The sequence below is a fragment of the Conger conger genome, chromosome 12 (assembly GCF_963514075.1).
Source record: "Conger conger chromosome 12, fConCon1.1, whole genome shotgun sequence".
Taxonomy (NCBI): Eukaryota; Metazoa; Chordata; class Actinopteri; order Anguilliformes; family Congridae; genus Conger; species Conger conger.
Window position 1 is genome coordinate 11,702,016 of NC_083771.1, and position 59,755 is coordinate 11,761,770.

Genomic DNA, 59,755 nt, shown 5'->3' on the forward strand with positions numbered 1-59,755 from the left:
TGTCTAAATGCACAGTCCTCAAAGAAAGAAGCATTTAAACAAACCGCTTGGACTTTGTGGCATCACAACTACACGCTCATTTGCATGTGCCCGCCTTCAGCATGGCCAACTTTGTAGCCGGAACAAATCCATTTGCTCAGCACAGACAGAGCTCAGTTTGTTGCGGAGCTAGCCAGCCAATCAGAACAGAGGTTCAGTGATATTAATGAGCCTTAAAGACACAGTCACTAAAACCGCCTGTTCTTTGTAAAGCTTAAGAGATGTGCTGGAAGATGGACATGTACCTGGACAGAAACCGCTTTTGGTACTTAAAACCACACAAACATCTTCTTATGGATCTCAGGACCTAAAATAAAACACTGGAAAGGTGTGCAGCATGGGACCTTTAAGTGGTGAGTGACAACCCAGCCTGTGTAGGCCCTGTGTCTCTCCGTGACAGAGGTTGGCCTCATCCGATGAATTCAGTGTTGTTATGTAAACCATTCCCTCATCTTCCTTTAACTCTCCACCTCCTCCCTCCTTCCTCTACCTCTCCCCCCTCCCTTCTTCCTCTGTCTGTCCCCCCCCCCCCCCCCCCCCTCCCTCAGCTCTCATCCTGGACGTGATGACGGTGGCGGGCGTCCAGAAGCTGGTCAAGCGCAAAGGACCATGGGAGATGAGCCCCGGCTTCCTGGACTGCGTCGCCATGGACACCTACTCGTTCCCGGCGGCCCACGCCAGCCGCGCCGCCATGGTGACCAAGTTCCTGCTGTCGCACCTGGTGCTGGCGGTGCCGCTGCGCGTGCTCCTGGTGCTGTGGGCCGTGCTGGCGGGCCTGTCCCGGGTGCTGCTGGGAAGGCAGCACCTGAGCGACACGGCCTGCGGCTTCGCCCTGGGCCTGCTGCACTACAGCCTGGTGCAGCGCGTCTGGCTGTCGTCCACCTCCTGCCAGACGCTCATCTCCATAGGAACCCTGAGCTGGAGGCCCTTCTACTGAAGCGGGGCACGCCGCCCACTTCCTCTTATTCCGCGTTCCACTTCCTGTTTTCTGTCTCGCTTCCTGTGCCGCTCTGAGTCCGGGTCTGACTCGCAAGTTTCAAGACACCCTCCCAGCACTGCAAAAACTAAAAATATGTCTGTCTCAGTCCTGTGTTTGTGTCTTACGTTTAGACTTAAAATCTTTTTTTTATTCCTTTTTTGCTAAAACGTTGCCAATGAGGTGAGACCATTTGACTCACGATTTGCCGATGGGGTACGAAAAAATTAATTTGCCAAGCAAGCAGCATCTTAAAACTATCTGCTATTTTCGACTTGAGAGAAAAAGAATACGAAGTCTCCTCGCAAGATTAAAACACATTAAAACATTATTTTGTTCCCTGATATATTTCGTGCATACTGTACACACCCGTTTTGATCATGTTAAAGCTCATTAAATCGTCTGTATGCTCTGGGTTTCCCTCCTGGCTGACAGTGCAGATCTGCTGAGGTAGAGAGGAAACCTGCAGACTGCTGCTCTGTTCCTGACCTCTGTGCTTGTTTCAAACGTTTGATGCAAGTCTGCTGTTTTTTTTAACCCAGGCTTGACAGGTTTGGTATACTAGCTCTACTCTTACATGACAAATTGATGCGATCCGTGCTGAAAAAACAGCTCAAGCTTTGTTTTGAAACAGCTGGTAGCTGGTTGACCAGTTCAGCTCACATTGTTTGACCAGCTCAAGCTATTGAAACAGCTGGTTGACCAGCTACCAGCTCAGACAAGCTCCAGCACTTGCTTGTTGACCAGCTCATACCCAACAACACAAGCTTTATGGCCAGCTTGGTCATGCAGGTTGACCAGCTCATACCCAGCTAGACCAGCGTATGATTTGTTTGACCTGTTGGATTTTACAGCAGGAATGCTAGCCTTAGTTTTGCAGTCTCTGGGCAGGTGGAGTATGACCAGAAAAGGCTATGCTAACAGCTTGTAGCAGGTAGTTTCCCCTGTAAACAAGTGCTTGTGTGAACCAGAACAGATCTTTACCATCTGCTGCAGTAATAAAAACACATTTAGCCCAAGAATCAAGTGTCTACAGAGCAGGTAGAGAGCCAAAGAGTTAGGATTTTTTTCATTCCGGGTTATTTGACCATTTTTTCCTGAATCTTAAAAAGAAATATTGTGCTGTTTCAGCTTCATGCTGCAGTGAGTGTGAAGACCCTTCACCTATAGTGTGTGTATGTGTGTGTGTGTGTGCGTGTGCGTGTGTGTGTGTGTGTGTGTGTGCATATGTGCCAGTAATGCTTTATAAATGTCTTTTTGTTTTTTTCCAGCATTCAGAGGGGGGGGGTTAAATGAACAACAATGGAAACCTGAAATGTTCTGAAATATGCTGTAAAATCATAATAAAATACCTGCTGTTAGCATAGCTTAGCTCTGGTCATGTGACTGATTTAATGCCCCCCTCCGCTAAAAAGAACCAATCAGAAATTATCCTCTGTGATCTCAGCAGTAGATGACTCATGTCCTGGTTCGATAAAACATTTGGACCACATTTATTTGTTATTTCAGAATAATGTTGTCTTATTATGCTGGTCTTTTCTTTCACCATAGCCAGGGCAAATGTCCATTATTTTCTAAATTGATACTTGATGATAGTTTGATAGTTTGAACAGATGGAAGTGTAGGCATTCTGTCTGCACTGTTCCCGATTAGCATTGTGCTATACCTTTAGCTACCTGGCTGACATTGTAAATCAAATTTTTCTTTTCATATCCCAGTGTATTACACACAGTGTCTGTGTACTGTGTGTATTATCCTGATTCCCTGTAAAGTGACCTTGGGTGTCTTGAAAGGCGCTTTATAAATATAATGTATCATTATTATTATTATTTATGGCCAGACTATAGATTCCATTTATTATGGTCTTCCCTTTTTCTGAGGTCTGTAGGTTAAAGCCAAACCATAGACCCACACTGCTTACCTCTTCATCCGACCATTCTCTTGGACCGCGTTGCTGGGTGACAACCCTGGACGCAGCGGCTGATGTCGCACAGACCTGGGGTGTTGGGCTTGCGGAGGTTGACGTGTTTCCGACGTGGAGGAAGGTGTCATTTCCAAACGCTGAATTATTCAATGAGGCTCGTGTTATCGTTTTGATTTTTCTTCTTGTACATATTTTAATATTGTTGTGAAGATTTCTGCCTTAGCTCTTTGTCAGCTGAGGTAGGTTTTCTTACTGAGATTTTGACTTGGTAAGAATGTTCTAGACTGTTTGAACATTTTCACAGAAGATTTATTTAAAACAAGGGCAGAACGTTTTGTAAGATTTCTGAAAGTTTGTTTAAAATGAGCATGATTTTGTTGTATTTGTAAAGAGCTTGAACCTAATTTCTGAATGATGTAAAATATTTAACGGACCACAGATTTTCTTTTGTTTTATCTTGTTCATGAGAATGGGCTGGAGGACTTTTGATCTGTGGGACGTTTCTGTTTGAGTCTGTACTGTATTTGTGTGCTGTGCATGAACCATGGAGAAGTAAAAGGTTGCCACAGATTTGCGTGGTGATTGACCGTGAGGGTTTCGAAAAAGTAACAAAAAGTGCAACCTTAAAGAACAAATAATCTGTCTGTTTTTTATTCCAGTTCTTTTCCCCAGAATATTTTCAAATAGGTTTTTGATTATGAAACTACACAAATTAATTAATAATCCTGTTCACACGCACATACACATACTTATGCAAGAACACACAGACACACAAGTACACACACCATACACACATGCCCACACACACTTTAGCAATACGTTTATAGTTTGCTTGTTTCTTCCCAGGAAGGGCCAGTGCCAATGAAGGAAAATGGTGTCCTCAGTTTATTACATTACATTACATTACATTGCATTATTGGCATTTGGCAGACTCTTATCCAGAGCGACGTACAGTTGATTGGACTAAGCAGGAGACAATCCTCACCTGGAGCAATGCAGGGTTAAGGGCCTTGCTCAAGGGCCCAATGGCTGTGCAGATCTTATTGTGGCTACACTGGGATTAGACCTTGCGTGTCCCAGTCATTTACCTTAACCACTACGCTACAGGCCAACCTTCTTATTCTTGAGAAGGTATACATGCTGGAAGATCCACTTTGTATTTGCTGAGCCGTGACAAGTATAGTGTCTGGGACTATGGATGTTACCTTGATTCACATGATATAACATCTTTAACACCACTTTCCTGTAAATACTAGTAATACAACATTGCGTTCTCAACGAAGACATACTGTACCACATATAATGTAAGCTGACTAGGGCAACCCTTGAGAAATGCACATCAATTATTTACAAACCAGCTATGATGTGGTAAGTAAAGCATTGTTTGTGTGCATGTGTGTGTGCTTGTGTACATGTATGTGTGGATGTCTGTGTCTGTGTGCCTGTATATGTATATGTGCGTGTGTGTGTGTGTGTTGGGGCATTCCCTCTCCTTGTCCTTCCATCTGTTACCATGGCAGCAAATGTAGTGCCTGTCGGTCTTCGCCCGTACTTATTACAAATGCACCCAAACAATGACTTCATATCTTGTTCTTACATAATAGTTTGTGTGTGTGTGTGTGTGTGTGTATGTGTGTGTGTATATCCCTTCAGTAGAGCCTCATCCTCAGTATGGACGAGTGGATACGTTTCTCGGAGCGCAGGACCAGATTAAAGTATCAGGCACACGGCCTCTTGTGATCTCCGCCACTTCCTGGCACAGTTACCAGGAGACACAGTTTCCCTTGGTAAAACCTGACAGCCCTACCTCTTTACAGTCTGCTTCTGAGGGGGCACATGTTACCGATATACTGATCCCGCTGGTGGAACAGCTGCATGTCACGCAGTTTAACCCCACACCCATACGTTATATTGCAACTGACATATGACGACTTGGGCTGATTAATTATGAATGAGGATTGTCTCTAAGAGTCCCCTTCGGCTGACATGGAGCTCAGGTTGCTGCCATAGAGTTGTGACCGTTGCTGGAGCGGTTCTGCGTGGTGCATCATGGGAAGACTACATTCAGAAGAGGGTGTTCCTCATTGAGCTGAGGTCACCTGCTGTCACTGGCCCACAGTTGGTCGGTCACATGACCGGCTGGTCTCTGGAGCAGTAAATTGGGGAGTTGTTATTTTTGGGGGAAAGGAGAGGGCTTTTCAAGGAAGGCTTTCAGCCTGGGCCGAGGCAGAGGGACGTGTGAGACTGATGTGAGTGCTGATCGTAGCCTGTGGGGCTAAGCACCATTAGCGTCTGTGCTCTGCATGCTGTTCATTGCAGGGCCTGACCAGGGCTGGTGCATTAGCATTAGCCTGCTTTCACTGAGAGAATAATGACCCATCGTGGGTCAGTCAAGTCCGTATCAAAAGGACAACCATTTCCCTGACCCACCCCCGCCCCCCCCCCCCCCAAGTCTGGCTGAACAACGCTCTGTGGTTCTGCCGTGCCCTGCTGTTTGTCACATCGGAACTTTCCGGAACGTACCTGGATGGTTGCACAATGACCTATACGTGTGTGTGTGTGTATGTGTGTGTGTCTGCGTACATGCACGTGAGTGTTTGGGCATATGTGTATGCGTGTGTGCATGTGTGTGTGATAACGACACAGCAGTGTGACGGCTGTAACCAGATCACACCTCCTGATCACTCTCTCTTCTCTCTCTCTCTCTCTCTCTCTCTCTCTCTTCCCACTCACCGGCTAAATCCTTTTTTCTTTGCTGGTGAGAGAGGAGGGACAGAGAAAGACGCTGCCTTTGTGTCCGTCTCTGAGGCAGCCGGGAAGACACAGCCTCACGCACACCTCAGCAGGCTTCTGCTCAGGTATCGGGGAGAGCAGGATCTGTGCTCTCTTTCACTCACTCTCATCCCTTCCTCTTTGTCAGTCATCTTTCCTATCTACCTTTCTCTGTTCCTCCATCTCTCAAATTCTCTTCATTTGGCTTCACTAGTATGGGAAACAGGTATGGGTAATGTATCGTTCAAGCTTCCGAATAGAAATCAGATTCGGAATAGTAATTGTAATAATTACAACAGGTGAGCTAACTTACATTCTCTCTGTATCTCTCTCTCCGTTAGCCTCTATCTGATTATGCTTCAACTTATCTGTGCTAACCTTTATCTTGCAGACAGCATCTCTCCCTCTCTCGATCTCTCTTTTGCACTCTCCCCCTCTATCTCTCTTTTGCACTCTCCCAATCTCTCTGTGACTATCTTGCGTGAGAAGACAGATACACAGTTCATGTTCTGTAATTTCAGCTTTAGAAACAGAAACTTACAGGGTGCTATGGGCAATACACTGAGAGGAACTGACCCCTTGTCCTAACAAAGCACAATTTGTGATATTAGATAAAGACAGTGTACTACTTCTGCATTCCAGAGAACATGAGTTTTTAATAGCCGACAGTAATTAGCTGCGAGCAAGGCAGTGTGTTTATCCCGTGTCTTATCAAACACGCTCTGCCGCAATGCTAAGGGCAACAGTGGCAAGGATAAACTCCCGGGTGACGGAAAGGGAGAAACCTTGGGAAGAACCGGAGCCTGTGAAAGTGTCTCTGAGCCTCAGAGAGCAGGAGTAAGCCCCGCTGTAGAACCAGAAGGTTGGTGGCTCAGGCCCCGCTGTAGAACCAGAAGGTTGGTGGCTCAAGCTCTGGTGTTGCCACGATAAGATCCGCACAGCCGTTGGGCTGTCCGGTGCTTAGTCTAATCAACTGTAAGTCACCTTGGATAACAGCATCAACTAAACGATCATGTTTTCACAGAGAGAAGCGGCGTCTGCTTGTGACGGACAGACTGAAACACAGGGCCGCCTGACACGGGCAGCTGGGGAGGAAAAGCAGGGTGCTCACCGCTGCGTCCGCCATCGCGCTCGCACACAGACACGATCTGCTGAAGGAGCCCCAGGAGCAGTGCAGGCGGGGGTAATATTTGGGATAAAAGCTCCCCGGGTCTTTTGGTGTCAGTCGCAGCCGTGCTGGAGGAGCGGGTGCGTCTGACAGGAAGAGGAAACAGGACGGGACGCACTTGTGCTCACCACGGTACCTGGTCCGAGGCCCTCCCGGGTCTCCATGGAAACGAGCCCTGAGCCATAACGGAATCTCACCCTGGAAGCCCACCTGCAAGTTTAGCAACAAAAAAAAAAAGAAAAGATAAACACATTACATTACATTATTGGCATTTGGCAGACGCTCTTATCCAGAGCAACGTACAGTTGATGTTTTAATACAGGACAGTTTGGAAGGGGGGTGTTGTATGTTTTAATACAGGACAGTTTGGAAGGGGGTGTTGTATGTTTTAAAACAGGACAGTTTGGAAGGGGAGTGTTGTATGTTTTAATACAGGACAGTTTGGAAGGGGGGTGTTGTGTGTTTTAATACAGGACAGTTTGGAAGGGGGGTGTTGTATGTTTTAATACAGGACAGTTTGGAAGGGGGGTGTTGTATGTTTTAATACAGGACAGTTTGGAAGGGGAGTGTTGTATGTTTTGATACAGGACAGTTTGGAAGGGGGGTGTTGTGTGTTTTAATACAGGACAGTTTGGAAGGGGGGTGTTGTATGTTTTAATACAGGACAGTTTGGATGGGGGGTGTTGTGTGTTTTAATACAGGACAGTTTGGAAGGGGGGTGTTGTATGTTTTAATACAGGACAGTTTGGAAGGGGGGTGTTGTATGTTTTAATACAGGACAGTTTGGAGGGGGAGTGTTGTGTGTTTTAATACAGGACAGTTTGGAAGGGGGGTGTTGTATGTTTTAATACAGGACAGTTTGGAGGGGGGGTGTTGTATGTTTAATACAGGACAGTGTGGAAGGGGGGTGTTGTATGTTTTATACAGGACAGTTTGGAAGGGGGGTGTTGTATGTTTTATACAGGACAGTTTGGAGTCACACTGCTGCTCCCCCATGTTCTGTACTGTCATGTTGTGCTGCTCAGAGTGTGATATTAAGCTGGGGGAGTCCGTGAGCAGGTGCTCATGAATATAAATTTACAGTATAAAAAAAAAAACTACCTGCAAACATTGTCATACAGAAGTAAAACGCATTCCAGGCCTGAATATTCATGATCAAAACTCCTTGCTGAATCTCTCTTTCAAGGACAGGAAACGGTGCTGTTGGAGATCTTGCTTTCTGATTAACTATCTCTGCTTTCACGTCTTTCAGATGTTAATCCAAGGTCCTAACTCACTGTGGTCATTAAAGATCCCAAGATACTCATCACAAGGAGTAGGGGGTTCCCCGGTATCTTGGCTAAATTCCCAACCAGGCTCTTTCCACCTAAACATCCCCTGATTTAACTGGCCTTAACTGATTTGCTTTGTTCTCTCTCTCCACCACAGCTCCTGTGTGGTGTGCGTCTGGTGCAAAATGGCAGCCGTGCATCACCCAGCAGTAGTAGGTGCGTGCTACTGATTGGTGATGGCTGAGGTGAATTTCCCCCTCAGCACTGTTAAGCACCTTGAGTGTGAAATAAATGCAAGGAATAAATAATATTATTATTAATTATTATTGGTCTTGTTACCCAAAGCATGCTGGGGTGTCATCTTGGCCACAGACAGGCAGACAGGAGCACTGCTCCAGGTATGAGAGGCCATGTGGAATGTGTGAGCACTAGATGGAGTGAGCTGCCATGGTTAGATTCATCTTTGATTGATAGATTCATCTTCAGTTTGATTCTGTGATTCATGAATTGGTTTGATTCAGTGATTCACTCATTAGTTTGACTGTGTGATTCATAAATCCCCCTCCCCTGCACCTGGCTGCATATCACCCCATGGAATTCTCAGCAGCAGCTGAGATCTGATTTTGGGTCAAAGGTCACCTCATGGCACTGAACCAATGTCCCAGGTGGATATGCCACTTGAGAACCCCCGGTTTCAGCTTCCTTCACTCAGTCCCATTTTTAAGGCACACTAACTATTCTGGACAGACATCTGGATTCTCATCCTTTTAATCTTATGCAGTGAGGAAGCAGGCTCAGTGATAGATTCACTCTATCAAGAGTGTCAACTGAGTGGTTTAAAAGACATTTTGTTCTCACAGTAATGAAGCTCTGGAATGAGCAAAACAAAGCCTTCATTGGACAGGCTTCCCTGTAAGAATGTGCATGTGTTCTGCTGCTGCTGCTACTACTACTGCTGCTACTGCTACTGCTACTGCTACTGCTACTACTACTGCTGCTGCTACTACTACTGCTACTGCTACTACTACTACTACTACTGCTGCTACTGCTACTGCTACTGCTACTGCTGCTACTGCTACTGCTACTACTGCTGTTGCTGCTACTACTACTACTGCTGCTGCTACTACTACTATTACTACTACTACTACTACTGCTACTGCTACTGCTACTGCTGCTACTGCTACTGCTACTGCTACTGCTACTGCTATTACTACTACTACTGCTACTGCTACTGCTACTGCTACTACTACTACTACTACTACTACTACTGCTACTGCTACTACTACTACTACTGCTGCTACTACTGCGACTGCTGCTACTACTACTACTACTACTACTGCTACTACTACTACTGCTACTGCTGCTACTGCTACTACTACTCCTACTACTGCTGCTAAGGTGCTACTGCTTTTAATAGCCACATATGTATGTTGCAAAATATCTTATAAACCAGATGGTAATCATGAATTCAAATGTGTCTGATACATAATAATTTAAGAGTAAATACTTAATGTTTTCATTAGCCAGTGGTTTCTTATGTGATAAACATTTTGTGGGGGTTTTTTATGGAGGAAGTCTAAACCGTCAAATCATATTCTGAGTCATCATTTAATTTCACCCTTAGGTGGGCTTTCACAAATTCTCCCGCCTGAAGCATCATCAAAAGAGGAAGGAAGTAGCCTAGGCTATTCTAAATGTGGAGCAAATGTCTTGAGCAATATTTGTAAATATAAACATATTTTTGCTGATTTAGTTTTTCTCTAAAATATCATCTTATATCCCTCACATCTTCTGTGTTCTAGGAAGCAATTTAAAGAGAAAACTATGCACAAATATGAAATTATGGTATTTTTTCACTTCCCTGTTGTAGTATCTGTACATCCACATCATTCATTCATTCCTTATCCTAGCCCGCTTATCCTGAACAGGGTCACAGGGGGGCTGGAGCCTATCCCAGCATACATTGGGCGAAAGGCAGGAATACACCCTGGACAGGTCGCCAGTCCATCACAGGGCACACACCATTCACTCACACACTCATACACTCATACTTATAGGCAATTTAGACTCTCCAATCAGCCTAACCTGCATGTCTTTGGACTGTGGGAGGAAACCGGAGTACCCGGAGGAAACCCACGCAGACACGAGTTCGAACCCAGGACCTCCTTGCTGTGAGACGGCAGTGCTACCCACTGTACCATCCGTGCCTCTTTACAGCCACATCGTTTCACTGAAATATGTTGTTTTCTAAATATTAGTTCAGTACAGTAATACTATGACTGTAGTTCACAATGTTCAAGCAGACCAGATGGGTCCTTCTACTTTGCCTTCAAAGCACCAAAAATGTACATTAAAAAAAACTCAACAGTCATGTCTCTCAAGATATAATCCTGCAGTATTGCACAAACATCCACATAATTTATTTTCTGTGAGGTTCCTTTGAACTTCTAGCAAAGTACACCAATTGTGTAGTAGGCAGGCGGACAAGTATTAAACTTGAGTAGTGGTGATGATATGTGATGTTTTGTACTTTCAATATAACAACTTTGCACATAACAGCTTTGAATTTCATGGTTGAGATATTAACAGGGTATGATTTATGTGTATAAATCACACCTGTTTATATTCCAACCATGAATTTTGAATTTCAGCAAAACTACCTGAATGGGCAGATGGCCTACTTCTCAGGAGAAATTCATTTAATTGAATCTGTGTATGTTTGAATATGGCACAGTGTGTGCACTTTTGTTTCAGGGGGTAATGTGTTTTAGCCTAGTACTCCAGGGAGAGTGGACACATACCTTCATTTGATTGAATGTTTTTTTGTATGTGTGTGCATTTTGTGGGGGTGTGACTGTGTTTTAGCCTAGTACTCCGGAGAGGGGAGTGTAAATGTAGCTGCCTTTATTTAATGTTTGAGTGCACTGCATATTTAAGCCTGGTTCTCATTGAAAGGCCAAATCCATAGGCTACTGCTGGAAAGGGTTTGAATCTTCATTCCGAATATAGCTAATTCACTGCACACTGTAAGGCACTACAGATGCACAGATGTCTTCCATGCGGTGCTCCAGTTCACGATGTACACATTCGCCCCCTAGTGGACGTCTTTGAGGATCGCGCAATTCCATCTCTGTCAAAACCGGAACCAAAACGAAAGTCTCGGATATAGAGTAGCATAGTGAGCAAGTAACTGAAGTTTCCTTGCTTCCTGGTGGTGGCAAATTCAAATCTTACATTGTATAAGTGATACTTTACCGAATATTCAGCTGCGTAAATAGCTAGTCTGTAAAAATGTGAGCTGTGTAATTGGCCGCTATCACATTAATGTACTCAGTGAAGCAGTCCAGGTGTTTGGAAAGAGAGAAGAATGCAAAAAGGGATCATGGGGCGCCACACTGTTTATGATTTTCTCAAATGTTGTATCACATTTCTCAGGCAATGACTACATTAACCCTCAAGCGACCAACTGGGGTCATATCTGACCCCAGACATACAGTGCATCCGGAAAGTATTCACAGCGCTTCACTTTCCCACATTTTGTTGCAGCCTTAAATGGAATAAATTCATTTTTTTCCTCAAGATTCTACACTCAACACCCCATAATGACAACATGAAATAAGTTTTTTTGAAATTTTTGCTAATTTATTAAAAATAAAAACTAAGAAATCACATGTACATAAGTATTCACAGCCTTTGCCATGAGCTCAGGTGCATCCTGTTTCCACTGATCAACCTTGAGATGTTTCTACAACTTAATTGGAGTCCACCTGTGGTAAATTCAGTTGATTGGACATGATTTGGAAAGGCAGACACCTGTCTATATAAGGTCCCACAGTTGACAGTGCATGTCGGCGCACAAACCAAGCAGGAAGTCAAAGGAATTGTCTCTAGACCTCCGAGACAGGATTGTCTCAAGGCACAAATCTGGGGAATGGTACAGAAAAATTTCTGCTGCTTTGAAGGTCCCAATGAGCACAGTGGCCTCCATCATCCGTAAATGGAAGAAGTTCGGAACCACCAGGACTCTTCCTAGAGCTGGCCGCCCGTCTAAACTGAGCAATCAGGGGAGAAGAGCCTTAGTCAGGGAGGTGACCAAGAACCCGATGGTCACTCTGTCAGAGCTCCAGCGTTCCTCTGTGGAGAGAGGAGAACCTTCCAGAAGGACAACCATCTCTGCAGCAATCCACCAATCAGGCCTGTATGGTAGAGTGGCCAGACGGAAGCCACTCCTTAGTAAAAGGCACATGGCAGCCTGCCTGGAGTTTGCCAAAAGGCACCTGAAGGACTCTCAGACCATGAGAAACAAAATTCTCTGGTCTGATGAGACAAAGATTGAACTCTTTGGCGTGAATGCCAGGCATCATGTTTGGAGGAAACCAGGCACCGCTCATCACCTGGCCAATATCATCCCTACAGTGAAGCATGGTGGTGGCAGCATCATGCTGTGGGAGTGTTTTTCAGCGGCAGGAACTGGGAGACTAGTCAGGATTGAGGGAAAGATGAATGCAGCAATGTACAGAGACATCCTGGATGAAAACCTGCTCCAGAGCGCTCTTGACCTCAGACTGGGGCGACGGTTCATCTTTCAGCAGGACAACGACCCTAAGCACACAGCCAAGATATCAAAGAAGTGGCTTCAGGACAACTCTGTGAATGCCCTGAGTGGCCCAGCCAGAGCCCAGACTTGAATCCGATTGAACATCTCTGGAGAGATCTGAAAATGGCTGTGCACCAACGCTCCCCATCCAACCTGATGGAGCTTGAGAGGTGCTGCAAAGAGGAATGGTCGAAACTGCCCAAAGATAGGTGTGCCAAGCTTGTGGCATCATATTCAAAAAGACTTGAGGCTGATTGCTGCCAAAGGTGCATCAACAAAGTATTGAGCAAAGGCTGTGAATACTTATGTACATATGATTTCTTAGTTTTTTATTTTTAATATATTTGCAAAAATTTCAAAAAAACTTCTTTCATGTTGACATTATGGGGTGTTGTGTGTAGAATTTTGAGGAAATTTATTCCATTTTGGAATAAGGCTGTAACATAACAAAATGTGGGAAAGTGAAGCGCTGTGAATACTTTCCGGATGCACTGTACTTTTATTGATATCTTAATGATAATTTATTTAATCCTTCCAAAATTTCTTGACTTTGTCAAGCAACAATTTTCGTCAATAAATACATGTTCTTTCTGGTTTCTGCCTTCATTTGGAGTGATGTGATGATTAGGTGATGACATATCCTTTGGGGCCGTGTATGACCCCAGTTAAAGCAACACATTCTGCCAATGCAACGTCAAAAAGGAATCTTTATAAGAATCCAGATTTCTGTGGGGAAAAGATATAAAGTGATACATACCCACAGATTTCTTTGGCAGGTAAAAATAGGTTCCAAAATGTTATAAACATTGACTGTAAAGTTAGAAATGTGGAAATTTCAGCACATGGCAAGGTAGAATGTGTGTGTGTGTGTGTGTGTGTAATACTGAGCTTGTGAATAGCATCACTGACCCTGATCAAGTTCACAAATAAATATATTCATATCACATTAAAAAATATTACCTCAATAACATTAGCTATATATTGTCCTCATATGGGTTATATGTGTTATGGCTTGCTATTTCCTATATAAAGCCCATCTAGGTGACATCAATGATTACAAAATGTGTTGTAATTGTAATAATATAGATATGTTCTTTTGTTTTTTTATGAAAATTAAATGTCTTTTACGTGTTTAATGACATTTTAACAAAAAAGAAAACTGTTTTTGAATTGATTGAGACTTATTTTTCATGAGTTTGAAATTGGGGTAATATCTGACGCCAGTTGGTCATTAATGTGTGTGAAATATGCTGGTCGCCTGAGTTTAGGGAACTACCTTTCCCCAAAAACAACGCAGTCGAAGCATTTCCCCTGCGGTTATTCTTTTAACCGTACATTTGCTGAACGGCGCCGGGTCTGGTTAACACGGTTAGTGAATAAGGCCAGTGGAGGCCATCGCCTATTGTATTGGCAGGCCCTCGACGGGAGCTGTCACTTGTCAATACTAATTTCTCTCCAGACCAGCACACTCCTGCCAGGGCGATTTGAGGCCAGCCGCGTTCTGACTGTAACCCGGCTTAGTCTAACCGAGGTCTGTCTCCCGTGTGAGCAGATCCTGGCTTAATATCGCCTTCGAATCTCATAGCTCCATAGCTGCTATACTGTATTTAATGTGCTTGTGACAGTCGCCAATACAGTACCCAGCCTCACTGGTTCATTTAGTAGACTCTCATGGGAACTTTTCAACAGCCGGCATCTCCGCATTATCCACTTCCGTTGCTGCTTGGAGGAATTGTGTGAAAACATTCCTTTTTCAAGTAAATGACAGCTGGTGAGTTCTTAATGAGAAAGTAGATGATTACTCTCAATGCACCTACACTGCCGATTCTGTGCTGTCTGTGACTAATGAGTATCGGAAACACATGCTGTACAGTAGGCTATATTGACAGTTTTAATACATTTATCTTCTTGAGAAAAAACATGCGGAATCATTTGTTTGTATAATTCAGACAGCAGGGGGCAGCATTGACTTCAGAAAGAAATAACTCGTGGCCAGTATGTTTTTTAATTAACCTTGATTAACCCCGATTTTGAAGTTTAAAATAAGCCATCGTAAATTGCAGATTTTAATCTAAATTGGATTGGAATCCAAATTGATTTGGCTATAAACGCTTTAAATAAGATTCTAAACCCAAAGGCCATTGAAAAAATACCAACCAAGAGTTTAAAATATGAACGTGGACTTATGGAAAAAGAGCTGTTCCGGGTTTTACTCAGACAGTTATCCAGCTAACTCAGTAATCCTGCTTTGTAAGGATTTTGCAGGATGACTGAGCAGTAATCCTGCAAAACACATGTCTCTGGCTGGACAAAGCTGGTTATGCTGCCAGAGTAAGCTGATGGTCATCGGGAGGACTAGCTGACTATGTAGGCTAGTCAGCTGGTGAACAGCTGGTTGACCTGCTAAAAGTGTTAAAAACACAGCTTAGGCTGGTTTAAGAAGGAATTCCTTAGCAGGGATGTCAGTTTGGGTAAAAAAGACTAGAAACTGCCATGGGGCCCATTGGACCAGTTTGACATTGGCATAGGTGTCACTCTGAGAAGCCTGCAGCAAACACTTTATTTTTTCCACTGGAAAAGGCCCGCAGGGCTAGCTTTGCCTGAGCTGACCCCCTCTCTGCAACACTAGCTATATTACCTCTACACACCACACAGCTCTTTTCCACCTGCTTATTATTATTATTATTATTATTATTATTATTATTATTATTATTATTATTATTATTTTTAACTTTCCCAGCAATAACGTATCATTTCCAAATAGTTCATAAAATAATGAGAATAGAACAATTATTATTGTTGTTAATATTATTATCTATATTTTTTATTGTTGGTGTTATTGTTTTGCTGTTACTACTACTACTCTTACTAACAATAATAATCATAGCAATAATGATCATTGCCATCTCCATCCTCATCATCATCATCCTCATTATCTCAGTCAGGCTACAGCAGGACAGCTTACTCAGAGTCCTGCTGGCTGCTGTGTGTCTTTCTAAGCAGCAAACACTGTAAGAGATCCACACTCTGCCTTGCAGGAAAGGAGATTGTAAGTAAACACCTGTAAATGAACACTAGAGGATGATCCAGGTTCAGAAAGTAAAAGTCCTCCCCAGCATTTTCTTCCAATCACCTGCTTTTGCTAATTAGTGCAATTCCCCAGCCAGGAGGCAGAACTAATGAGTGAAAACAGCTGGCTGAGTTCACGGGCAGAAGAAACGCACAGCAGGACTTTTACTTTCTGACCCCTGGACTTTACACCTCTGGTGGACGCAGAGGGGCCATTCCAAGCGAATTACCCATAATTCCTTTGTTTGCGCCAGTGACTGTTGTGAAAGTGTTCCATTACTTACATCTCTGGGGTTTTGACATCGCATGACCTGTTATTTATGTTTGCCGTGGGCATGTTGTGTGAGCACTCAATTTTCTCAAAGCTCTTTCGGTTATGGACTTCTCACACACATAAAATAACAGCACCCTCTGCAAAATTATTTTCTTGTTCAAAAAGCCAGCACAGCAAACTGAGCAAATGTGTTATTTCTGTCACACATGTCATGATGAATGTCAGAACCCTTACCTGGCATGGTTCGTGTCTGCTGTCTTCCCAAATTTAACAGAAATGCAAGCCACAAGTCAGGATGGTGTGACCTTTTTGAAAATGCAAACACTCCACCTAACCAGTGCAAAATAAGGACAGAAGTTTTATTTTTTTAACCACTTTTTTGCACCTGAATCTTTTAATTTGAGAAGCCCAGTTAACTAGTCAAAAATGAAATGTCTTGATTTTCTTTTTTAATTTAACTTTATCTATGCAGGGTATATCATGCACAGATCACATCCCATCCACGCCTATCCTGCATGCCTTCACAACAGCAGTGGAAACCCCTGAAATTACTTTTCAGCATGATGACTTTACCATCAGAAAATGTTGACCTTTTCTGTATTTTATAACAGCGGTAGTCCGTCAAGGTACAAAGATTCTTATTAGTCTTTTTTAACCCTGCAGTTATGAAATCAGTGCCTCGCGTCGATTACAACAAAAATTAATTATGTGTGTTAAATGGCAGGCATATATATATTGCGCCTTTAACTAAAGCGCTGTACAGATGCTTCTCATTCACCCATTCATACACACACTCACACACACCAACTGTGATTGGCTGCCATGCAAGGCACTAACTAGCTCATCAGGAGCATTTGTGGGTTAGGCATCTTGCTCAGGGACACTTCGACTCACCCAAGGCGGGATCGAACCAGCAACCCTCCGACTGCCAGATGACTGCTCTTACCTCCTGAGCCAATGTTGCCCCAGGAGGACAGTTTAGGAAAACAGTTCATGACAACAGTTATTCACCAATTGATTGATGAGTGACAGGTTATTCCTGCATGAAACATATTGATTTAGGGTTTAAAATTCAACAAGGAGGCTTTATCACAGGAGAGGCAATGAGGGTGGTTGATTTTTCACCCTGTGGACATGGGGTGAAAACAACACAAGGGTTGGTCAATATTCATTTCCAGAATGACATACTACATTCTTTTACAGGTAACACTTTACTTGAACCCCTCGATCGTAAGGCTGACATAACACTGTCATACACATGACATAACAGCTGTCACAAGATGGCATAACAGATGATGTCAGTTGATGTCAAATGATATAAAACTATCATACTTTCATCTTTTATGACAATGTTATGACAGATGTTACAGTAATACAATGTACAAATAAAAGTATGATAGTTTTATGTCATTTGACATAACCTGAAATAATCTGCCGTCTTGCGAGCTGTTGTGCATGACAGTGTTATGTCAGCCTTATGGTGAGGGGTTCAAGTAGTTGTACCCTTTTACTGTCACGTCGGTGCCCTTTTTTCCATCTGTGTTGTCTCTGTTCTCTGTTTTATGTCTAAGTCCCCAGCATTTTTGCCTTTTATTTCCCTCTGTACTTTCCGTAGTCTGTCTGTCACCCCGTTCATTCCCATTCACTATTGTTCATTAATTTCACCTGTGCTGCATTTGTTGTTTTGATCCCTCTCCTTATATGTATTTCCTTCCAGTCTTTCTGGGATGTCTCTCACTTGTTTCTCATTGTCTTTTTATCAGTTTTGTATTTAAACTTGTCCTTTTCAGTTTCTCATTGCTAGAGTTCTGCCCTTACCTGTGATTCTATTCCCGGTTCTAGCCTCCCCTTCCCCTACTTTTGCCCTTGTTATTTTCTGCCTGGTTCTGACTCTGTGCTTTTGGATTTCATTTTAGTACTTCTGCTGGTTTGGTCTGTCTTCTTGGCTTCTGAACTTTGCCTGTTCTCATGATTACGTCCTGCCTGCTCGCATGTACCTGTCTGGCTGGCTAATGACCATTGCCTGTTTTTGGATTACGTTTTGGATCTTCCCTGTCTTAATAAAGCCTGCCCTTTTCAGGTTACTCCCTGAGGTTCCCACTGCCCGATTCCTGACACTTTTATACAGTATACAATACATTTATACAGCTCAAGTCACTCTCGTCTGACAAGACAGGTGCAACCCAATGGACAAAAACCCTGTCTCCCTAGAAATGTTGTTGTCAAACACAAGGTGCACCCCCATACTTGTGTCCTCCCCTCGTCTCCTCCACTCGTCTGCTCCACCCGTCTCCTCCCCCCATACTTCCGTATTGGAGATGAAATGGTAGTGGAGGAAAGGATGATCATTTTTAAAGTAAAGTATAGGGATGTACTCTCAGCCCAAGTTGGAGTGGTCACGGTCAGAGATCGAGACTAGGCAGTGGAGCGAGCCGCTAACTGAGAGCTAGCTGGATAGACCGCTCAGTGACCCAAAGACAGATTTGAAGCGATACGTTTTAGCTCAATTGTTCACAAACTTAACTTTGAAACCACAGAATTAGACTCCCACTGTGTTACTCGCACCACTTGTGTTGCCATGATCGTAAAAACCATGGGAAACGGTTTGATTGATTGCCCGAGGTCTTTAAGGAGCCTGCTTTATCATTAATGAGACTGTCAGGGATGACTGCTCCACAAATACTCTTTGAATTGTTGTTTTGCTTCGCAGTGCACAGGCTTTAAAAATAATCAATGTGCTCTCTCGCCTCAATATAACGACAAGCTGTATTCTCGCAAGCACAAGAATCATTGGCAAAACAAAAAATCTAAGCTTTATAGCATATAGTGACTGTATTATTGTCAGTGAGTAATAATCTGTGTGTTCACTTTCTTGTGTCAGTCAATCGGAACAAGGGAGATGCACTTATTGGGACATTGTTAACACTCTCTGCCAACTGAAATTGTACATTACCAATAACATTGCTTAATAACGGGCTTGATTAGTCCAGAACAACCACAGGAATATGATTAGAAGCTTCATATTGAGACTGAGAAAGTACTGATTTGTTGTAGGAAATCTGGAATCAACAAGCAGTTCTTTTCTAATCTACTGGAGAGGGACAATTTAACATTGTTGTGGGTAATAAAAACAGGGCTAATATGCTAAATCAGGGCTAATAAAAATGAGAATATTAAAGGAAGGGCTTGCAGCCCTGAAACTGTTCTGTGCAATTAATTTGGATGCCCACTAACCTGTATGGTGAGAAAAGCTTCAAATCACATTTGTTTTTGCTGATTGGTAAAGTTTTAATACATATGCTTCAATGACTTGGATAAATGGCCCAGGTGACACATATAGTCTCATAATTATAAAGAAGCTGCAACATTTGAATGGAAAAGTAATGCATTCATACCTTACATTACAACTGCAATTTTAGGTATTCAGAGTAAGTCAGATACTTGCATGGCACAGTCAGTCTCAGGGACCAGACAACCACAGACCTGCTACTGTGAAGCATCTTGTTCGCTCCCGCTTTGCGGGTGTTTGTCTTTGAAAGTTTTGTGTGCACTCAATGAAAGGAAATAACCTTTTGCCCACCAATATGCAAGAGACTGTTTTCTAAGACTTTGGTCTTTGCTTCTTAAACTTGTTCCACATGTTTTTTTTGTTTTTTTGCCCTGTTCTTTCCCCTCCTTCCTTGGCACAGACATTGCATTTTTCCACAGATTCCAGGCTATCGGTTTCCCTTTCATTTTACACTGGACCTGTCAGAATTCAACCCCCGAGTGCTGCCCTTTCTGCCGGCTTGTGTTTCACCGCAAGAGGTTCATGCAGGTCATTGATTGGCTGAAGAATCTGCACACTTTATCCTCAAGGCTCTAATTGGCCGCTGATGGAAAGGCGACCACAAGTATCTGCAGACACAACAGTGGCCCTCCAGGACCTGAGTTTCACAGCAGGAAACTCAATCTTCATAACCTCTCGAAATGTAACATGCGCTGATAATCTGAATGCGGCTAAAATGTATATATGATGGACAAATAAATTACCACTTACTTTGCTGACTGAACTATGTACAATTTTTAATATGACACTGACAGACACTTTCCCAGCTATTCCTTTTTGTCCAAAGTCTTTTCACACAAGGTTTCAATTTCAAGAACCATGTATTCCATCATGCTGAAACCTGTTGTTCTGTGTAGATATAAACAGGGGTAAGAGTGGTTGTCTGGCAGTCGGAGAGTTGCCAGTTCAATCCCCCAGCTTGGGTGTGTCTTAGTGTCCCTGTGCAAGACACCTAACTCCTAATTTCTCCCGACAAGCCGTTTGGCGCCTTGCATGGCAACTTTTCGTCATTAGTGTGTGTGTGTGTGTGTGCGTGTGTGTGTGTGTGTGTGTGTGTGCGTGCGTGTGTGTGTGTCTGTGTGCGTGTGTGTGTGCGTGACTGAATGAGTGAATTAATTGCCATTGTTTGTGAAGTGCTTTGTGCAGTCCTGACTTGCTGGTAAAAGTGCTATATAGATGCAGTCCATTTATCATTTACCACAAAATATTTTTGAAAATATTTGCACCGCAATGTGTTTCTCATCCAAGACACTTGTATACGTCAAAAAAATACTTTTAACTTTTTTTCTGCAGGGTCTCGGGAGGATATGGACACAGTCATCTTTTCCTGGGGGAAGAATATAATTACACTTTCGAATGTCTTTTATTTTCAGTTTAACCAGTTCCAAGTGTGCATTTTCCTAGAACATAGCATGGTTAGGAAATGTCTACTACAAAAATATACTTGCCTATATATGCAAAATGATATACATATTATATTTCACAGTGCAATGCGTATTTGATTTTTTTCACACGGAAGTGAGCTTTGGAGCCGTAAACACCAGTATTTGGGGGCGCTGTTTCTTTCATACGCAGTGGTGTAGCAGGAGACAGCGACACCACAGACCATAGCAGGGATTCCCAAGGCCGGTCAGGTCCTTTAAAAACACAAGTCGTCCAAGTATTGCAGGGAGCGTAGAGAGAATAAACACGGAACGAAACGGAGAACAATCTCCATCCATCCTTTAAAGTGATCCTGTGTACTGGGAAAGCGTCGTTATATTTGACCAGATCCAGCATTTTTCCGTGAGACCGGTGAGTTGTGGCTCTATAACGGTGTTGATGTGGACGGTTTTTCGGGGTTTAATGGAGCCTCGTCTCACCAGTTTCATTGTTGCTTTGTTCTTGGCAGCAGCCATTTTTAATCAGCACAGCTAGCCGTCTCCTCTCTTCCGCGCTTCGCACTTTTACGGAAAAAACGGCAGGCTTTGGACATAATTGCACAGTTTATACAGTTTTCTCATAGGCAAGTGTTTATTTAGTAATGTGATCTTGACTACATGTTTGCGTCTTGCGGTTAGGCTCCGAACTTTACTATTCTAATCTAGTCTCTGCTAGCTAGCTTCCAATCTTCGGTTTTGTTTTGCGAAAATAAGGTTTCCGGGCATCAGGCAACAACTGAGTCTTCGTTGTAAAGTATTTTATAAGTCGTCTCAACCCGTAAAGCTTAGATTCATATCCTGTGTTACGATTCATATTTTGTTGATAGCTGATATGCTAGCTGATTAGCTGGATATGCGGTTGCGAAATCGCAACTGTTTTGCTGTGAAATGGCTAAACTAAGCTAAGCTAAACTGGATGTGCGTTTCGGGTCGCTGGCTAGCCGAGCATCTGTATTTCGTCCTTAAACACGGCGAATGGCTGTGGGCTTTTCCGTTGCTTTGGCCAGGCTAAGGCTAGCTTTGCAGTCTGCGTATATGGCATCTAGTTGAATTTATGCGTTTTCCCGATATTGTACTGCAGCTAGCTCTATGTAGGCTAGCACAGTCCAAATCGAGCCGCAATTGCAAGGAATGGAGCTTAGAAAAGTGGGCTGATAATGATGCCAACGACAATTGCCTTTTTAATGAGGGCCTTGGTGTACGGCTAACGTAGCCTGGTCAATAGTTGCTGGCTAGTTAGCTAGTCAGAGCTGCCATTATGAGCACATTTACATAACGTTGGCTAAGTCTTGAGTAACCTTGCGTTAACAAACAAATGTGCACTCCAATATAAAAAAACGAAGAATAGTGGTTAATAGCTTGTTAGGTGGTGCATTTCCCTTGGAGGCGAAGAGCTAAGTTGGCTAGCCATCATCAGTTTTCTGGGCTTTGATTTTTGACCAGTTGGCTAACGTTAGCTAAGCTGTGCCATTTTGATCTGAATTTCGTCTCGGCTAGCCAGAGATTCTAAGCTAACTAGCAATAACGTCAACCCGCATAACGTTAGCTAGCTCTAAGCCGATAAATTGGCCAGCTAGCCAGTGAGCTTGCTGAAATATGTTTTGCAAGGTCGAGATCGCTAAACGGCTAGTAGGAGACTAAATTGGCTTAAAATGGCGTAATTCATTTGTTGTTCAATGTCAGAATGTGGAGAGACTGGGTGCTTACATTGTTATTAATTTAGCCATTATGAGAAATATGGATGTGATGAAGGACAGTGCATCCGTACATTGAAATAGCGTAACATTAGCTAGCCATGGTTACCCAAGTTATATCTGGCATATCTGTTCACGGTTTGCTAGTGCCTGCATAGAGACTGTTTTTTTAAAGCCTCTTCGTGTTCCGTTGCTACACAGTGTTTTGCTTAACTCAGTCGCCAGGGAGCTGGATGTATCCTGTCTTTGGGAACGACAAAATGGACGTGAAGATCTAACGTTAGGTGTCCGGTCGCAAGCGCAACGCGGAGCATTTCAGGATCGGAGCTCCTGTTAGCTATGTTAGCTCGCTGGCTAACACCCTTATCCTCAGATGAATTGTCAGTGTTCAGGCGATTAGCTAACCCGTTTCATTCCCAAGGGGGGAACGCATTGTCCCGTATATCACCCTAGACCGAATGTGAGCGCAAGGATTAGCATTTGTTCCCTGATCTTTAGCTGTTTAGTTAAGTACTCCCAGTATTGCTTTCTCTAATAGCTAGCGTTAGCTAAGTTAATTCGTAAAAATCGCTAGCCAGTTCCTTAATTGGTATCGTGCTCCCTATTTTTAAACGTTATAAATCCTTTCTTTTGACGTGCTTCAGGTGTACAAAGGCACAACTGTTGCCTATGGAATAAAAATGGCTGAAAAAATGGCCACAAAATATTCTGATTCGTATGCCTATGGTTGGCCAGGGCAACCAAGGTGAGCTACGGTGGAATAAAGCGGTCAACGCTGACATTTTTAACTGGCATTCTTTTTCAGTATTTTTCAGAAACGTCTCTAGCATGGGAGATGTAGACGTCTCCATGTTGGAATATGTTGACCAGTATGTTCCGTTGAACATATTCGATCTCCATTTTGGAAAATGCCCCCCCCCCCCGGTTTGTTCCAGAGATGTGCAGACATTGGAAGTTTTGTTTTGTGTGAATGTTTCCGTGAAAGGCTCCGCGTCTTCGCACTAATTGCAGGGCACTTCATCTCTTGATTGACACATGCATGTACATACCGTCTTAAAAATTGTCCAGTCTCCCCACTGTGGTCTGGCCTTATAATTAAACGGGTTGTGAGCACATAAATGGTATATGCAGGTTTATTTGTTATGGATTTAGTCTCTTGTATTGCAATGAGCCAACAAAGTTTTTTTTATTTATTTAATTTTTTATTTGGCTTGGCTGGGGCGCACAATACATGTTTTTCATTAGCAGTGTTTATGCAGGCACACACGCATGTGCATGTATACAGTAGATTGACCTAGCCTTTTAAGAGCAGTTTAAAACCAACTCATGAGGAATATTTCTGTCAGTGAACAGATCTTTCATTCGATTTTTGTCTTCGGTACAAAATAAAGAGCGCTCATTCGAGTGAGCTTTCCCCCATTTAAATGTAGAAGTTCATGTGTCCAGGAATGCATCTCGCAGGATAAAATTCTGTGGTTCAACCAAGTGGGCAATGCATGCTTTCAGCCTTGCCCCTAATATTAATATTCTGTCACACAGGGGCTGTCCCTCAGATTTTGTCCAGAAGGATACATACTGTGTGTGGAGACCCAAAGTGAGCCTATTTTAAAACATGTTAATGAGTAAACTGCTTGGGTTGCCAGAAAAAGACGGTTATTTACTTATTAACTGTGGCAGGAACATGCAGTACTTCCTGTGAAGCAGCCCAAAGAGGGGGGGATCTCTCCACTCCTGGCAGCCTCTGGACGGGGGGAGGGGGGAGGGGGTTCTGGGTTGGCTTTTATTCGGCTGATCCACGTCCCCCACTCTCCGCGACGGGACCGGTCGTCCCCCAGGTGCAGCAGTCGGGACGGGGCGACGGCTGGCCCTCTTATTGGGGCCGTAAACCTCGGGCCCCACGCCCCCGTACCCCCCTGAGGGCCGGCCGTTTCCTGGCCGCTCTCAGCGGGCTGTAAACCCCTTAGCCGCCCAGGCCACTGGTAACGGTGCCGTTTTTCAGCTGCAGGGGGATAGTTGTTGTACATAGAGCTTTTCTCTCCCTCTCTCCCCTTTTCCGCTCCTGGTGGGTAAAGCTCTGGGTGATTTTGACTTTGCTTCATCACAGAATGTACTTGTGGAATTTATCCTCGTTGTGGCTAAAAGGTTGTTCTTACCGATGCGTTGCTGTGGTGTAATTTCTCTGGGCTGTAATCCTCTGTAATGCCTTTTATGAAGGAGATGAAATTTGATAGATATGTTGGGGGTGGGGGGGGGATTTGGCTCAGAAAAGCCTGTCGACACAGGTTGCTAAGCGCAGCTCCTCACTGCTGCATAATTAAACATTTTGTTTTTTTTATGAATTGGCAGCTTTCTGTGCAAGGTTTACTTTTGGTGGAATGTGATATTTTTAAAGGCCTTGCAGAAGTCTGCAGAAACTTGGTGACCCCTCATCCCTTGTTGGCGATATTATCCCGGGAGTCCATCAGGAAAAACTCCTTCTTAGCTTTTAAGTTATAAGGTTGTGGCAGTTGTTGCCCCAAGCTGGGTTCGTTTTTTAAGTCCTGAAGGTCTCATTTTTTCCTGTTGACATGCCTTTGTTGCACTGGGCACTGAACTCCCTAGGTTTGAACGAATAAAATTTAAGCTGTTTTATGAAAATTTTAAAATGCCGATTGTTGGTTAGATATGTCGTCTTCCCAGAGCTGATTATATAAACGTTCCTTAAATGTTGTTGCGTATTATTGCCAGGTATTCTTTTATTGTACGAATTCTACCGTGTATTAATCGCATTAACCCTTTTGTGTTCTTGTTTTGTTTACTAGCACCTTTTGTCCCATTTTAGTTTCTAAAATGCTCTTCCTCTTCTCTTCCTCTCCACAGAAACAGACACATAGGCAGTGGAGCAAAGAAACATTTCCATACTCGATGACATTTCATCGCAATGTCCGATCGTTTAGGGCAAATTTCCAAGTCCAAGGATGGGAAAAGCAAGTATTCCTCGCTCAGCCTGTTTGATAAGTACAAGGGAAAGTCAATAGAAACTCAGAAAACTACAGGTGAGCTTTGCTCAACAATTACTTTTGCTGTTTGTGTGCGCACATTTGCTGTGTGTGGTGTGTGTGTTCATTAATAGTATGTTAAACAATATTGTCAGGTTTTTAAAAATTGATTTATTTAATAATTAAATACATTTTTAAAAGCACAGAATGTCCCTGTTGTATATTTTAAACGCAGTAATTTGTGGTACAGTTGAAGGCCTGCTGGAGCCCATGTCTGCCTGGTATAACCCCTTCCTCTCCCCCTCTCTGCCTGGCACCCTGTCTGCCTTGTTTAACCCCCTCTCTCCCTGGCACCCTCTCTGCCTGGTTTAACCCCCTCCTCTCCCCCTCTCTCCCTGGCACCCTGTCTCTGCCTGGTTTAACCCCCTCCTCTCCCCCTCTCTGCCTGGCACCCTGTCTCTGCCTGGTTTAACCCCCTCCTCTCCCCCTCTCTGCCTGGCAGTTGTTCCTCGTCATGGCTTACAGAGTCTCGGCAAAGTTGCCACAGCCCGGCGCATGCCGCCCCCCGCTCACCTTCCGAGCCTGAAGTCGGAAAACAAAGGAAACGATCCCAATGTGATTATCGTGCCCAAAGACGGAACAGGATGGGCAAACAAGCAGGAACAACCAGATCAAAAGAGGTGAGGAGGAGAGCGTGCGGGAAGGGGGTGGGCCTTGCCTGTGGCCCCGGCTCTGACGCTGTGTGAGGGCGGACTCGGAGGCTCTGTCAGAATGTGGAGCGCTTTCAGTGTTCAGTGGCAGAAACGAGCGCCTGAATCGCGCGTCTATGTATGCGCTTGTATGTCCGCCTGTGTGCGTCTCTGTCTGTCTGCGTGTGACTGAGTCTGTGTGCGTCTGTGTTGGTTTGAGCACCAGGTGATAGTACCTGTGCATGTCTGCGTATATACATGCGTGTGTTTGTGTGTGCCTCTGTATGTGTGTGTTTGTATCTGTGTGAGAACGTGAGCCGTGTGTGTGTGTGTGGCGGCGAGTGGGAGGGGAGCTGAAAGCCTGTGTTGGTCTACGCTGTGTGTGTGTGTGTGTGTGTGTGTGTGTGTGTGTGTGTGTGTGTGTGTGTGTGTGTGTGTGTGTGGAGCTGAAAGCCTGTGTGTGTGTGTGGAGCTGAAAGCCTGTGTGTGTGTGTGTGTGTGTGAGCGAGCGTCTACGCTGTGCTGTACCTGTGTGTGGGCGGCAGCAGCAGCGAGGATAAGCTGGAGGACGATGTGTTCAGCGCAGGGAACAGCCTGTTAACATGTAAAATCTGCCGTGCCAGGATTGTCTGCACCACTCAACCACCACTCACCACTGTCTTTTCTCACCTTTTCTTTAGTACAACCTGGCCACGGACAAACTCTACAGTTTGAGAAATATTATCCATAACAAAATGTATACACGCACAATAAAAATATAATTATGTTGAACAAAGTAGTGAGAGAGGGTCCAGTTCCACTGCCCTGACAGGCATGTGTCAACCCCCCTTAGCTAGCTAAACCGCCTGCTCTTGTTTTAACGGTTTTCTAATGATTTTTTTGAAGTCAAATATTCTACTTGATTTTAGAAATGGTTAATCAAAGTCCTGAGAAATGTAGGTAAGCTAGCTCTGGCCAACACCAGATGATATATAGAAAAAGAGAAAAGCATTGGATAGTGATTGCACTTAAGAAGTAGACTCAAAATGGTTGGATTTAATACAATTATTAACAGTGGTTGCACACAATTAAGTGGCATACGTCCAGTTTGACAGCAGTTAAATTAATTTGTGTGTCAACAACTAAACCGTTCTGTTTTTGAATGTAATTAAAATGTATTTAATTCGCTTTTCTGTTGAATTACCGGTACAGATCTTGGGTTGAATATCTTATTTGAATAAACAGTTTTTGACACCAGCCCACTCTCTCTCGCCCCGCAGTTCTACTGCATCCACAGCACAGCCGCTGGAGTTGCTGCCTCCGCTGCCTTCTCAGAAATCTGTCTCCAATCTTCAGAAGCCGACTCTGCTAGTGAGCCCGGAGGTGAGTCTGCCTGTACAGCGCATCCCGCTCTGGCTCATCCGCTCCTTACCTGGGACAGGATCCGGCCCTGCTTTCAAATCTGAAACGTATCCACGTTTGCAAAAAAATAAAACTGCTAGCTTTTTTTTTTTTTTTTTTCAACTATTAGCTCTAGGTCGCAGCCGTCTTGGAACAAGCTAGGTTGTGATGTCACTGGGTTGTTTTCTCATCTGCTCGAGCTGTTCCTATTGGTTGACTGCTGACTTTCAATGAGCTCAATGATGAGTCGTGAGTGGAGGGGTGGGGATAAGAACTTGTTTTGCCTTGGAATGTTCAAATGCATATTGCCAAACACGGCACGATTCTCCAACGAGACCGCAACAGTCTAAAATTTGAATTAAGTACTGTCTAAGGTGAAAAGCAATTGAAGCAGTGTCGTATTATTGAGTGGTTGATGCGCTCTTTAATCTTTAATCAAGTGTTTGAGCCCCCAAGAGGGTGGGTTGCCGCGGGTTACGGAGCCCGTACCAGGCCTGCCGTTGCCGCGGGTTATGGAGCCCGTACCAGGCCTGCCGTTGCCGCGGGTTACGGAGCCCGTACCGGACCTGCCGTTGCCGCGGGTTACGGAGCCCGTACCAGACCTGCCGTTGCCGCGGGTTACGGAGCCCTGCTGTTGCTGTAACGGGTTGCTTGTCTGTATGTGGGGTTTGGTTCCTTTTCTCAAACAGCAGGTCAGGTGGTTGCAGAGAAACAAAGCCACTTTTGGCAGAACACGGTTGTTCATAATGCATAATGTGTGTGTATATATACATTTTATTTGTATATAATGTAATATAATATATTGTGTATATATATACGTGTGTGTGTGTGTGTGTATATATATGTGTGTGTGTATATGTATGTATGTATATATATATATATATATACATATATATATACATACACATATATATATATACATACACATATATATATATATTTATTCCCCCCCAATGTTTGTTGTGTATTTCTGTTTCTCTTTAATAACATTCCTCTTTGATGTGACTCCCTCTGCTGCAGAACACAAGTACTGGTGGACCAAAGCAATGGGCACAACTAAACGGAAAGGCAGTAGAACAAGATGGTGAGTGGCCTTTCTGTCACGCGTAGCTCCGCCTCCCCACAGGGCCTGTGCCCAATCAGAATGACACTGCCTGCATTTACACATTACACTGGGCGGAGCTCATGTCAGACCATGCTTTCCTCATTTGAAACGTCATGTTTTTTGTTGCACGCATTTGTTTAAAATTCACAGCAAGGAAAATCTAGTCAGTAGTGTGGGGGAGAGATGGATCAAAGGAATACTTGCCTCCATAATCGCTGGTCTGTTTACAGTCAGTGAGTGTTTCTGGCACTGAGTGGCTAAATGTCACCACCTCTCTGAAGTTTGTGGATCCTCTCGTAAATGGATGTATATTTTTAATAAATGTAATCATCCGCATCTTGAAAAGCAGGGGTTGCCGGAACCTTTGAAACTGCAAGCGTTTGGGTCAAGTCCTGGCATTTCTCACTGTTGCTATGACGATATTGACTAACACCCCCACAGTTTCATCCTTTTATTCTTCAGATTCTTTAACATTTTAGGCATTTTTAACAGATTTGCTACTTTTACTCCAAATCCATGATTCAGCTGGATGTATACTGAAGCAGTTTGGTTTCAGCATGTGCAATTGGGCACATAGGTGGCGGCACTGCCGTTTTACCCGAACAAGCCACTTGACTTCAATCGCTTCAGTTAAATGTACATTTTAGGCATTTCAATGGATTAACAATGTGTGACTAAGTGTTATTAAGGCTGCATGATTCATCATTGTGTTTTATGTCTAGTCACAATAACAATTGCTGTGGGGCATGTGATCTTTGATCTTTCCCCTCTTCTTTAATCGTACCTGATTCGGTAGTGAGGGGGAGGGGGAGGGGGAGGGGGAGGGGGAGGGGGGAGCATCACTATCTACTGGGTGTTAATTTGGCCTGCTTCGCATTTGGCAACAAGGTCATGGTCATGCGATTTAGCTTTCAATCATGTGGAAGCTGCAAGGCCTTGCTGCTGATCGGCTGCCTTAACCCCCGGTAGATATCAGTGCCGTTTTGCTTTCCACTTGGCATCCTGCGCTTGGTTGTTTACTAGCGCGTCAGCTACGATCAAAGAAAAGACCAACCTCCCTGTGGCGGCAGTTATTCTTACTGCGTTTAAAAATAGCTGCGATTTGATATGGTGCAGCCCCAACTTTTACAACAGTGTCCATTTATACCGTTTGATGTGCGCTGAAGCAGGTCAGGTTAAGTGCCTTGCTCAAGGGTGCAATGGTGTCCTTCCTGAGAGTTGAACCTGCAACCAGATCTGGGTCAAATATGTAAATGTGTTGGATTGAAATGCTTTTTTTTGTGTTTTGATTGAGCTTGACTGGTGTAATGGAACCTATGAAATACTCTGAAAAAGTGCAAACCCCACCTTCTGTTTTATTTAGCGGAAGCTTTTTTCCAAAGCGAGTTACAGTTGATTAGGCTAAGCAGGGGCCAGTCCTCCCCTGGAGCAATGTGGGGTTAAGGGCCTTGCTCAGGGGCCCAACAGGGACTGATCTTATTGTGGCCACGCCGGGGCTTGAACCGCCAACCTTTCAGGTCCCAGTCATACAGCTTAGCCACTCGGCTACAGGCTGCTTCTCCCAGTTTGCTCAGTTGCACCAGGCAAAATCAGTCGAGCACAGACGGGTATATGAATCCACAGCGGTTGCGTGTGTGACCCAGGTCCGCTGCTCTCTAACCGCTGTTTCCCCCTGCTCCTCCAGGTTCAAGGGTCTCAAGCCGACTGCAGCCCTTCTCTCACGAGGAGTTTCCCACGCTGAAGGCAGCTGGCGAACAGGACAAGGCGGGCAAGGAAAGAAGCGCCTTCGATCCGTCGTATGGGCCCGGACCAAGCCTCCGCCCCCAGAGTAAGCCCCGCTTCCCAGAACTCACTGCTTCCCCAGCGCGCTTAATCTTCACCCACACGTGTGTTCAGTTGTGGAAGTACATGTTTGTGCACACATTTGGTCAGTACTGATGACTGTTGTTTTCGACTCTACACAGAGCCAGTGATTCCCAACCCTCTACCTAGAGATCTGCCAATCCTGTAGGTTTTCACTCCAACCATAACAAAGCTCACCTCATTCAACATCTAGAGATCTCAATGAGCTGGTAATGGGTAGAATCAGGTGTGAAATTAGGGTTTAAATGCGGGGGATGCTCAATCTAAATTAAAATGGCCAGTGTGGGTGCAGGTTTTTGTTCCAACCGATTTGTTCCTCGCCTGATTCCGCTAATGAACCGGTTGAGTCTTTGCAAATGACCTCGATCGGTAGGATTTGGTGTGTTGCTGCTTGGCGGAAATGAAATCCTGGACCTACACCGGCCCTTTCTTGGTAAGGTGGTGGTAGATATTGAGAAACCTGGATGGGACCACTGCATGAAGCTCTAAATTTCATCCCACAGACACGGTTTGGGAACTGTGTCCATATCAGCTATGAGTGTAGTAGTGAGCATTACATCATGCGGAGAGAAGGTGCAGGTATTCAGCTTGGTCGCCATGGTTTTACCAGTCTCGTACTGATTACCCCTTGTGTAAGAAGCTGAACCTGTCATTGTTTTCTCTGAGCATACCTCCTGAGAGCCTCTCTACCGTGAAGCATTCGCGGTTGTCAGCGGTACAATTAGACTGTAGGAGGGTGACTCGAAGAACTTTGTTCGGTACGGGAAATGTGGGTTTAACGAATAGAATTTATTTTCTTTCTTTCCCTTTGTAAGGAGAGCTGAATGTCCTCCTGATGTGTGCTTTTTCTTTTTATTAAAATGGGGGGAAGCTAAGAGGGTTAGAGACAGGATTGCAGGTACAGAGGGAACCATGGCAGGTCCTCGAGTAGGCGGGGATGTGTGGCCTGGCTGTACCAGGGGTCAACTCTCATTCCTCGAGGGCTGAGAACGGCTGCTTTCCCCTCCTCTGCACCTTATACTTGGGAGTTGTGTGTGAAGACTGTCTGGCCAATCGGTAGCATACATTGTTCAATTACCCAGGAGAAAAAACATTAAATTACATTAGTTATTTAGTTGATGCTTTTCTCCGAAGCGACTTACTGTTAATTAGACTAAACCAGGGCCAATCCCCCTGGAGCAATGTGGGGTTAAGGGCCTTGCGCAAGGGCCCAATGGCTGCAGACGTCCAAAAGCTCTGCTTTTTGGTTCGGTGGCTGTAGGCATTCAGGTTTGTGTGTGTTTGAGGCTCGTAATGACGCCCCCTGTCCTTTGCCCCCCCCAGACGTGACGAGCTGGCGGGAGGGCGGAGGGAGGAACCTGCACCCCACCCCTGCGGCCGCTGCCCTCTCCTCTTCCGACCCTGAGGGCAAGAGTGCCGCCGGCCCGCCTGAGGCTTCTGCCCCGCCGCCCCCGCCCTGCGCCCCCGCCCCTGCCGTCGCCCCCGCCCCTCCCCCGCCTCCCCCCGCGGTGGAGCCCAAGGACCCCGGCCAGCGCCCCGCCCTCTCCGTGCGCCGGAGCGCCCCTTCGGTCCTGCAGTACCCCCAGCACCACCCCACCACGGTGTACCACGACATGCTGCCCGCTTTCGTAAGTACCCCCAGCACCACCCCACCACCGTGTACCACGACATGCTGCCCGCTTTTGTAAGTACCCCCAAGACCACCCCACCGCCATCTACCACCCCTCAGAGGGGCAAACCAGGCCACTCGTGTTCCCTGGCATTCAGCTTGTAGTTAAATGGAATGTTTTTCCCTTCAGGCTAGTGTGAGTTGTATGTTTTAACCCTTTCTGTCCCGAGTGCCAAATTCCACTCGAGCGTAACTACCATCCCATGAGTGCCTATTGCCTTTTCAACCAATCAAAAAGACTGCTGTACTGTTTTGAGCCCCTATTAAAACTGCTAAATTCTTAACTTTCTCAACCAAAGCAAAAACCCCTTGGCATTTTGATGGAGCCACTTCATATTGGGATTGGGTCAATGGTTAAGACAGGCTCCCATAGCCGTTTTGGGGGGGGGGTGGGGGGCGTGCACTCCGTAACCTGGCTGATTTTTTTGCAGATGTGTCCCAAAGAGACCCGGGATTCGCCCCTGTCTCAGGACCACGGCCCTGCTGCTGTGGTCGCCCCGGTGCGGTTTGAAGCCCGGCCCACCTTCAGACCACCGTTCCCCGCCCCCGAAACCGTCAAGTAAGCCGCGTCGCACGTCTCTAACTCTTGGTGATTTTAAGTTATTGAGCCTAAAATCAAGAGGTTTGCTGGTGGGCTCCTGACCTCTTGGTTGTGATCTCTCCCCCCGCAGCGGAGAGGTGCGACGGGAGAACCGCTTCACCCGCGGCCCCCCCCGGCCCTCGTCCCGGCCCATCCGCCGCCCCGGCGACCGCGCCCCTCGGCCCGCCATCATTAACCCCGAGGACCTGAAGGACCTGGACGAGCTGGACAACGACTGCGAGGACGGCTGGGCGGGTGAGGCTCCAGCGCCGCCCCGTTAAACCCGCGTTTCGGTTCATGGCAAACATACGGAAGACACACGGTTAACTGGACTTCAGTTTTGCTGTAAAACCATGGCTAGCTTTTGTGTGTTAAACTGCCTCTGCCTGGCATACCTGGTATTGGTGCACCTCGTGGTTACCTATTGCTCATCTGCTTGTTCTGGAGTATTGGTCTGTCCTGCTCTCCCTGCATTGTGCTTCAGTTCACAAATGGCACATTGCATGTCCTTAACCTTGAGTCGTTTTCCTCTTCCTCGGTATTTATTATCTATGATTTTGCAAATATTCTCATTTAAATTCACATTCGGAGAATTGGTTGCCATTCTGCATCATGTCCCCTGTAATAAATCAAACTATTGGCAACTTGGAGCCGAAATGTCCATCTTTGCGCCGCTGTGGGGCCATTTGAGGATACGACCTGTACAAACATGAACAGATGGATGAGCCTCTGTGCTGGCAGACAGTGGGATTTGCTGGTTGCTGCCACAGTCAGACAGCTCCCGGCGAGAACAATCTGAATCTCTTGACACAAGCTGTGTTCCTTCACAGGTCTCCACGAGGAAGTGGACTACAGCGAGAAACTGAAGTTCAGCGATGACGAGGAGGAGCACGCGTCTAACAAGAAGAACAAGAAATGGTGAGTATGACCCTCCATGCCTTTCCCTTTGTCAGCTTTGGCATGATTGCCAGTTATTGGCTGCTGGCAGACGCTTTTTGGTGATGTAATTTATCGGACGCTTTCGGTCATCGACGATGGACACTGTAGGTCGGTGACCGTGTGGAGCTGGTGACTGAGGTTGTTGGCGGTTTGTAGCTGTCAGATTAAAAGAAGCTGGTGACAGACTGTCGGTTGGTGGTCCTGTGCAGCTGCTGATGGACACTGAGGTTGTTGTTTTGTGACTGTTTTGCCGACAATGGATTGTAGCTGCTGATAGACTATAGGTTCATGACTGAGGTTGTTTGTTAGTGTCGGTGTTTTGCTGATGATGGATTGTAGCTGGTTATGGATTTTAGGTTCATGACTGAGGTTGTTGGTTAGTGACGGTGTTTTGCTCATGATCGATTGTAGCTGGGCGGCACGGATGGTGCAGTGGGTAGTACTGCCGCCTCACAGCAAGGAGGTCCTGGGTTTGAATCCCTGTCGGCCGGAGTTTGCATCTTTTCCCCGTGTCTGCATGGGTTTCCTCCGGGTACTCCGGTTTCCTCTCACAGTCCAAAGACATGCTGGTTAGGCTGATTGGAGAGTCTAAATTGCCCATAGGTATGAGTGTGTGAGTGAATGGTGTGTGTGCCCTGTGATGGACTGGCGACCTGTCCAGGGTGTATTCCTGCCTTTCGCCCAATGTATGCTGGGATAGACTCCAGCCCCCCTGCGACCCTGTTCAGGATAAGCGGGCTAAGATAATGAATGGATGGATGGATGGATTGTAGCTGGTTATGGACTCTATAGGTTCATGACTGAGGTTGTTGGTTAGTGACGTTGTTTTGCTGATGATGGATTGTAGCTGGTTATGGATTTTAGGTTCATGACTGAGTTTGTTGGTTAGTGTCGGTGTTTTGCTGATGATGGATTGTAGCTGGTTATGGATTTTAGGTTCATGACTGAGTTTGTTGTTTAGTGTCGGTGTTTTGCTGGTCGTTCGTAGCTGGTGACGGATAGGTCGCCGATGGCGTGTGAATGACCGTGCCTGTCTTTTTTGGGCAGGGTGGATTGGGAGCTGGAGAGGGAACGCCAGTCCTCCCTCAGTTCAGGAGAGGGGGCGTACATCCCGGACGGCCTTGAGGACGATGGGCACCACCGCTACCAGGAGCCGCAACCCTCGAGGAAGACCAGCGGCAGGTTCACCCCTGCGGACCACGCCCAGGCCCCGGTGAGATCCGCACGCTCAGAAAATAACCCCGGAAAGTGCCTTCAGACACGACTAGTCTTTTACCTGCAGGTCTTCTCGACCACTGCCACCTTAGTGCCAGTGGCTAAATGCTTAACCTGCTGCCGTTTCAATCTCAGTTTAGAGATGTTGGGGGAAAGACTGCCCTGAAGCTGGTGTGCTTGATTATTTATAATGTTTTTTTGTCCAGAGACCAAGTGTGACCTCGTAGATGCTGCTATCTCTAATTGGACCCCGCTGGTAAATATCCAGGCTTTGAGGGGTAATGGCCAAGACAAAGCATATTTCAGTCTTGTTGGGCATTGGCTCTGAGGGCACCTACCCCCCCACCATGTCCACGGCTGGGAGTGTAGTGGTTAAAGACCTGGGCCGGCAGCTCCAAGGCTGTGCTTGATTCAGTTTTTGGTACTCTTGATTCAAGACTGAATTGCTTCAGCAAATATTCTGCTGAAACTCAGTTCCTGCTTCATTTGCCTGCCTTTAGGGAATTCACGGCTGTTTTCCTAATTTATTTATCTTTCTCTGTAGAGCGTTTCTGAATGACCATTCTGTGTCAGGGTATGCGAGGGGTTTAAGGCAATTTGGTAAGGAGCGCACGCTTTTGTCTGCTCCCCGGCAGAAGGCGAGCGTGGGCGGGCTCCTTCGTGGCGAGTCGCTGGAGGAGAAGGACGAACAGCAGCAGCGGCCAGCCGCCCGGGGGAAGTTCGTGTCGCCGGAGATCTCGGAGGCCGTGGAGCGCGCCCGCAGACGGCGGGAGGAGGAGGAGCGGCGTGCCCGCGAGGAGCGCCTGGCCGCCTGCGCCGAGAAGCTCAAGAAGCTGGACGAGAAGTTCGGCAAGAGCGAGAGACCCCTGCTCCGGACCGAGGCGGCCCCGAGGGATACCGACGGCAAGGAGCTGCCCCCCTCCCCAGGGAAGGACTCCCCCAAACTCCACCAGGAGAGCTGGCAGTACAGTACTAAAGGTGAGCACAGGGACCTTTGCTTCACTCTGGCCACCTGGCTTGTGTCACTGGAATGACTTCATGCGCACAGCAGTTCACTAATGAACCTAATTGGAGCGTGTCTAGTGCGGATGGTGGTGAACCAATTTGGGAACCACATTTCTATCAGTGTTTTTTGCAATGAAAGGCTGTACTAAAGTTGTTTGGGTTTAAAATGCTTTTAAAAAGCCCCGGGAACACTGGGAAATGCCAGGACTATTATGCCAGCATCTGGCAGAGATCCTGAATGACTTCAAGCCGCAGGCAGTCTTTGTCAGTGAAAACATCCCCTGTAGTTGTAGAGTTCACCTTGACCACTTGACACTTTGCTTGCTGGGCCTTTTCTGATGCGAATTTGTTTTAAAGAGGCCGTTGATGGTTTGCATTCTACTATCACTGTGTATGGAATAACCTATGTGGTGTAACTGTGGTGAAAGCTGTTGGAGGGGCGTCTTTTGGGCTGTGATCAGACTTCCCTACCCCCCCACAGAGCCAGCGGAGATGCCACCGGAGCAGTACTCTGGCCACGACTACAGAGAGGACGACTCTGGCAACTACCGCAGCGAGGAAGACGGTCCGGGGCCTGCGTCCCCAGTTCCCGACTACGGGAAGTACCCCAAATCTCTCCCCCCTCGCTTCCAGAAGCAGCACCAGCAGGTGAGGACACCCCTGCCCCCCTCCCCCCATGACATCTCCCTGAGGTCAACGCTAATTTCCTGATCTCATAATCCACTGGGATTAAAGGGCGCACGGCGAGTGGGGTGCACGGTGTTGCAAGGAGCAGACGTTTTCCAGATTAACACTGAAGGCTTTGGCTCGTCTTTGTACTGCAATGAAAATGCTTTAATCTGTTGGTCCTTAATTATCATGCTGAATTTCAAGGTAGATCAGCATTATTCATTTCATTTCAATGTCATGCTGAAATGACGTTGGCCTGTTGACACATCTGTCTGCTGGCTGGATTGGTTTTGGCATGGATACCCTGGAAGTATTCAGCTATGCATAATTGGCTTTTGTACAATCTGATCTAGTGTTCTGATCTTGGCCATTTTTATCCTTGCATATAATTGGATAGAATATTAATTTCTGCGGTTCTCTTTGATCATTCAATCAGTTGCTCATTGTTTTTCTTCTTGAAAAGGCTGATTTATTTGATACATTTAATCTAAAACTACTGGTCCCTGCATCTCTTGCGGTGTACTATGACAGAAAGCTATGGGACCGGGAGATGTTCTGTAGGTATGCATGGGCTGATGTGATTGGCTAATCTGTGAACTCTGCCCTCCAGGACCAGGTGTACAAGGTGCCGCATTGGCAGCAGCCGCCGGCAGGTAACCCCACCCAGTCCACTGCGGCCCACCCCCAGCGTGGCTACTACCCACCTCATGTGCTGGGTTTCGACCCCCGCTGGATGATGATGCCCCCTTACATGGACCCCCGCATGACCCAGGGGCGCAGCCCTGTCGACTACTACCCCACCCCCATCCACTCTTCAGGTGGGTACGGCCTGTGCCGTTGAGCTGCGGTCATCTTTGAAGTAGCTCCTACCTTGTACATGGAGTGCCAGCTCTTTGCAATTCCCTTACAAATATCTGTTCCCCAAGATTATCTGAAATGATGCGATTCAAGTGATATCTCATAATGTTGCAACAAAAGTTTGCAGTCACTCTCGAAATGAGCCACAGACCTTCCATCAAAATTGAACACATGGGCCATGCTTTTATTTGTATGTTAAATGGTCATTTTGCTCCAGGAATTATGAAGCCCACGATGCAGCAGGATCACCTGAACAGTCCTGGGTCCGCCTCTGACGAGGGCTGCCATCCCAACATGCTCCAGGAACGTCGGGCTCCTTCCACCGAGCCATACCCTGTGTGGAGCCAGGACAGCTACCCGCCCGCCCCCTCCCGCAGCTTCACCCCACCCTACCAGAGACAGCACGAGAGCAAGGAGATGAGCCGTTCAGACGAAAGGTAAGCGGCTGGCCACCACGATGGTCCTGACCTGTTCACGCATCGGCAAAGTCATTGGGGTTGAGCCAATTTGACCAGAAATAAGTTCTCATGAATAGTTGTTGACATTTGTATTCTGTTTTTTTGCCTAGGAGTGAGAGGGCATGTTCTCAGCAAGACTCTTATGAGGACCGAGGAAAGGACTTTGGTGACCTCACAGCTGATGAGCCCCCCCACCAGGTTTACCGGCAGTCCAGGAGGCCAGACCTGGCCTTCGGGGAGCCCGGGAGGAACATGCTGCAGGACGAGGCCTCGCCCCCCGCCGGCTCGGGCTGGTCCCAGCCCGCCGAGTGCGACTATCCCCCCACCGACCCCAAGGAGTTTGTTCATGGCCGGTACCACAAGGACAGTGCCGACTCTCGGGATGAGCCATTTGAAAGTTCCTCCAAGGAGAAGGGCTTCGACTCGGACTGCTGGAGGTCCGAAGTCCCTCTCAAGAAGGAGGGAGGGGTCCAGTCGCAGTGGTCGGACCCTGGTTCCAGCAGCAGTGTCGGCAGCCAGCCTCCCGAGTCGAGTGGGAGGACTATGACCAGGAGGACCGGGCCCATCAAGAAGCCGGTGCTGAAAGCCCTAAAGGTGGAGGACAAGGAGAACGAGAAGCCCAAGGCCGAGCCCGAGGGGAAGCCCGTCCCGTACCGGCTCGAGAAGGAGGTTCTCACAAACGTGTACGACTTGAAGAAGGATGCTGGCCAGCCTTTGAGCAGCCGTCACTCTGTCGCCCCGGTTGTAGCTCCCCCCGAGGAAAAGCATCCCCCAGTCCTGGCGAAGGTGGAGAAGACCATCACCCCTACTGAGGACCTCCTGGAGTGCAGGGACCCGCCAGAGAGTAGGGAGCCGCCGGCCCCTCGGCGAAACAACTGGATCTTCATCGATGAGGAACAGGCGTTCGGCGGAGTCAGAGGTTCGGGACGTGGCCGGGGGAGGGGCTTCCGGGAGTTCAACTCCCGTGGGGGAGGAAGGGGAGGACGCGGTGGCGAGAACCCAAGGGGAGGATACAGCAACAATGTTGGGGCCCAGAGGGGAGGCAGGGGTCGTGGGCTGCGGGAGTTTGGAAAGCCTGAGGATGCAGCCCAACGAGGGAAGCCAAGGCGACGCAACGTGAGCGAGACGCTGAGCGAGACCTCCGAGTACGAGGAGCTGCCCAAGCGGCGGCGCCAGAAGGGCTCGGAGAACGGAGAGGCCGCTGGGTACCCGGAGACCACGGCTGCCAGGAAGGTGGAAAACCGGGACTCCTGGAGGTCCAACAAGGTGTACACTGACGACCAGGGCAGTGGCGGAGAGTCGCGGGACAAGTCCAAATCCGCCAGAGGGTTTGGCCGATCACTGCCCCCCCGCCTAACTAACAGCGGGTATACCCGGGGTTTTGGGTCCCGCGAGATGTCTAGCTGGAGGGGGAGGGGTGGGCAGTTTGGAAGCGGCCCGGCACAGGAGAATGGTTACGGGCTTGGAACAGAAACCTTCCAGAGGAGGCCCCTGGATCGCGAGCCTATGAAGTACAGTCAGAAGTACCCTGGCTCCTTTGCAGAAAATGGGGTGGAGGATCGAGGCGGGGAATCCGGAGACTACTACCTCGACAGCGACAACCCCGACAACCGGCCACTGAGGCGGCGCAGGCCCCCCCGCCAGGACAAGCCCCCGCGCTTCCGCCGTTTGCGGCAGGAGAGGGAGCCCGGCGGGCAATGGAACGGCGAGGAGTATGTCAACGGCGACTTTGCCAGCCACTGGGCGGCGCGACCCAAGGGCAGCGAGGATGCCGTCCCTGGGCACCATCCCAGAGGACGGAGCCATCAGGACCAGGTGGAGGACTGGGAGACCGGCTCGGACAACAGCGACTTCAACGACCGGCAGGACAGGCGTGGGGGCTCTTCCCAGGCTGACATCCCCTTGGACTCGGGGCACAACGAGCTGGGCGGTGGAGAGAAGAGGGAGCTCTCCAAGAGGAGCTTCTCCAGCCAGCGCCCTCTGGTGGACCGGCAGAACCGCAAGGGAGATCCTGCCATCCTGGAGGGGAGCAAGCTGAGCCGGCCTGCGGACGCATCAACCAAGCAGTCTTCATCTGGAAGGAGCGACGGGTGGCAGAACGGGATGTCACCCAACGGCAAGAGGTCAGTGCTTGGGCACAGTTTGCATCTAAGAGAAATTGCTGCTGTACCCAACTGGGACAGTAAGTGTAGATATGAAAGTGCAGCCCATGGGATGAATCTGCTGGAGATCCACTGAGGGGAAAATGTTATCCCTCCTGTGGCTTGTAAAACAAATAGGCTAAGAAGAGTAAGGTTGGAGTAATTCGAGCAAAAGCAAGCAATCTAGTAAACCTTTCAGTATCTTGCTACTGTACCGGTTCCAAAATCTTACTCTGAAATACAAGTATACCACCAAGATTCAGGTTGTGTTGGAGCTTCTGCATGACAAAGCTGTCTGGAACTGCACCTGTGAAACAGAGATCGCTTACCTAACACACGTACAGTGTCAGACTATTTAACATTCAGCTAAAATTTCACTTATCATCCCGTCTCACTGGGGGAACATTAAAGTGAAAAGAAAAAGATACCTTTGCATCATTTAAAAGTGGTTGCAGTAACTAAGTTTATTCAATTTAAAAGTTTGATAAATTAAGTTCAGTTTTTTAGCCATTCAGGTAGAATTGTTTCCATGTTAAGTTTATATGGTCACTAATAAGCATCCCAAAGGACAGCAAGTTTGAACAAACCTTCGTACCGTTCTTCTGTCTTAAAATATGCAAGTTACTGGTCAGCGCTAATGTCCTTTTTGATTTTGCTCACGTTGTGTCTCCTGCATGAAACGCACCAGGAGTCAAGAGGACACGGCTTCTGGGTTGAGCTCCAGCTCCGGGTACAGCGTGGAGCAGTCCGAGGACAGCCCGCAAACCATCCCGGTCGAGCCCCTCGGGAAGAAGGTGGAGAAGGACCTGAGGACTGGGCCGCTGAAAGGGGACCAGGACGAGCCCCTGTCCCAGTACGACCCCAACAGCTACCCATGTGAGTGAGAAATTCTGCACTTTACCCACTGGAATATAGGAACTGTGGAACAAGTATGCTATGTATATGTTTTTTTGGGTTTGTACATGCTATTTATTTCTATAGTTGTATTTTATAAATGTCTTGCCTTGAACGAGGCTTTGGTTGGGACCACCGCAGTTTAAAGGAGATGCGTGCTGGCATATTTGCTGGGATATTTGCGTTCTTTAGAGAGCTTTCTGTCTGTGCCTCCAGTGGAGGGTGATGTGGGACCGACGGTGACCGGTCCGGATGGCTTCCCGGAGGTGCTCTCCAAAAAGCAGCGGCGCCAGCAGGAGGACGACCGCAGGAAGAAGGAGCAGCAGGGGGCGCCAGTGAGTAGCGGGCGAGGGGGGGCAAGCACGTCCTGTGATGTAGGTCAGGGGTTGTTTGCAGAAAGCCTGCTCCACACCAACCTTTTAATTCCAACCAAGCAGATACAAACCTGATTCTACTAATCAGCCACCAGAATCTTTGCTAGTGATTAGTTGACTTTACTTTGATTAGTTGAATCAGGTGTGCTGGGTTAGGGTGAGGTTGAAACGAAAGCCTGCACCCACGTGGCCCTTTCTGGATAAGACTGAGGACCCCCGATGTAGATTATACCGGCCGTGTAAGTCTCCCTCCACAAAGCATTCTGACTCTTCCAAGGTTTTATTACTAGCTGGGCTGCAACAGTGGAAGTTTCCTATTGGTGGATTCCACTGCTATATAGTGGTAGCGTAAAGGTGTCAAAACATCCTGCACATTGTTAGAATATTCTTATATTTTCTGTGTATTTGCACTAGCTCCTGATATACTTGGTGATGGATCACCAACTAGTGCTTGGATTTTTGGGTTGGGGAATATTTTTTCTCGCTGTTTGTTGGCTGCTGTTTCAGTTATGTCCGAACAGCTCTCCTTCCGTTGAGTTTGAAGATTGTGTTCCATAAATGAAATCATTTTTATAAAGGAGCGTGTACACGTACATTTGCTGAACGCATCCCTTTCCCCCCTAATGCCCTTCAGGTGCCTGTTAAGAGCAGGACGATCGCTTCAAAAATGCCGCCACGCTTTGCGAAGAAGCAGGGCAGCCTTTCTCTGGAGCAGCAGCAGGAGGAGGTGCTGTCAGCCAGTAACCTGGGCACTGAGATCTGGGAGACCAACAGCTCAGGTAGGAGCAGCCCGGTGATGGGTCAATTGTGTGATTGTTTTGTATTTGTGATTGTTTCCTTTGCAGGAATATCTACACTCACTGCACCCACCTGGGACAGTGAGTGTAGATATGAAAGTGCAGCCAATGGGATAAATCTGCTGGAGATCCACTGAGGGGAAAATGTTATCCCTCCTGTGGTTTATAAAACAAATGGGCTAAGAAGAGTAAGGTTGGAGTAATTCAAGCAACTGTTCTGATTAATAATTCAAACTAATATTCAGTTAATACTCAGTTAATATTCAAGTGCAAACCTGTTCGGTGTGTTGGAACCTATGGCTAAATGATTTGCCGTTTCCCCCCCCCCCCCCCCCAGCTCTCGCTGTCCAGTCATCCGGTGGGGACTCCTGGACGAAGCCGGTATCCTACGCTGGGGCCGAGCCCAACTCTGAGGTGGGTCAGCTGTGTGCAGGCTTGCTGAGTGCAGCGTTTGTTGTGGGTGTGAGATTTCGGGAGGCTGAAAGGAATGAGGGCGTTGAGTGTGGTGGGGCGTATGGGAGGAAGGGACAGGCGGCAGTTTACGTTTTCCGGTTTGGGAATGTCGGCAGGTCTGTGTGGCACATCTGCTCGTCAGCAGCCGCGCTTCTGTAGGAAACCCAAACCGCTTCTGCTCGGCTGGGCCCGAGGGGCTCTTCCTCTAGCGCTTACCCAAAGTGGCACCAATGCTTCATCATCTAGCATTCACCCCCTGGGTGTTCCCGTTTACTCCTCCACCCCTCCCACTGCACTGACTCTTCTCTGTGGACTTCTGTTGCCCTGGCGAGAGGGTGCCAGCCGAAGCCCCCACCCCCCCGAGACTCAGAATGCTGGCTAAGCCCCAACCTGGAGAGGAAAAATACAAAACGAGGGCGGAAATTTCAAATCTGTTTCAAATTAAACACCTCAATTGCGTGGTATTTCAGGGAAGAAAATATAAAGCCATTAAACCATTAAATAATAATGATAATAATAATTAAATAAAGTCCCCTGAATAAAATCTAATTTAGCCACAACCCAAGGGGACATAGCAGCCGCTTAACTCCTGTCATCTCAATTGGAGTGAAAAGAGCCTCTCTGTTGTGTGTCTATTCCCAGGTGTTTAAGGGGAGTCAGGTCGACAGTGGCATTGACCTGAGCGCTGGGTCTCGGGGCTCATCTGCAAACTCCTCGCGGAGAAGTTCTCCTTATTGCACCCTCAAGCCAGAGGAAATCGGCGGGTCCTCCCAGGCCAGGCCAAATATCGACGGCCCCAGAGACCTGCCGCCCAAGCCGATGGAAAAGGTGCAGTGAGAGAATCCCTCCGAGAATCCTTTCCCCTGAGTCGCCTTTTAGAGTGAGGAGTAGGGTCTCGTCCTCCCTGCTTTTTGCGGGACAGTGGGGCGGTTTGGGGTGGAGCCCTGACTGCCTGTGGGGCTGCGCTTAATTCGGCCATCGCAGAATTCTGCAATGAGGTTATATTTAACGGATTCCTGTCTTTCTGTAAAAGAGCCACGGGGGGGGGGGGGGAGTGGGGGGGGGGTGTTTGCGGGCACAGCTGTGCAGGAAACGGGACCCCTCCTGCTCGCAGTTTGCAGATTGAGGTGTGGCGGCGGGGGGGTATGGCTTTGGATGAGGACCAGAGGTCGACAACGAGAGCTGTTTGGGCCAACTTCTTGACTTATTTATCTACAGTTCTCGATAAGCGCACTCTGAACCCAAAGTGGCCGTCCAGGGTCTAGAGCAGCTATTGAGCCCACAGAGCCGTTTCTATGTCTTGATCCCAGAACTCCACCCCCCTCTGAGTGGTCGGCATTCATCCCAAACTTGGGTGTAGGCCCCTCAGGAGCCAAGTGAACTGGAAATGAAGCGAAGCGAAAACACTTGTGGAGGAATCAAATGGTGCTCATTCCAACTTGGCCTTTTATTTCTTAACTTTAAAAATGGCCTTGCATTTTTCTCATTGAGAAATATTTCCACTTTATTGTGTGTGCGTGCGTGCGTGCGTGCGTGCGTGGAATTAAGAAGTGAAAGACTGTGGTTTCTTTTTTCTTTTTGGGCTTCATGAATAACCTTATTTCAGAACGGTAGAGATGAGGAAACGTTGCAACCGTTGCACTGATGAATGTTGTTTGCTCATCTTTCAGGGATAGATGTGCAAGTCTACAGTTGTACCATAACTTTATAATTTATGCTAGTGTTTTATGCTGTTATGCTAGTTTTGCTAGTTATGCTAGGTTTTAACAGGCTCAACTTAGCCTTTTATTTCTTTGTTAAATGGCCTTGCATTTTGCTGATTCAGAAGGTGCAAAAAAGAAATGGGGAGGACCAAAGCGATTTTTCATCTCCGTTTCGTGTGTGTGTAGAATTAAGAAGTGAAAGCTCTGTGGTTTCCCGTATTTGTATTAGAATTCTTTGACTTCATGAACATTTTTTCAGAACGGCGGAGATGTGCAAGCATCGCTCATCTTTGAGTCTATTGACAAGTCTTTAAATTTGTGCCGTAACTTTAATTTATGCAAATGATTCATGCTGTCGTGCTAGTGAATATTGCTAACGTGCTAATTCCTAGAGTTGCCGATTACTCCCGGTTTGTGGTGCTTGAGGGTTTCGGGCGTCTTTAAGCCGCCCCCCTCTCTCCCCCTCCCCCCCAGGATTCGGATGCCGGGCCGGAGCAGAACAAGGAGCACAAGCCGGGTCCGATCGGCAACGAGCGCTCGCTGAAGCACCGGAAGGGCTCCGAGGGCGTGGAGCGGCTCGAGGGCTCCATCGCGCCCGTCAACGGCGTGGACCTCCACGTGGAGAACGTCATCCCCGTCCCGCCCATCGAGTTCGGCGTCAGCGCCAAGGACTCGGACTTCAACGTGCCGCCGGGCTCCGCCCCCGTCCCCGTGTCGAACCCCGTCACCAAACTGCAGGACGCCCTGGCTGGGAACGTGAGTCAGAACTTCATTGAACCCTGTGGGGTCATTTGTCCCGTTCTAGTTACTTAGGAGCAGTGGGCAACCGTAGTGCGGTGACCGGGGCCAACTCCAATTATGTGCCTTGGTCAAGGACAATGGCAGGAGCACTCCTAACCTAATTCATGTCTAAGTGTGGGTGAAACCGGAGTAAACTCATGCGAACATCAGGTGAACATGCAAACTCCATGTAGAGAGAATCTGACCGGCTGAGATTCAAACCCAGAACCACCATGCTAACCGCCAACCGTTCTCCCCCAGGGGGTCTTACTGACACCCACTGTGTTAGATGTGCAGATAATAGGCCTCATTTTCCAACTCATCAGGCGGCTTCAACTGGTCCTTGTTCTGTATAGGTTTTGTAGGATGTAGGCCTTGGTTGAGTAAAAATAAGTCAGTGACGGTTATGATTTGGTTCTGTTTCTGTATGTATAAATCCCATGCTATAACACTATGAGCTGGTAGTGAGTGTAATGTCTCTCCCATGCTATAACACTGTGAGCTGGTAGTGAATGTAATGTCTCTGCAGGCCACTCTCACTCAGGGGATTCCCATGCTGAGGAGAGACCACCTGCAGCCCGCCATCAACCTGAACCCCATGTCCTTCCCCAGCGCTGACCTTACACTGAAGGTATTTACTTACTCTCACACACACGCACTCTCTCACACTCTCTCACACTCTCTCACACTCTCTCACACTCTCTCACACTCTCTCACACTCTCTCACACTCTCTCACACTCTCTCACACTCTCACACACTCTCACACACTCTCACACACTCTCACACACTCTCACACACTCTCACACACTCTCACACACTCTCACACACTCTCACACACTCTCTCACACGCACTCTCTCTCGAACTCTCTCTGTGTGCTCCTGCTAGTTTCCTGTGTGTCTGTGTGACCGGCTCAGTTCTCCCTGCAGATGGAGTCTGCCCGGAAGGCATGGGAGAACTCCCAGTCTTTGCCCGAGCAGGGCTCCCCGGGCGCCCCCGGGTCGGTGGGCCAGCCCCCCTGCAGCGTGGGCTCCTCCAGTGGGGTCAGCTACAGCTCGTTCGGGGGGGTGTCCATGCCCCCCATGCCCGTGGCGTCTGTGGCTCCGTCCGTCTCCATGCAAGGCAAGCCTCCCCCTGCCCTCATGCACCCACCCGCTCGCCTGTTCTGGCCCGTTCCCACATCTCTCTGGAGCCGCGCTAGTTATACAGGCAGCCTGTAGCCGTGTACCTCTGCGGACTGTCCGTGGGCTGCAGTAACGCAGAAATGTTTTCCACCTTTTCTTATCTTTTTTTTTTTATTTTTTATTTTTTACATTTTAGTTAACTGCGAGTAACTAGTGTACATAACTTTAATGTAATAATGAACTACATTTATTTACATTACAGCAGTTATTTTGCGGACACCTTTATCCAAAGTGACTTCCAGTTGATTAGACCAAGCAGGGGATCAATCCACATCCAAATCAAAACCACATTGCTCCTGGGGGATTGGTCTGGAGCAATGTGGGGTTAAGGGCCTTGCTCAAGGGCCCAACAGCTGAGAGGCTCTTAACGTGACTACACCAGGGTTTGAACCACCAACCTTTTGGGTCCCACTTGTGTACTATTGTAATTGTAAGAATATTCTGGTAAATTTTTTTTACAAATTTTTAAACGTGCGAAACATTTCTGCGTAGACTGCAGTCCACGGGCAGTCTGCGAGGGTACAGAATTAGATTTTTAACCGGGGTGTCATTGAGTTCGGACACTGTCACTACATATTGGTATGGATAAGGCTGTTGAGTTTCAGATTTTAACTCTTCTCTCCTCACCCCCACCCCCTCCCTTTCTCCAGGTAACCACATCCCCCCCCTGTACCTGGACGGCCACGTGTTCCCCAGCCAGCCCCGCCTGGTGCCCCCCACCCTCACCCAGCAGCAGAGCTACCAGCAGGTACGACCCCGGGCTGGGCCAATCAGGGGAGCGTTCACATCACTGTCCTGATTGCTCAATTCTCAACCCACACGCGCGCGTTAATGACAGAAACATTTAACAACGGTGATTTGCACCTGGACAGTAAAGTGTTATTTTTTTGTAATTCTTAAATTAATAAATTACAAAATTAATTTATTATGATTTATCTTTTTATTTTGTTCACTGCGGTCGCGTGGCCACAGATGGTGTGTGAATCTGATCTAGGGCCATATCTGATACGAAGAGATCAGAATTTGTTAAAACTGCTCCGGAAAAAAATCGGATGCGTCACATTTTAGGCAAAGAAAATCAGATTTGGCCCACTTCAGCCTGTAATCTTGAACGTTTCCTTAGCGATGAGCTGTCATGGCAACTTGGGCCAGTTTCCATCTCTGCAGTGTCTTCTGCCCAGAATGTGGAAACGCAGAAGCGCTTGGAGTGTATAAATGTGGGGTGGGGTGGGTGGGGGGGGGGTGATATATAAATAAATAAATTCACACCATACGCGTTGCTATCGAGCGCTGCATTTAATCACCCGGCGCCATGGCAACGGTGCGCCTGCAAAAGTGCGTGGGTTGCCTTGGTTACTCGGCGGCGCTCTTGCCCCTGTCGTCAGGCAGACCGGTTTAACCCCTTCCCGTCCCTCTGTCCGTCCAGGCGGCGGCCGCGGCGCAGCAGATCCCCATCTCCCTGCACACCTCCCTCCAGGCGCAGGCCCAGCTCGGCCTGAGGGGGGCGCTGCCCGTGTCCCAGTCCCAGGAGCTCTTCAGCTCCATGCCCCCCTTCAGGTACCCGCGCCTCCGCCGTGTGTCCCCGCCGTCTTCCTGAAACGGGCTTCTGCTCTCAACTGTTCACTTCAGTTTTGTTTGTGTACCGGTTTTTTTTTTTTACCGAAGACTGTCACAAAGACGTTTCGCAGAGTAGCAGAAAGGCAAACGCCAGACCTGGCTGGTGAGGGGAAAGCGCTCCAGTGGGGAGAAACCGTGTGTGCCATCAAGGGCCGCTTGCATTAACTGATTCCAAGTCCTTGACATTGTAATTTTTATTTTAATTTAGAATGATCCGCTTCATGCTCAGAAAATGAAGACCAGGGCAGGCTTCATTCATACAGCTTTTTAGCTTTCTAGGGCCTCGTTCCGATCACTTATTTTTCACCTCTTTTCACCTTGTTCTTAGCCTGACCCGGAAATCAATCCTCGTCTGCCATCTAAAAGGAAATTCCAATTTGTTAAATGTTCCTTCAAACAGCTAGCGGCCAGGAGCTTTCTTTCTTTTCTTTTTTTTTGAAAAACATGAATGCATCGTTTGCATCCTATTGCTTAGAAATGCATGATGTATAAATGATTGACTTGTGGATCCACCTCTCCCCATCTGCCACGCATCTGTAACATCTGCCACGTCTGGCTGACATTGCTTCAGACGGCCGTGTGAAGGAGCAAGGACACTCAGTTAGCCTAATTCCCGAAAAGGAAGGAGAAGATGGTGAAAGTATATGATCGGAATGAGCCCCAGGTCTGTGGAGCACCCTTGGTGGTGTTCCAGGTTGAGTGGTGTTCCAGGTTGAGTGGTGTTCCAGGTTGAGTTGTGTTCCAGGCTTGGTGCCAGTGTCTCTGCAGCAGGCAAAGTGACACGTCTGGATGGGCAGGCCGGCCTGTTCCTGTAATTGCACGTTATTGTGCTGAACACGTTGTATTCCTTACACTATGAGTGTTCCTTACTTCACTTGGGTAACGTGTCCCTGTCTGTGTGTGACTGTAAAAGGTGTGTGTGAGAGTGAAGAGGACAAAGTTCCCTGCAGTGATTTACTGCCTTATACTACATACTGCTTTATCTTGCCTGTCTTTCAGGTGAGACATTAAACCGGGGTCATTAATGATCCCATGACACTCTTTGCAAAGAGTAGGGGGTTCCCCAGTGTCCTGCCTAAATTTCCAACCTGGCTCTTTCAACCTGCCACCGAATCGTCCCTGATTTTAATTTGCAAAAGCATTTTTCTCCATTTCAGCTGGTATGTGGTGAGCATTCTGGTGTCAAAATGGCTGCCCTTGCATCACCCAGGTGGGTGCTGAACATTAGTGGTGGTTTAGTCAAGTTTCCTCCCTCATCACTGTCAAGTGCTTCCATCTGTCTTTCTGATCTCATCTTCATTTTATTTTGGCCGCACCTCTCCAACGCTGCAGGTCCCAGGTGTACATGCACCCGAACCTGTCCCAGCCCAGCGCCATGGTGCTGTCGGGGGGAGCCCCCCTGAAGGGGCCCTACTCGGCCTTCCCGGGCATGCAGCCCTCTGACATGGTGAAGTCGCAGTCGGGCTCACACTACCAGCCCCTGAACGGGGGCCAGCCCATGGTGTACGACGGGCAGATGAACCAGGGCCCCGGCATGGGCACCTCCCAGCTCATGGACTCCCAGCTGATCCAGGTGAGCGGGTTCCTGGCCCGGCGGGGTCCCTGGCCTGGCCGCGAGGCTTCCAGCCTGCTGGTCTGGTCATGCTGAATTGTAATGGTTTAACCCCCCTGCCCCAGGTGTGAGTGGTGGCTGAATTGTACTGGTGTGTGCGGTGGCTGAATTGTACTGGTGTGTGCGGTGACTGAATTGTACTGGTGTGTGCGGTGACTGAATTGTACAGGTGTGTGCGGTGACTGAATTGTACAGGTGTGAGCGGTGGCTGAATTGAGGGAATTGTCCTATGGGCGTCCTGTAGCGTTGTGGTTAAGGTAAAGGCCCTGGACACCCAAGGTCTGTGGTTCTAATCCCGGTGTAGTCGCAATAAGATCCGCACAGCCGTTGGGCCCTTGAGCAAGGCATTGCTCCAGGGGAGGACTGTCTCCTGCTTAGTCTAATCAACTGTACGTCGCTCTGGATAAGAGCGTCTGCCAAATGCCAATAATGTAATGTAATGTTGTACAGGTGTGAGCGGTGGCTGAATTGTACAGGTGTGAGCGGTGGCTGAATTGTAACGGTTTGACCCCCTGCCCCTGTCCCAGGTGACCATGCCTCTTCCCGGCTCCCAGCTGCGGTACGGCTCAGCCCAGCAGCACCTCATCCTGCCCCAGTCCATCCAGCTGCAGCAGGGCCAGAGCCTGTCCGTGGGCGGCCCCCGCCGAATGATGCCCCCCGGGACCCAGCCCCCCAGAGAGGCAAGGCTCCTCACCCAATCAGCTTTACTCTTACTTACCCTCCTCACCCAATCAGCTTTACTCTTACTTGCCCTCCTCACCCAATCAGCATCACTCTTCCACTTAAAAGTCCTGCCCCAATCAGCATTACTGCCTGACCCATTTTGTCGGGTTTTGGAGTCATTATCACCCCCATCTCAGTGTCGCTGCTTCTCTGATGCCGAATGTTGTGACCCAAGCTATGGTGACATTAGATTGTGATCTTTCAGCGTTTGTTTTTCAAGGAGAATTGCAGCTATTTCTGCATCTTTATTCAAATCCAAACTACCTCACTCTGAATGTACTGATGTCTGCTTGCTCAGAGCCTTTTCAACTGTTCTACGGATGCAATTTTATATTTTTATCAAGGGTTTGGGGGGGGGGGGGGGATTGGTTGTTTTTTGCCTGTTATGTGGCGTTGGTTTCAGCTAGCTGATTTTCTTTCTGGGTTGGTGATGGTTGTGGCGGTTGTGGGGGTTGGTGGTGGAGGTTATGGTGGTGGTTGTTGTGGTGGTGGTAGTGGTTGGTGGTGGTTGCTGGTTGTGGTTGCTGGTTGTGGTTGCTGGTTGTGGTTGCTGGTTGTGGTTGCTGGTTGTGGTTGCTGGTTGTGGTTGCTGGTTGTGGTTGGTGGTTGGTGGTTGGTGGTGGTGGTGGTGGTGGTTGTGGTGGTGGTTGATGGTGGTTGATGGTGGTTGGTGGTGGTTGTGGTTGGTGGTGTTAACCTCCATTGTGCCTCCCCTCAGACCTCCCAGATGGAGATGAAGGGCTTTCAGTTTGGGGACAAGCCCAACCATTCGCCCGGGATGTCGGGAGGCTCCTACAGGTGAGGACCAAGAGGACTTAAGTGGGCTGATCGGAGTTTTAGTTCAGTGGCAGATACTTGGGCTATGTTTTAGCCCAGCCCTGAACTACATCTTCCATCAGCAGTTAATTTAACCTGTTGGACCTACTCCTGCTGCTTGGCACACAGTGCAATGTATATTCATGACTTTAGGTCCTAGTTTCTACCTGCTGTCTACATTTCTTTCCAAAGTCTAACCCAGAATTGGCGACCTGGGTCAAATACGTATTTTGAGTTCAACTTTTCGGAGTTTGATTGATCTTGCCTGGTGCAGTTGTGCCAAGCAAGAGGACCAGAAGGTTGGGTTTGCAGAGTTTCATAGGTTCCAGTACACCAGACAGCCACTCTGTTATTTTACCCAGATCTGGTGATCATGCAAGATTATTAACATATTAAAGATATCCACTCTAATAAAAAACATGGCACTTTGCCATTGGAGACCAAGTAAACTGGCTGTTTTTGAGGTCATGTTTTGGTGCTTGAGAAGCCAAGCTGGGTTTTCTATGGCAACATTTGGCTGTGTCTGGGTAACCAGCTTGTGCCTCTGAGTGGCCCTTGATACCATTTTGTGCAAAGGTGATCATTAACGGTCAAGGTATCATCGCATGGATGTTGGCTAATGCTAACGAAAACGTGCTAACGGCCTGGTCTCTCCTCCCCCCACCCCCCAGGCCCAGTTCAGCCAGCCCCAGCGGGAAGCCCTCCTGTCCCACCACGGTGGCCACTCACCCCGGACACTACGCTCAGCAGGTGTGTGTCGGTGCGCACGTCCACAGGTGGCCCCTGTAACGGGCCCCTCCGCTCACTGCAGGCCCCTGTCATTCACTGGTGTTTATGCTTTAGGCTTGCACAGGTTACCGTCATTCACCTACAATCCATTCTTACAGCAGGATGGTTACTGAAGGCCTTCAGGTTGTGTGTTTCTCAAGGTTTTAATAGTCGTCTACTATTTTCTTATAAATCCAAGATGGATCTGAGCGGTACCCCAACATCAATTGAAAACAGTGTGTTGTGTTGGCTAAGTAAAAGGTTAAATAGGTTAGTAAACACTCAAATCTAAATAAGTATGATTGGGCCCAAGATGCAAATTTGTGAAAGCTGTAGGTAGTTGTGCCTATGTGTCCTGTTAGGTACTGATGTTTTCCTCATCTTTCTCGCTCTCCCTCTCTCCTCTCTCTTTCCTTTCTCTCTCCTGCCCTCTCCCTCCCTCCCTCCCTCCCTCCACCCCCCCAGGTGGCCCCCCCTCCCCAGGGCAGTATGGTGATGCACATGCGCCCCCCCACCACTGGCCCCTTCCCCAACCCCATCCAGCGCCCCGTCATGCAGGTCAACAAGACCGTAATCATCCGCTCCCCCCCCTACCCCACCCCCGGCCGCGAGGCCCCCCCCTGCTCCTCCCCTGCCACCCCTGACTCCTGTCCCCCAGGTCCCGAGGATGGCATGAAGGTGAGCCACCCACTGTAAATATAGGTAATTCCATTTTATTCTTCCTCATTACCCCCACACTGTTTAACGCCCTTACCTTCCAGCCCATGCCAGGTAAGGATAGGGTTTTCACCCAGTTCAGACTTTTTTTTTTCCTTTTTTTTTGGTATGGGGGGGGGGGGGGGGGGTTTCCCAGGCAACAACAATGTTCTGACAGTGTTACTGCAATGTTCTAACACCACTATCTGTGTTAGCTGGGCTTATGCTTATGAGTACTGAGATTAAAGTGTATGAATGTTTGAAAACTGATGTTTTTGTAAAATGGCAGCCATCCCCAGTGGACTGCTCTACTCCTGTAATGGCTGTCATATGCTTTTCATTGGCTTTGCTTCCAGCAGTTTGAAGTGACTTAATTCTGATTCTTTTCACATGATATCTGATATGCTCCTTGAAGTCTAAAATGATCGATGTTCAGTTCCGATTTGGACTCTTGATGCTTGTCCTCGTGACTTGTGACTTGTAAAGTTTCAAAAAATAAGGCTGATTTGAACCCAAAGACATGGGTGATTTTCTTTTTCTTTTTTCTTTTTTTTGTCTACGCCAATAACTTCTGTTTTTGTACATTTTTTTCCCCCTAAGTATTTTGTTCCAATGATTCTGCTGGTGTAATTACAGGGGTTTGTGAAATGCATGTGCAGATGATTGGGTGTTGTCTCTGCTGTGTCCATGTAGAGTTTTTGTGCTTGCAGAGTTTTGTTGTACGTCGGATAAGACCGTCTGCTAAATGCCTTGTGATGTAATGTTTCAGTCGTGTTAATTTGGGCTCTTTCTCCCCCTGGCCGAAAGACGAAGACCCCGCGGGACGTGTGCCAGGGCCTGGGCGAAGGGAAAGGACCGTCGGGGCCAGGGGGGATTCCCGGCAAGCTGCCCGAACTCTTCCCCCCCGGGCAGATCAAACCACCCCGCTCCAGAGCCATCAAGCCTCAGTCCGTCAAGATGGAGGAGGGGCAAGCCTAGCCCCCAACCCCAGCTGCATCCTCCAGCCCCTCCTCTCGACCCGCCCCCCCGACACCAGGCCCCTCCCATCCGCTTTCACAGCCTTGGAAAAGGGGGGCAGGGATAAGGAGGGGTTACACCAAACTCCAAAATTTGGAACAACAACAACAAAAGAAAACGACAAACTGGACACTTAGTTAACACAGCATATAAATATATATAAATATATAAATGTATAGGCACCATAGGTCTGGGACACACTTCTAAGCAGAATTTCTTCATTTTCACCTTATTTATTAACACTTATTATCCATGGCAAAAGAGGAATAATGGTTTAAAAGCGAAGTGTTATGTTGCCCGTCTCCCCTCCCCGTCGATGAAAAGAAATGCGAATATCTGAAATTAATCCCCCCCCCCCCCCCCAGTACAGCCATTAGCTCCGCCCCCAGACTTCACCGGCTGTGACGCGGCAGACATTGAGCGAATCGCGCAGCGGGACACGCCCCTCAGTAAACATATTAAACAAATCTGCACCCTAAGGTTTTTCTCATTTTCCTTTGCCGTTTTTGCTGGTACCTGTGGAGTTTTAACCTTTTTTTTATAATCTGAGCGCTGATTCGCTTTCTTTATTAAAAGACTCCTTTTATTCAATAAAAAAACCCTTCAAACCATCTATTTGAGGACATCCATTCTGTGTAAACTTGGAAATTGAGAAACGTGGGGGTGGGGTGGGGTTTTTTTTTTTTTTGTTGGCATTTCCCCATTCTTTTGTATTACAGGTGTAGAAATGCTACTCTTGTGTGAACTGTGCTTGGATCTCCTCAAAAGTGTCTAACTTTTTCTTTCTTTTTTTAACCCCCCCCCAGCCCCCCCTCCCTTCCCTTCCTATGTTTTACTGTGCTGCACAAACGGGAACCGTTCTGTGAGAAATCATGTTTCATCTGGAAAGCTTATCTGGGGTTATCTGCAGTATGTTTTGCATGTGATGTAATTAACCGCGTGTTTACTCCGACCAGAGACAAGGCTGGTAACTCTTGAGTGTTGTATCACAGGACTGTACATGTGTGCGGATGGGGGTTTGCGTGAGCTGCAAACTCGATAGAAAAAAGGCTATTTGTCATGATCTGTTATGTTTGGGAGGGAAACTGGGTGGGATGGGAGGGGCGGGTTACGTGCGGCGGGTTATAATGGCTGGTTTAAAAAAATTAAAAAATTGTTTTGTTTTTTTTTCTTCCTTTTGGTTGTAACTCGTAACTTAAACCTGAATTTCATTATATTACAGATATGTTGAAGTATATGTTGAGCATTTTTATATCCCCAACCCTCCAAAGTATTTTTGCTTTCGTGCTGAAGGTTTTGAGTTTTATTTTTCTTGTCCTGTCCTTCTTTTTGCTGCTTGAGTACAATAGAAAGTGAGAGCAAGTGTATTTGGGCATAACTGCATGCAGGTATTGACAGCACTCGAAATGGTCCCCAGAGTGACACTTGCCATAAATGCAGGCAAATCTGTTCATCTTATTCAGGGTCCAAATGTACACTTTTTTTTTTTTTTTGCTTTTATTTTGCTTCTTGTTTTTAGGTTTTGAAGGCAATAAAATGGTTTTTAAGAATGGGAGATGAGGCATTGTTATCTTTGCTTCGTTGCTGCTAAATTCTGCAGTTGTCTGCAGTATCTCGGTGAGAAGAGTAGGCTGCACATTGCAACATATTAAAGAATTCAGTGAGGAGCGTAGAACACCATTCTGTCACCTATAGGTTTTTTTTTTTTTTCGCTGCCAACCTTCGCTCTGAAATGTTCCCCACGTGCTCAATTTGTGGCCGTTACGGTCGTGTACAGAACGATCTCCATCAAGATCTACAGCATCTCACTTTCTCTCATGCCTGTATGTAATATATCATGTGTGGTGGACGGCCAAGAAAAACATACTTGATTTATATTGTATTTAAGTATCACTTGATACCGAGATGAGAAATAAAACGGATAAAACAATGCTGAAAAGTTCGCTTTAATGACTTCTTCACCGGGTGAAGAGTTTGCTTGTGTGTGGATGAGTCTCCTGAACACACCCTTATGCAGTTTTGTTCTCCCCGTATTTGAAGATGGAAAGTCTCCGCTTCAACACTGAGGAACGCATTCTGGAATGGTCTTTCTATGAAAATGCCAAGCGCAGTTTCTCAGCTGTAAATACTTTGTAGACTGATATTCAAATTGGCGGAGGGTGAATATTTAACTACTTTATCAGGTGTGGTGGATAAATTGGGAGGGCACAGTTTGTGAAATTATTTCTGGAGACCAGTGGGTAGTCGCTGTAAATGCCAAACTTGGTTTATGTGGGCTCAATTTCAGATGCACTTTGTGTCATACTAGGTGGTGCTATGAGTGTTCAAATCACCTTGATGTCTTTTTTTTATTTTTATTTTTTTAAGTTACTTTAAAATCATACATTTCTGTAATGTTGCAAGGCTAGATTGTAAATGCACTTTGCTGCCAGAAAGTTTAAGGAATTTTGAAAAATGTATGTATATACAATTGCATACAAATGCAAATGCATTGAAACTAGATTATTAGAATTGAGGGTGAGGCTAATACAGAGGATAACCTGGGTTTCAAGGACCGTTATCTTCCCATGGAATTGGAGAATGATGGAGCTCTTGTTTAGGACAGTGAGTTTAGGAGAGATTCTGCTCATAGACCATCGACATTCAATCATAAAAAGTAGTGTCTGAATATTGGAACAAAAACCGCCAAAGGAGACATTTTCAGGGACGGAGGCCTAAGCGGAACGTTCTAAAATCCAGCTCCTGTGGGCGTAACGCGGATATGAGCCTGGTGACGTCACGCCAAGGTGGGATTCCAGGCGTTTTTGACGGACAAAGGGCCCTCCGATTAGTATTCTGCAGAGATCAATCGTCTGAACAAAACAGAAAGTAAGTAGCCTACTTTACCCCTCGTATGTATATGGTTATGTGATGCAAATGTTTTTCCCCTCCCCGGCAAATAACTTTTTACTTTAGATCGAGCAACTGCCGGAAACGAGAGGGTAGCCTTTGAGCAAGTTTTAGACCGCAGCTTTTGTCCCAACAAGCGGGACGATTATCTAGCAAGTAATCGGAGTCAGACCCTGCGCAAGTTCCAGCACGAAATAGTTTTTCTTATTTGCACTATTATCATACAGAAAATGCATCAAGTTTAGCTTGCTAAATGTATTTAGTCAACTGTTGTAAATGTTATTTGCAACACTGGACTACCTATATTAGAGTGCTGCATTGTGCTATATTTGAGTTGTGACAGCCCGTTTGATTGGAAAATGTGTGGCTCGGTTGTTTCGGAAATCTACGGGTTTACGCACAATAAAACTATGTAGCTGTATACATCAGATTATGACATTGGAAAGTGTAATTTCGCTACAATTGAGTAGCCTATCGAGTTTAACGGTTCGTACCCGAAGCTGAATTTGCTGTCGAGAGAAATATGTTTTGAAACTGGTACTTTTTTTTTTGTTTCAATTTAGGCTATTCCTTTTATGAATCTTTTTAGCTTGATTAAAGATCTCTTCATAGATTGCACGGACCAAGACTTTTCTTTTTAAATCGCAGCCATGATGAAGACAATTCTGTCTCAGATTTCTGAAAGTTAAAGTTGCCTGTGCCGAGGCAAATGCCTACCTGCATCATGCAGATGATCTCTGCCATAATTCTGTTTCTAGTTAGATTTGATACGAACACTTTGATTCCGGGACCCTGGGGATGCCACTGAGTTAGTTCTGTAGTCCGTTAAGGATAACATCCAGCGATATGTTATAGGTTAACACACGATCTAATGTAAGGTTCGGCTGCCTTGCCCAGCGTAAGATGTGTGTTGAACGCGCTGTACTTTAGAGTTGTAAGGAGGTGATTGTCTTTCTTTCCAAGCGGACGGCCTAAGCCCAGCATGTCGCTGAGAGACGGCAAGAGGCCCGATGAGGGCCTGATGATGATGCAGGAGCTCGAGGACAGGCTGAAAGAGCAAATCGACAAGCTGGAGCACATCCGTCTGTCTGCGACCGAGCTCAAGGACAGCATCGCCGGGGTGAGCGCGTTTACAGACCAGACCTGGGTCAGATTAGGATTCACCGTCGCCTACGTTACCCATGTACACACACCAGTATAATGATTGCGCAATATTGTGTTTGAAAAATAAACGTCTATTTCCCCCCCACAAACTGTTAGCATAGGCCTTCACATTAAACTCAGCGTTGGCCTACATGTTATAGGCTAATGATTCCATTATTGCATATAAATAGATTTCATAATTTAATACATTGCCTGCCCGAGAAAGATATGGTGGTTGAATGTTTTGTGATTGCTGTATAGTTCATATTTATTGACAACCCCTATTTTACTTGTTTAATAATGACAGAACAGCGCTGATCTGAAACAGTCTATTGCTGACCATCTGGATTGGCTGAGCCGACTGACTGAACGTGTGGAGACTCTTCAGATGAACACGTCGGTTTTTGTGCAGGTGAAGGGGGGGGAGAGGCGGGAGTGAAGGGGGATGGTTAGCCAGGGAAATTGTCAAATTCTGTTCTGCAAATACTTAAGATGACGTTCTGACTCTTTGCTTCATCGGGTGATTTTACCGGTCTGTCTGCAGATGAACCCAAAGCCACGGGCCTGGGGAGGGAAGCGACGCTCGGCGCGCCTGGGGCGGCTGTACCAGGGGGACGACGCGCAGTCCGAGTTCGGATGGTCCCCAGTCCGTACGCGTCGCAACAGCGATGCGGCCTCCGAAATGTCCTGCGCCTGGTAGCTTGATGAACCAGGTCGATGATCACGACATGGGTATAGACAACCGTTTCCGATAAAACCACGCAAGCCAAGCCTGCACTGAATGTATTTTACTTCCCGGAGTTTACGCAATGTGCACATCTCGACCGTTTTGGCCCAGCCACATCAGCGTTTATTGTCTGATGAATAAACAGTCACAGCCTACTGATAAATCGCTACGACCACTGCTATGGGTGAGTTTCTGAATTTGTTCTAGTTTTGATAATTGGACACTTGATCCGTTCTGAATCATCAGCTTGGTTCTGTTGTGGTCTGCATTGGTTACAGAACTTAGCCTACACTACAACAACTCTAGTGACGAAATTAATACGTTTATTTGGAAATAAATTATTCACAACCACTCTTGTGTTCCATATGACTCCATTTCTTTTCTTTCTTCTTTTTATTGTTTTGACTGCATTGAAGGGACACCCAGTCTAGCTCCCCAAAAAAAAAGTCTAGGACATGGGCTACCTTTTCCCACGTTTGTTTTAAAATAACTGCTTTTCCCATTTTTTCAATTTGTTCGCCAATTTTGCAAATATAATTTAAATTGTAAGCCCCTCCCATCAGTGCATCATCCATCGTCATTGATTTAGGCCACTAATCTTCATTCGATCCTGTTGCAAGAGCAGGAACCTAGAACCAACAAATCATCATTTATTGGTCCTGGGCGGGGAGGATACAGTTAAATACTTGAAGTACTGCAATTTGGCCAAATACGACCGACACTGCTCCTACATTTAGATAGGGGTGTGTGATTTTAAAGCAATAAGCTACTTTTAGCTTGGCCTCTGCTTTGATGTATGTTGCAACGGCGCCGGGCCGCTAGTTTTCACATGCTTCTGTTGCATGTCAGGCCCGCTAGTTTTGTATGTTGAACTACAGGGCCGTGGTTTTGTTTTTGTATCTAACGTGTTAGCTTGCCCCTCCGAGCCGCAGGTGTTCGTTTTTATGATGAACATCCACTTCAAAGCAGCAAGTTTGCATTTAATTTCTGTAGGCTAGTATTTATGTTTTGCTCTTCATAGCCAAAGAGACGAACGATTCTAATAGCATGATGTCACAATGATGGCAGTGTTACCTCACAATGACTTTAACCTCGGCGCTCATATTTAGCCTGCTACCACAAAGGAAATGGGCTTAACTTGTGAGGTAGCTAACTCGGGTGCCGACTGCAGGAGCTGACCAAAATGGAACGCCTTCGCCAGAATTATCATTTTAGGGTATGTTTCACATTCTCTTTATGTATTAAAAAATGTCTTGCTCTCATCTAATATCGCGAATATTGACGGGACTGGCTATAGCCTAAATCTGATCTTTAATTAAACGTTGCTGTAATATAACGCTCTCAAACTGCATTTTTTTTACACACGGTAGACTAGAAAATCCTTCTTTCGACTTTTGTAGTTCTTTACTACCGGCTAGTACGCGACCAGTGTATAGATCGCCTGTCTGTGAGTGACGTCATTTGAAAGCGCTCCGTAGCGA

General features: G+C 47.0%; 2 protein-coding genes across 7 annotated transcripts in view; both read left to right on the top strand.

Annotated features, from left to right (window-relative positions):
* LOC133141847 (inactive phospholipid phosphatase 7) overlaps positions 1-3,498 on the top strand; it is a 10,775-nt gene extending 7,277 nt beyond the window's left edge. The window contains exon 2 of one of the 2 annotated variants that reach the window (XM_061262632.1): positions 588-3,498. In XM_061262632.1, coding sequence (XP_061118616.1) covers positions 588-976 — 389 coding nt within the window. In that variant the 3' untranslated portion in view covers positions 977-3,498. Of the gene's footprint in view, positions 1-252; positions 389-587 lie in introns of those variants that run through there. The other variant, XM_061262633.1, reaches the window with a different exon arrangement.
* A 17,468-nt stretch (positions 3,499-20,966) lies between these two features.
* On the top strand, positions 20,967-55,445 carry prrc2b (proline-rich coiled-coil 2B). Of its 5 annotated transcripts, none has more exons than XM_061262290.1 (32): positions 20,967-21,212; positions 25,393-25,568; positions 26,014-26,191; positions 27,460-27,562; positions 28,601-28,664; positions 30,370-30,513; positions 31,872-32,176; positions 32,649-32,776; positions 32,889-33,052; positions 33,628-33,715; positions 34,784-34,949; positions 35,587-35,929; positions 36,438-36,604; positions 37,236-37,443; positions 37,701-37,920; positions 38,052-40,064; positions 40,771-40,958; positions 41,193-41,311; positions 41,985-42,129; positions 42,485-42,561; positions 43,243-43,428; positions 44,778-45,059; positions 45,613-45,714; positions 46,000-46,204; positions 46,917-47,014; positions 47,693-47,823; positions 49,216-49,456; positions 50,023-50,175; positions 50,937-51,016; positions 51,706-51,784; positions 52,268-52,480; positions 53,306-55,445. In XM_061262290.1, exons 2-32 carry the CDS (start codon positions 25,454-25,456, stop codon positions 53,474-53,476), a joined length of 6,876 nt encoding a protein of 2,291 aa, XP_061118274.1. In that variant the 5' UTR covers positions 20,967-21,212; positions 25,393-25,453; the 3' UTR covers positions 53,477-55,445. The 5 variants fall into 5 exon arrangements, with proteins under 5 accessions (XP_061118274.1, XP_061118275.1, XP_061118276.1 ...); XM_061262291.1 differs by having other exon boundaries at positions 46,012-46,204; XM_061262292.1 differs by having other exon boundaries at positions 52,268-52,504; positions 53,306-53,443.
* Positions 55,446-59,755: the final 4,310 nt, after the last annotated feature.

Excerpts from the sequence above, each read along its gene's own strand:
- prrc2b (XM_061262290.1), top strand. The coding sequence starts at position 25,454 with ATGTCCGATCGTTTAGGGCAAATTTCCAAGTCCAAGGATGGGAAAAGC. Across the intron at positions 43,429-44,777 it reads CGCCCAAGCCGATGGAAAAG|GATTCGGATGCCGGGCCGGA; the intron begins GTGCAGTGAGAG and ends CCTCCCCCCCAG. Across the intron at positions 46,205-46,916 it reads TCCGTCCGTCTCCATGCAAG|GTAACCACATCCCCCCCCTG; the intron begins GCAAGCCTCCCC and ends CCCTTTCTCCAG.